Source organism: Pseudonaja textilis, chromosome 3, assembly GCF_049901715.1.
Source record: "Pseudonaja textilis isolate UNSWEBS1 chromosome 3, rPseTex1.2, whole genome shotgun sequence".
Taxonomy (NCBI): domain Eukaryota; kingdom Metazoa; phylum Chordata; class Lepidosauria; order Squamata; family Elapidae; genus Pseudonaja; species Pseudonaja textilis.
Window position 1 is genome coordinate 127,856,165 of NC_141992.1, and position 72,089 is coordinate 127,928,253.

The 72,089-nt window shown below is 37.9% G+C and overlaps 1 long non-coding RNA gene across 1 annotated transcript; it reads left to right on the forward strand.

Annotated features, from left to right (window-relative positions):
• Positions 1-5,991: 5,991 nt before the first annotated feature.
• LOC148126316 (uncharacterized) lies at positions 5,992-55,211 on the forward strand. Its single transcript, XR_015742599.1, has 3 exons — positions 5,992-6,192; positions 54,422-54,625; positions 54,938-55,211. It is a non-coding gene; the product is annotated as an uncharacterized LOC148126316 (long non-coding RNA).
• The last annotated feature ends 16,878 nt before the right edge of the window (positions 55,212-72,089 follow it).

The window sequence follows — 72,089 nt, forward strand, 5'->3', positions numbered from 1 at the left end:
ATAATCAATGATCAATGCCAATGATACCATATTGGAAGATCATGATGATACACACACACACACACACACACACACACACACAAGGACTAGAGGTTTAATCATACTAAAGAGGAATAGCTCCTTTGCATGTGACACATTATATAGCAAGGCACATTAAGATATTTAGAATATGGTTTCTAGAAAACAGTTATGAGAACAATTAAAAACAAAAGAGGAAAGCACTTAAACAGAACTAACAACAATCCTTAATAGTCAATATAAAGTGTAAATATCTAGATTGCAGTTAGTGGTTGAGGACACAAATGGAAGGGAGGGGATGATGCATTGCTAGAAAATGCTTTTTAATCACACTTAAGAGATGTTACTATTTGTTCTATTTGTTCTTTTTTTTTCTTTTGTATTTTTCTATCCCTATATCTCTGAATATTATGAAGTGCTGCTTGCATGATGGGGTGAGCTCCCATCACTGGCTCCAGCTCCTTGACAGGGATATGAACGGAGCCTTCATGGGCATCTCCTGGGCAGTAGTCAACCCTTTCAACTGGGAAGTGCCTTAAACGGTGCCCCAGACATGAATTAGATGGGGACTAAGTCCTAAGCACAAAGCTAAGATATTTTGCTCCCTCCTGTCATTCCTTCTACCTGTAATGAGATGCAATCTTTTCATGGCAATCATTCATATGGCTTAGGGCCTTCAAGTAATTATGCTGTCCCTCTTCAAGGAATGAGATAGCATGATCTCAATTCCATTCACATAGAAGAACCAGTGAAAGAGGACCAAGACCAGATGCCTTTTCTTTCAACCAAATGTCCAGCTAGTTTGGGAAGTGGAAAAGGTTGTGTGAGTTCCTTATCCTACTAGTTGTTTCTGAATCCATATGTGTACCAACTGGTTCCTAACTGCATGGTAAATAGTTGATCACAATCTCGTCAAGTAAAATTTTGCCTGCAGTTCATATATAACCTGAAGATGGAGTTTGATTACAAGCACCACAAAGAGAGCCCTTGATGTTAAGTTTAGGTAAAGTTGAAGGATGGTATTTTTTTCCCCAAATGTTCTGTCAACAATGCAGTATTGATGGAGACAGATGCCAAAACTGATGAAAGAATAACTTATCCTGCCTTTGGCCATCTGCTGCTTAAAGGTCCTTCACCTTTAAATTAGAGAATCAACAGATACCTTTTCAAAGTGAGAAAAATGCCACTAAGAACAGAGAATTATAGCTCTGAGGAGTGTGGATATTAATAATATAAATAGTTGGAGGTTTTATCCAACTAAAAGATTTGGTGAATGATACAGATATTACTCATTTTTAGAGAAGTGATGAATAGTGCTGAAATGGAATCAATTGTATCAGGTGGTTATTAAGCTTGGAAAAAAAATTAGTTATCTTGGTGACAAGTTAAAAGTTGGCATTTTCAGTATAAGTTTTTGTGAAAGAAGAATCTGAAAAAGAATAGCCGTTAAGATATAAGGTAAAAAGGAACAATTTAACTTCTCAGGCACTAGAGAAAGTTTGGGATAATTTTCCACATACAAAAAGGAAGGACTGCTTCAAAAGGTGGCAGCTTCAAAACTGAGAAGATATTTTCCCCAAAGTACATTTTCTCAGTAGAAAAGATGTGTGGCTCAATCATTTAACTATTAAGAACACCTCACAAAAAGGTGCAGGAACAGAGACATGCTGTAGATAATAATATTATTTCAGAAAGAATCAAAAGCATACCTAGGGAGAAGACAGTTTTAGAACACACCCACAGGTATTTCATTTTCAAGGATTTAGTATGGAAATTTTAGCAGGAAATTCTGTTAGTGGCCATGGAAGGAAAAATCACTTGCAGTAGGGAAGGAGCCAGCATCCTTGGGAAGCCAGCTTTGTTCCTCCTTAAGTTATATCTTGAGGGAAACAATCAGAAAAAACCTTTAAAGAAGTGAATAAATTATACTTTTGAGGGAAAGAGACAGAAGCACACTGTGTATATGCCATCAAATTTAAATACTCAAACACTCTGCTTCCATCCAAAATCTGTATATTTCCCCATCCTGACTGGGAAAATATGTGATTTTTTTGGGGCCTCTTAAAAATTAGTAAAATGGAAAGCTTAAATAAAATTTGTTTTGACATCACTGCCTTGTTAACAATTATAATAATTGTAAGAAAGACAACAACTAGCAACAAAATTCAAATAATTAGAATTAGACAGTGCCACTGTCAACTTCACTGCTTCACTGAGATATAATTTAACTATTACCTAACTCATTTTGTCAGCTTCCCATGTATGGGACCTTTGTAATCTCACGGAAACTTTTAAAACTTGTATAAGTTCAGGCTACCCAACATTATATAGCATGCTGTGCCACATTTATGAAAATTCATTCAAGTATTCGTAGGGAACTGCACAAGAAAATGGGGAGAATATAGATGGGTTTGCAATGTATGTGGAGCAAGAAATTATTGTTGAGGAAAGGAGGGAATTTATAAAATAGATTGAAACACAAATCTTATTCTAGAACCAGAGTATGGATTTTCCTTCAGAAAGCAATATTCTGACACCATTTGCAATGATTTACCATCTGCTTCCTGGAAACTGTTTTGAAAATGTCCTTGATAATATGACTGCAAAACTTCAAGGGGCTGTACAAATAACTGTGTGCAATTGAATATAGATATATCCTTCCATAGCAATCAAATATTGGATTTTAAAATCCTTATGGAAAAATGGTAGAATATACAAAATCATCAATCACACATATTTTCATAGTTGGAGCCTCTTGCATACCGTCCCATACACATCAATGAAATATATATAAAGTAAAAGGTTGGGTATCTGGATTCTATTGAACGTGTTAAAATTAATTCAATTTTGTGAGAAGGATGACAGTTCAAATTATTATTAAAGCACAGTTCATTTGCAGTGAAAATGTGAGAAATGTCTGGCTATAGCTGAATGTTGCCGAAGTGAGCTGCTTTAAAATTAAAGATGAGCGAATGGTCCCACATAAAAGTGTGAAAGTTGGCTGATTAAAACCTGGGATGATTGACTTATTCTTCTGCTGTAGAAGTTTGAAATTCAAAATAAGATAAGGAATGTCCCCAGAACTGGGGGGTGGGGGGGAGAGACTTATTGCGCATTAGTAAAAAATATCTAAGTGTCTTGATAGATGAACATGAGCCAACAATGTTATGCAACTACACAAAAAGCCAATGCAAACTTGATAGTCTGGAGACCCCAGCTGCTGCTTTGCTTTAAGAGGAAAAGGAAGGAGAAAGCAGGTGGGAAAAGACAGGTAGTGACTACAGGCAGACTGGTGAAGAAACTGGATGGCAGAGAGCTTGAGAAATCTCAGAGAAATCTCCAGGACCTGCCCTGTACCAATGCAGTCATAATGTATGGTCAAGAATAAAACATCTAACTTGAGCTTGTTTGGAGGTTCTAGCAGGGGAGCGCAGCTATCGTATACCCTTGACCGAAGATCGGTACACTCCTTCTATCTGGGATGGTCGTCCTCTTCCACTGAGTGCACAGCTTCGGGAGGGACGCACATGGAGTGGTGAGGGAGGAAGGGGACACCCACCTAGTCAGCCAGATCAGCCGAATCAACCCTGGCGATCAATGCGGTTTGCCAGGCTTCGGCGGCGGCGGGGATTCGCGACTGTGCGCGATCCCTGTTGCACTAGCCATCTTGGTGCTTTCGATCCTGATGGGTCTGGAGGATAAGGCTGTCCTGTAGAGGTAGCCAAAGATAGGGAGGATCTGGGAAGGGGTTTGGGAGTGTCGCAGACCCGCTCCTCACCCAGCTTAACCTCCTTTTCTCAAGGTGGTGGAGCAGCAGTCAGCAATGGCCGCCACAAAGAAGACAGCAGCTGGAAAAGATTGTGCTGGAGGAAGAAGGAGAAAGAAGAATCAGATGTGAAAGTGTTGGCTGAGCCGGGAAAATAACAACCTTTAAAACCCTGGAACGTATTGCTTGAATTGCCTGAAAGATACATTGTATCCCTAAGAAGAGAAAAGTGGCTGAGAAAGCTGTCAAGGGAAAACTTTTTTTTATTCACTCTCCCACCCCATAGAAATAGCAGACGGAGACTTGGAAAATATATTTGGGCACCGAAGGTAATTCAACTTGAAAGTTATGAGATAAAGGATTTTGGACTTTGGATTTAACAACTTCAGAAATTGGAAAACCCGTATTTGAGGTATGGATTTCTGAGCGTTTACAGTTGTAAGTGGGGGGAGAGGAAAAAAAATTTTTTTGGAGCAGAGCTTGAAAAAGGAGGAGACTGCCTAGAACTTTAAAGAAATATATACTTCAATGGGAACTTTTTGATCAATCAGTAACCCCAGAAAGAGAAATAGAAGAAGGAAAAAAAAAGTATTAAAATAAATAGTTTATTTGGATCTTTTAGTGACTTTGGAATTTTTTGGAATTATTCTTGATTAAAAATACTTGGCTGGTTGTTTTTGAAGAAGTTTTTCTCTTCATGATGGCATTGCTTCTGGATGAACTAAAAATTCAATATCAAAAATATAAAAAAGAAGAGCAAGATGGAAAAGATACTTTGGGCACTCTTTTTCAATTTTTAGAAATGGCGGTATGCACTTATGAAAAACTGACTACACAGCAGGATGACTGGAATAAAGAAGAAGAAGAAGCCATCTTGGATGAACAATGGGTTTTCTTTGGAGAGGAGGAGGAAGAGGAAAAGAAAAAGGGGATTTTAAGGTTTGAGAAAACAATTCAAAAAGAGAAAAATGAGATGAAAGATGGATACAAGGTTAGAAAACAACAGAAAGGGGGTAAGCAGAAGAAGAAAAGGGAGGAGGAGAGACAATGGGGTAAAAAAGGCAAGGAGAAAAATAAACAAGAGAGAAAGGAGGGGATGAAAAGCCTTAATGGTGGGAAGCAAGACTTAAAGAAACAAAATCTATTTAGAGACAATGGGTAAATTTAATTGAAAAAGGGATTCTGGAAGGTACATAAGAGTGTGTTTTTGTATGTGTATTTAGAGTAAAATGTGTATTAATATATATGATTAGCTTTTTAATGGTATCTATGGTGGGTTATATGCTTTTATTTTGTAATTGTAGTGTACTTGCTTTTCTTATAAAATTTATTGTGTAATTTTAGAATGTACTAATCAGAATCCCAATATAATGTAAATGTTATATTAAGCATTATTAAGTTAGGGGGAAGAGTCAAAGGCGTTACTCCAATCAGTGTACAGGAGAAGTATATTTAAAGAGAAAAGATGGATGGATAATTGGAAAAGAACAGACAAAGAATGATAAGTATTATGAATTGTATTGAGATAAGATAAATAAAATAAAACTAAGAAAGTTAAAAGAGGGAAGAAGCTATATAGAAAATTGAAAATGGTAATAAGATATGGAATGATATATAAAGTAAATATGATTTTTGAATTTGCGTCTGTGCGAAGAGTTTTAACTTGGGATTAAGCAGCTTTCAGAAATGATGTTTTTTATGTTTTATGTCTTGTATGTTTGTGTATTGTTTTTTGAAAGGCAAAAAATTTTAATTAGTAAGAAATATAATCTGGATAATAGAATGAAAAGGAGAAATTGGGATAAGATATGAAGTTGAGCAGATAACGTAAATATACATATTGCAATTTGGAAATATTTTGTATGTCCTACTGGTTTTTCCAGAAAGATCTTTTATGTTATTATGCCTTGATTGTCTGTGTGTTCTGTAAAGTTAATAAAATTTGTTTTTTTTTAAAAAAAAAGAATAAAACATCTAACTTGTCTAACTTAAGGCCAGATCATGTTCTGAAAGATGTCCAGCTTTATATGTTTAATGACTTGCACAAGAATTGCCCAGTACAGAAAGCACTACACAATTGTAGAAAAATCAAATTCTTCCAGCAATTATTATCATCAACATCAACCATTGGGGGTGGGGAGTATCATAGTAATTCATTAACTAATTCATTTTAGAAAAAGAGGGCACTACAGTAGAGAATTCTGACTGTAAAACCTAACACTATTATTTTATGTTAGGCCCAGTAGTTCAGTTAAATCCAATGCATTTAGAAATATATTTAGCCACTCAGAACTGGGGAGCAACAACCTACACAACCTGAATTTCTGGAACATCTTTAAGGGTAGTTCTTAGTTATGGCGCATTTCAGCAACCCAACTGAGAAGTTATTAGAGCATAAATGACTGAAGGTAGGCTTTCTCAATAATTAGGTAGGATTTTAAGTAAAGTTGAGATTCTGGACAATGCTCTAAATCCTTCTCCTTTTCAGATAAGTATATTTCTTAATTTGCTTTAATATATGGTAATCTATTTGAGTACTACCCTGCTTATTTTTCAAAGCAAAATACTGAACTTTTGTCCCTGTTTGATAGAAAAACTAAGCATTTTCACTTTATTTGCATTTTTGTATAATAATAGACACTCATGAAAATTAAACAACCATATTTTTTAACCAAAATCAGGCTTGCATACAGGACTCAGGTTCCTAAAATGTGAGAATAAAAATATTTAAATATATGCTTTACCAAGTTAAGATGACAATCTACGAGCCGAAAGTAATGCAAGAAATGTCATAGTTTGTTGTTTTAAAAAATCAAGGATGAATGGTATTTTGTACATAAAGTTTAATAGATAGTGAGGTAGAAAGTTGGAGAATAAAAACTACTTAATAAAAATACTGTTTCAATAGGAAAAGCAAACACTATCAATTAGATGACAAGCTTTTCCTTGGATATTCAAGGCATCTGTAATACCTATAAACACATCTAAAACTATTAATTTAAACTTTCTTAAAACTACCATAGCTGTACCATATAATTTTAGAGTCCTTGCAAGATTATTTTGAATGCAAAAACTCATGACATTTATTTGATGCCTGAGAGGTGAAGTTACTATATTTTCCTATATTATGTGATGTTTGGAAAGGTGTTGGCCTCTGTATTAGAGGAATCAACATTAAAAATGTCAAGTGCCATATTAACTGCATAGACATTCTCTCTTGCATGTACCTCATATGTTAGGAAAAGGTGGCTTCTAATTTGCAGAAATTATAAGTCTGGAATGAGTGTTGCAGCATCTCATAGATTGATACATATATTATGTATTAGCTTTCATGGACTATTATCTATCTCATCCTTGGCATTTTTATTGGCAACTTTTTAAAATGGAATCTATGAATAGAAAGAGACTCAGGCATCTGGTGTTGTGGTGAAAGTGCTGGTGTAAAAATCAGGAAACTGTGACTTCCATCTTAGTCATGAAAGCCAATTGGATGGCTTTGGGACAATTTCTCTCCCTCAGTCCAATTCACCTCACAAAGTTATTTTTGTATTAAAAATAGAAGGAGGGAGGAACATTAGGTATGCTCTCCATCTTGAGTTACTTAAAAAAAAATAAAGGTAGGATAAAACAATCTAATAAAAACAAATAAAACTGCCCTTACTTAGTCTGTATAACATACTATAACTTTTTTCCAATTAGATAGTATTTCATAGGGGTGAGGAGAATACTGGAACAATAGATTAAATGTAAGTTATAAAACATACTGAGTTAAGATCATTACAGTCAAGAAAATATTTGGACAAGAGTGTGGCACAATAGAGAACTGATATATCTTCTTAGCCAAGAAAGATTAGGAAGTAACATCCTACCAAAATCATATAACTTAAAGTGTCCTGTGGTATGTAGTTGGCTCTATTTTGTTTGTCAAGAGATGATATGTTCCCAATAGATTTATCTATTCCCAATACTTTTAGTCCATTCCATAACAATCCAGTTATCTGCTACAATAGCAGATCTGGCTCAGGGTAGCACAGAAGTTTAAGTATATAAGTAACCGCTTTCAGATTTACATTTACATAGCCACTTTGACTATATGTGAATCCTGGTTCAACTTATTGCAAGTAATAATATTTAGTCACATTATTTGGAATTGCTAGCTCAAAATGTAATATTGTAGTGAATCATTCTATATAAAAGAAATCCTGAAAAGGCTCTGCCGTGGTGCCTAATTGGACTTGAAGAAGGCTAGTGAACATGCAGAGTGCAACAACTTCATCTTGGGAGTTAGCAATGATGGGCAGGTGGAAAGAGCTACATAATTTTTCCTTAAAACTGGAACAGACTAACATGAACACTGCTTTGGAAAGCACTAAAATAGTGGGTAAATGCTGCTTGTAATCACTTCCATGAGGAACTTGCTGCTTGCATTAAGAGGTGGGTGCTGTATGTGTAAAACACAAACTTAGAAGTTAAACATAAGATCGAATTTTGACTTCAAAGTAAATGTTAATGATTTATTCAGGGCTTATTTCTATTTACGTATAGTTAAGTTGGCAGCCTGAATTTATGTAGCTTATTCAATAAAGTACCTAATAGCAGATTTTTGGCAGTGCCTATATGCAGAAATGATTTTGCTAAGCAAAGCTAATTACCATTATCTTCAAGAAATGCTTTGTGGCTTCCTTGTGGCACAGGGATATTCCAAGGAATATGACTGAAGAACTTCCAGAGGTTATGGCAAATATTATAACTTCCCAGTAGGATCAAAGTATGAAGGTTATTCCAGTCACCCAGCTAAAGGAAGCAGGCACTTATATTAGAAGATGTTAGAGATAGAAGTTCAATGCCAATGGCACTTGCTCAGGAGAAAACATCCTGTATGTTTGCTAATAAAACCATATGGTAAAGATATAAAATGATTGACAAGATAGGGTCCTTCAGATCAGACGGCAATCAACATACTACTGAGGAAATGCTGAGCATCTTTTGAGAAACTAATTATGTTTATGACATGGCCAAATTAAAGCTTTTGGGACATCTAGATGCTGATGTTGCCATAGAGGGAAAGAAAATCCAAAGCTGCAAAGGCAAAATTGCAGTAGGAAATGGAATATAAGATGTATGAATATGGGAAAGCTCAATTCAGCCAAAGATGAAATTAAACAACTACAGTTTGACAGTTTATCTTATGCATCAGTGATTTGAGATGAACTGGATGTTCAGTCATAAGGTAACTCTATTTATTGCACAGGACATGAAAATGGAGAAATTGCTTTTATAGTTGCTTTTATAGTTAGGAAGGGTATTGCAAAAACAGTAAAATGCAATCAATGACGAAATTATCAATTAAACTTCTAGTCATCCAAGTTTATGCTCCAACCACCAGTACAGAATAAGGAGAGGTTAATGAGCTTTATAATCAAGTTAAATTCAACATTGATGAAACATGCAATTCTAATTGCAGATTGGAACACCAAAGTTGGAAATATTAAAGAAGAAAATATATTTGAATTATATGGCTTAGGTAATTGAAATGAAGCAGGAGAATGGCTTATCAATTTTTGTTACCACAGTGATTTCTTTATAGCTAACTCTTGTTTCCAAACAATCAAAGACATGCCTCTATACATGGATATCAACAGATGGACTAAATAAGAATGAAATTTACTGCATTATTGCCAAAAGGAATTAGAGGAGGTCAGTTGTGCTACATAGAGAAGGACCAGGGGAGACATAATATCAGTCGTCCAATATTTGAGGGGCTGCCACAGAGAGGAAGGGGTCAAGCTATTTTCTAAAGCACCTGTAGGCCAGGCAAGGAATAATGGATGGAAACTGAACAAGGAGAGATTTAACCTGGAAATAAGGAGAAACTTTCTGACAGTGAGAACAGTCAACCAATGGAACACCTTGCCCTCAGAAGTTGTGGGAGCACCATCACTTGAGACTTTCAAGAAGAGATTGGATTGCCATTTGTCAGAAATGGTGTAAGGTCTCCCGCTTGGGTGGGGGATTGGACTAGATGACCTATAAGGTTCCTTCCAACTCTGATTATCTGTTATCTGTTATAGTCAATTAGTTCATGCTGAATATAGAACAGATTACAAGAAGGGGGAGGGTGTCAGTTTCCATAAATACAATCTTGAGGATCTACCCACCATTTTCAACAGTGAGGTTAGGAATTGCTTTGAAGTTCTGAATATCAGAGAATATCAGAGGAATTATGGAATGAACTTAAGCCATTACAGTTAAATGTGAGGATGAAAAAACAGAACAAAGCAATCTGATATTTAGAATAAACTATGGGCATTTCCAAGAAGAGAAGAAAAGCCAAAACCCACTGAGAGAAACATTTCAGGAAAGAACTTAGAAGTAAGAGTTCCAGACTGCAGAGACACAAAGTAATATCACAACATCTGTACAGACATTGAGAATGAAAACAGGCATGAAAAACAACAAAAATCTTCCAAAAAATATCAACAGAAGAATCAGAAAAGATTTAACAAAACAGTAGGAACATCCTGGAAAGGTCAATCTGCGTCTCAATACTAAAAAAGGCTATCCTTAATTTCTCATGGTAGCAAAAACAGCAGTACCCTGCCCTATGTTGATGACGCTATTCTGACAATCCAAATAAAAGGATCTGCAAACTCTAACAATAAAAATCACAATGAAAAATGGAAGTAAATTAAATATAAACAGCCTAGACTAATGATAACATGTACAACAATGAGCTTCAGAACTGACAATGTAGATAGCTTTTGATTAACCAAGATTGATTAGTCAAGAAAGACACTGAAGACTAACAATTGATAGAGCAAAAGAATGACTCAGAAAAGATATTCCATTTCCATGACATGTCTGTATAGGTAATCCTTGTTCAGAGACAAAAACTTGGATTGGCAACCTGGTTCAGTGAAATAGTTCCTACATGAAACTGTGACTGTTCCTATGATCTTATTCCAGCTTCCCTTTGCTTTACTGGATTGCAAAAGTAATAAATATAAGGAAAGGTTGCAAAGTTACTTTCTCATCACCACTGTAAATACATTGATTGATTAAATAAGGCAGTCTCTAAATAAGGAGTACTAAGATTAGAAGAATGCAAGCAATGATATTTCTCATGACACTCAATAGAAGTAAAAGTTGGAGTTTGAAGAAGAAGAATTAGAAAAGACCTTTGAGAATACCATGGACAGAGGAAAAACGAAACAAATCAGATCATCAAATCAGTCAACCCAGAGTTCTCACTCAAGGCACAAATGTCCACACTTAAATTATCCTTCGATACATCAGACACATTATGTAGAAGATGTAGTTTTCTGCAGAGGGCTGGAATGATGGGGATGATTGAAGAAAAGAGAAGAGTATCATCATGTAACAAAAAAAAATCAAACTTAGGTATACTGGCAATGAGTAGTGAACCAATGGAAATTCTGGAGCAGTTACAGATGGATTGTTATGGGAAAAGTCTATTGTATTTATATTGTTGCTAACAGCTAACACCTACCCGAAGGCACATTATCAGATAAATGCAAGTTAAGCTAACCGCCATTCTTAATGTTCATATGCAAAGACATTTATATGTATATTAATGGCACATTTTGTTTGAAAAACAGTCTGAGCCCTGCAAAGCATTTACACTCAATTGGATGAAGCCCTATTCTACTAGTAACTACTAGTAACAAATCATGAAACCTATATTGTTTTACTGAAAACACTAAAGAAGAAAAAAGGAAACTTTGCAAATAGGGTTATGGTTATTGACATCTACCAGATGTCTTGCTGCTGTTATCTCGGGGAGGGGGTATTTGGTATCAATATCAGGTAAGAACAATTTTATTTAAGTCTTAATTAACAGAGAATTCAATTGTCTCAGTCTGGCATAAACACTAGAGAAATTGCTAGCATGAATGTACGGTAATTCTTATTATTCTGTCTGCTCCTGAGGCTTAAATAGCAAGCAAATATCCCTTCTTTTGACCAAAACACTAAGAAGGGAAAAACGGAAAGCAACATGATTACTGTTTGAGACATTCATCTCGAGGTTTTGAGATCAAATGAAGCATACTTTGGAAAAAGAGATGAAAAAAACATGAATAGTGTAGTGCAATTAACCTGAATATTATACAGTTATAGTTGGTAATTATAGTAGATAGCACCTTTACTAAAATTCTAAATGCTTTGTGTAGATTTCCTTTCATTACTTGTGCTCAATATATGCTGATGAAAACAGCTTTAAATATTGTTTCATAGAAAGCACTGTTTGCCTTTCCTAGAATTTCTCCCCATCATTTCCCTTTACTATGAATACGACTGTATAGTTTTCCCTTTATGACCTTGTGGCTAAGAGAATCGTAGCTGCTAAGTTGCAGAGGACTTTTTGTACAACTACCTCACGCCTTGGTGTTTTCCAGGTCAGCTTTTATCCCTCAGATGTAGCCAAGACATTGGATATTGTTTGTCTCTGAATTCTCGCACTTTCATTCTTTTCTGTCCAGATCAATTATAGGATAGGCTATTAAAGAGCTGAAGCTGTAGACCTACCCGTTTTTGCTTTTTCCTTGGTAACCTGCCACGAGGGACATGAGCTTGTGAGAAAGGAAAAAAGAAAGGAAAAGGAAAAATGGGAGGAAAGTCAGCATAATTAACAGGCTTTAAAAAAGAAAAACATTGTATGCATGGATTGTAAAGGTAGTGAGAAAGGTTGATGCAATGTCATTTTTATAGCCAATAAACAAAGATCACTCAGTTTAAGAGATGGGCCATTAGTTTGTACCATATGCTTGATCTGGACTGTACCAGCCTGTGTACCAGATTTGAACTGCAAAATTCCTTATGACAGTGCCATAGAAGTAAAGAGAGAAAGCTCATGGCCTTTGATGGTTTTTGTGGTTTACTGGATTTTGCAATCCAGATCTGGCAGTCTTATTGCCTATGATTCCAATTATTGACATATGTTTTCCAATTATTTTCATTCTGTCTGATAATGACAGGAAAGAAGCAGAAAAAATAAAACATAAAAATCCACAATACTCTACCATATTACAAAATTAACGTTGCCTTTAAAGATTGCATTTTTAAATGTGGAGGTATCTGAGCCATAAGAATGTCTTTATGTATTTTTCTGAGTAGGTACAAACATTTAGGAGAGAGGGAGAGAAGGAGGAAGGAAGGGTGAGTATGGGTTGTATAAAAGCCAATCAAATCAGTTTAGGTCAGAATTCTTCAAAGATAATCCAGAGTCCCATCCAATTAGTTTCATAATACTTTTCAACCTCAGTTTTTTCTTGGATTTGCCTTGTCATCCTCCAAATGATCATCCCCATTATTGAGCAGAAAATGGTCTCCTTAGCTATTTCATTTTGTCTTATGAAAGAGCAGTAAAAGGTTCGTTCATCCATTTGTAATTACTCTATCTGCTTTTTGCCAAAGATGGAGAAATACTTTAAATAACTTGGGTAGCTTTTGGCAAATATACGTTTTGATTTGATAAAGGGAGGCAATATGCTGCTCTGTCTTATAAAGTCTTGGGTTCAACATGATTTTTCAATTCTCTCATCTTACTTTTACAATCATGCTAAATATTTCCCATAAGAGACACATGTTCATGGATATATAATCAGATACCGCTCCCTTTTTTCTAGCCCCAAAACATTTGGAATGTATATTGGAGAAGAAAAGATAATCCTAGATCATAAACTTATGTTAAAGGATATGGATTTTTCTCTTTTTTTTTCCTGAGTAATGTGAAAGGACAGCTCATTTGAGCAAATTAACCTTTTAAAAAACCAGCATTTTGTTTAGCTTATTCAAAATCCACCTGTCATCATGGAGATTAATTACATTCTTGTTCTGATGAATTGAAATATACATCTATTCAGCAACTGTCTTTATATGAAGTTATTAGCTTATCTTCCCTTTATTCTTAAAATAATCGTACGATATGGCATGATTAAGTTGCTTTATAATGGCTTCACTTCACATTTATCTCACTTCAGATTATTCTTACTAGAATTATAGAACAAGATGGCTCAAGGCATGCCATTATTATGTAAATTAAAACCTAGAGAGTTATTTCAACTTTGCAGAAGTAAGATTCACATTTGCCTACCTGCAGCAAGAGATCCATTTTGTGTACAAAAACCTTTGTTTGACTTTGCCTCTTCCTTGCTAAGTTTAGAAATGGAACAGTTTCAGATGAGGTCATCATAACTTATATCATCTTTCTTGGGTACAGTACAACAGAGGGAATAACATATAAAATGATGCCCATCAAATGCTATTCATTTGAAAAGGCCACAATTCATTTGAAACAACCACAGATACAAGAGGCTTGAAGAGCCAGCCATTGGTCCCATAATTGATTTGATATGGCTTCCCCAGTCCCAATTTCTAATTTTCACACACACACACACACACACACACACACACACACACACACACACACACACATATATATATGTGTGTGTGTATATATATGTATATGTATATGTATATGTGTATATATATATATATATATATATATATATATATATGTGTGTGTGTGTGTGTGTGTGTGTGTGTGTGTGTATGTGTGTATATATATGTGTGTGTGTGTGTGTGTGTGTGTGTGTTTTCTGAGGTTCTCACGGGTATTTGTATGTGGATCTTTGTTATTCAGGTTTTTCTCCCACGTAAGATTGGTAGTACCAATCTTACGCGGGAGAAAACCCGAATAACAAGATCCATATATATATATATATATATATATATATATATATATATATATATATATATATATATATATATATATATATATATATATATGTCCTGTTTCTCCAACAATATGGCCTCCCCCAATAGGAAGTCCCAGCATGTTTTATAGGCATGAAATGAAATTAAGCCCCTCCTCCCAAATTAAGGCCTATATTAAAACATGCAAAATGGGGGGGAAATGGCGGGGGGGCTTGCCATTAGGAAGCACTTTTGTTGCACACCTGGATATGGTGCTCCCTGCGTTGACCCCGATACAAAGTGCCCCACCAACGCCGAGGTCAACATCCAAGCCATCGCCGCCCTCCCGCCTGAAGATGCAAGTGGGGGGAATTAAGTCACCCCCGAAAAGATGGCCTAGCCATTTTTTCGGGGCTCAAAAAAAAAAAAGAACCATCCTTATTATATGAGAAACATGTTATATATAAACACACACACACACACACACACACACACACACACACACACAAAGATAGATAGATAGATAGATAGATAGATAGATAGATAGATAGATAGATAGATAAATAGATAGATAACCATATGGAGCTGCAAACATTAATATTGTCCCAATTCTACTGGATTCTGTAACCTTTTTAAACAAGACTAAAAGCAACAAAAGAAACAAAATTCTGCAATAAATATATCTCACATTGAACGTGTTCAGGTTACTTTCAGGAGTAGTTCTTCAGATGCTATGTGTCTTTTGTTAGTCACAAAGAAGTATGAGCAATGGAATGGGGTGATAGAGTCCTATTGTTGAAATGATCTTCTCAGATAAACAAAGAATACTTATGCTGAGGATGTTTAAAATGTCAAGGTGGAAGAAAAATTAACTTGGTTCACATATTAATGTGACTATGCTCAATTTATGTTTCTCCAAACTGTTAGGAACTTTAATGTTGTTAACAGTTTTTTTTTTAACTGTGTACAATTTACAAGTAAAAAATTATACTTAGAAATATATTTGGACTATTTTTTCCCCACAATCCGCAAAATTGTTCATCTACTCATTGGATGAACAAAAATTGCTTGCAAAATCTTTACTGAAAAATGCAAGTAAAACTACAATTTTATGTATTACAGTTTATGGAAAATATACAAAAAAAAATTATTATTTTTTTGCTCCTGAGGAAGTGGACAGGATCCTAGGGAGTATGTGTACCTGTATTTTAGACCCATGTCCCTCTTGGCTTGTGAAAGCTTCCCAGGAGGTAATAGGCAGGTGGAATCTGGCAGTGATTAATGCTTTTCTACAGATGGAGACGGTGCCCCAGCACTTTATGGAGGCTGTGGTCTGCCCTCTTCTTAAGAAGGTTGGAAAAGAAGAAGGTGCAGTAGGTGGACAAGTGGATATTAAAGATCAACGTGAGGCAAGACCCACGAGAGTGGTTAAATCTAAATATAAAACATAATTATGGAAGAAAAAAAATTGATTACAATGAATATAAATGGACTGAACTCAGCTGCTAAGAGAAGGAAGATTTTCCATAAATTAATGAAATTAAGGTTCGACATAATTTGTTTACAAGAAGTTCATATTAAAAAGCAACATGAACAATTGTTATTACAACCAAAATTAGGGAAATTGTTTACCTCTTTGACACAATCCAAGAAAAGAGGGGTGGTTTTATATATTAAAGAGGCCATTCCAGCAAAAATGATTTATACAGATGATGATGGGAGAATATTAATGGTAGAAATAATGGACAATAATAGAAAGATACTTTTGATTGCAATTTATCGAATGATAAACAGGAAGAATTCTATAGAAAATTACATACTAAGACTGCCGAACTTGACTATGCTAATGTAATTATGATGGGAGACTTTAATGGAATTGTGGATAATAGACTTGACTATATTGCAACAACAGTAAAGCAAACATGGTCAGAGGCTTACATTACACTTATTCCAAAAGAGGAGGCGGACCTACTGCAAATCAAGAATTATAGACCGATTTCTTTACTAAATGCAGATTATAAAATTTTTGCTTCAATATTAGCAGAAAGACTTAAAAAGTACTTGAATAACTTTATCCACCCAGACCAAAATGGGTTTTTGCCAAAGCGACAAATCAGAGACAATATGAGAGTAATTCTGGACACCCTGGAATACTATGAGGCACATCCTGAAAAGCAAATGGCTTTGATATTTTTAGATGCTCAAAATGCATTTGATAACGTGAATTGGAGATTTATGTTACTTTTAATGGAACAGATGGGCTTTGCTAGAAGATTTATTCAGGCAATAGAAGCAATTTATAATGAACAAACAGCTAAGGTAATGATGGAGGGAGAATTTACAGATCCTATTAATATAAGAAAAGGCACAAGACAAGGTTGTCCTCTTTCTCCCTTGATATTTGTATTGACTTTGGAAGTGTTGAATAGAAATATTAGAGAAGATAAAACTATAAAAGGAATGAAAATTAAAAAGGAAGAATTTAAACTACAAGCCTTTGCAGATGACCTAGTCTTTATCTTGGAAGACCCTATAGAAACAGCCTCGAAACTGTTGGAAAAGATAGAGGTCTATGGGGAGGTGGCTGGTTTGAAAATAAATAGAGATAAAACAAAGATTTTGTCAAAGAATATGTTGTTGAAACAAAGGGAAGAATTGGCAGAACTGTTAAAAATTCAAGTTACAAACAAGGTTAAGTATCTGGGGATATATTTGACATCAAGATGTAGTACATTGAAGGAGAATAATTATATTAAACTTAAACAACAGATAGCTCAAGACTTGAAAAAATGGGAGAACTTACAATTGTCATTAATAGGAAGGATTTCAACAATTAAGATGAACATTTTACCCAGAGTCTTATTTTTGTTTCAAACAATACCAATTAGGCTTGGAAAAGAATATTTTGAGGATTTAAATAAAATTGTTTTGAAGTATATATGGCAAGGTAAGAAAGCAAGAATAAAGTTAAAGCTTTTACAGGATGCTAGATTTAGAGGAGGGTTTGGACTGCCTAATTGGGAGTTGTACTACCAAGCTGCAAACTTGACGTGGGTTAAAGAATGGATAACATTAAGGAAAACCAGATTGTTGACATTAGAAGGTCATGATTTGTTGTTGGGCTGGCATGCTTTTTATGGTACAAGGGAACTAAAACACAGGGGTATTTTAGAAGGCATTATATACGGGAGTCTCTGTGGTTGAATTGGGAGAAGATAAAAAAACAGTGTTATTTGAAAATTCCAGTTTGGTTATCGCGATAGAAGCGTTTTCTTATCCTATAATCTATAAAAAGGAACAAACAGTTAACTATGGGGAATTATTAGATGAAAAGGGTGAACTTAAATCGATGCAAAAATTGGAAGAACAAGGTATACGGATGAATTGGTTTTCATATTTGCAAATATATTCAAAGTACTATGAGGATTCCAAAGCAGAGGGATTTTATGATAAGCAAACTGACTTGGATAAGATTTTGATGGGTACTGATGAAAAGGTGATTAAAAATTGTATGGTTATTTATTGCAAATTAAGCTTGAGGAAGAACAAGTTAAAGAAACTATGATTGCGTGGGGGAGGAATTTTGGATATGGGATTGATTTAGAGAAATGGCAGAAATTATGGTCGCAAAATTATAAAATGACAATGTCTACAGCCTATAAAGAAAACTTGTATAAGATGTTTTACAGGTGGCATTTCCCCGACAAGGATAGCAAGAATGTTTAAGAACAAATCCGAAAAATGCTGGAAATGTCATCAGAAACCTGGTTCATACTATCACATGTGGTGGACTTGTGAGGATGCTAGAAAATATTGGACTAAAATCCACATGTGGCTGGAAAAAATGACAAAGAAGCATATAGACTTGAAACCGGAGTTTTTCTATTGGGAATACTACCAGATACTTATAGTAAAGAGTTGAAATATTTGATTGTAAATGTATTGACTGCTGCTAGGATTGTATTTGCAAAAATTGGAAAAATGAGAAAATTCCATTGCAAGAAGAAGTTGTAAAGAAAATTTTGGAATGTGCTGAGATGAGTAGATTGACTTTTGAAATTAGAGAGCAAGAAGATAAACAATTTTATTTAGTTTGGGATCTTTTCTATCAATGGTTGAATGATGAAATATTAAAATATAAAAGTTAGATAATAAGGAATAATAATGACTTTATTTTCCCTTTCCTTTTATTGGTTTTTGATACTATATTTATATAATAGTTTTCTTTGTTTCTTTCTTTTTCATATTTGGGATAGAATTGGTATGATTATAAGATTTGTTTTAGAATAAAATATTTAAAATATAGTTATCTCATAAAGGCATGACCGAATAAAAGTTTAGTCAATTTTTTTTTTTTTCTTTAATAGAGATACTAGGATTTATAAATTTGTATTGATAAGAGTATTATATAAAGTAACTGTAATTGTGACTATGAGGTGAATGCACAAAACCGATGGACCAACCGACTTACGGTGTGTACAAAAATATGGGGGAGCTGATACTTTTATGTTTTGTTGTTGTGTTTTTTATGTTAAAAAAATAATAAAAATTTATATAAAAAAAAAAAAAGAAGCCATCGCTGGACTCACCCAGTTGGATAATTTCCAACCTGTCTCCAATCTTCCCTTTTTGGAAGAGGTTTCTGGATGAAATGGATTATCTCGACCCCTACCAGTCAGGATTCAGGCCTGGATTTGGGACATAAACAGCATTGGTTGCACTTTTGGATGATCTCTGGAGGGAGCAGGATGGGGGTAGTGCATCCATTCTTGCTCTACTTGACCTCTTAGTGGCTTTTGATACCATTGACCATGGGATTCTCCTGAGGCGACTTCAGGGGATGGGAGTGGGAGGCCTTGTGCTGTCTTGGTTCACTTCCTTCCTCTGCAGCCACTCTCAGTCAGTATTGACAGGAGGGGAGAGATCTAACCCTTGCTCATTGCTTTACCGGGTTCCACAGGGCTCGGTACTCTCTCCGTTCCTGTTCAACAGTTATATGAAGCCACTGGGTGAGATCATCCATCACCATGGACTGAGGTATCACCAATATGCTGATGATACTCAGCTGTATGTCTCGGCCCATGGTGAGTTAAGTGTTGCTGTGTCCTCCCTCTCACAATGCCTGGAGGCTGTTAGGGGCTGGATGGGGAGCAATGGGTTGAAACTAAATCCATGCAAGACTGAATGGCTCTGGGTCTGGGGTTCATTGGTTCAAGGAGAATTACCACCTTTAGTCTTGGATGGGGTGGCACTACCCCAAACAGACCCTGTGCATAATCTGGGTTCTCCTGTTCGAAGAGCAGATGGTGGTCATGGCCAGAAGGGCCTTTGTGCAACTGCAGGTTGTGCACCACTTACGCCCTTTCCTGGATCAGCGGTCCCTACTCACAGTCATTCATGCCCTGGTCACTTCCCGTCTTGATTATTGCAATGTGCTCTACATGGGGCTGCCATTGAAGAGCATCCAGAAGTTCCAGTTGGTGCAAAATGCAGTGACCCGCATGGTTTTATGTAGACCCCGGTGTGCATATGTATCGCCTCTCCTGCTGGAGCTGCATTGACTGTCAATTTGCTTCTGGGTGCAATTCAAGATGCTGGTTGTTGCTTTTAAAGCCCTTCATGGCTTGGGTCTGGGTTATCTGAGGAAACATCTCTTGCCAGTGACATCTACCCGACCCATTAGAGCGAGGAGACAGGGAGTGCTGTGGGTCCCACCCCTGAGGCTCTAATGGGTTGGGTAGATGTCACTGGCAACTTCCTCTACTTTGGTTTAAAAAAAAAAATTAACTTCTCGTTTATTTGTATTTCATTTTGGGTTGATACTTTTGCTGGTGGGTGGTTTTTTTTTGTTATTTTATGTTTTTTCCTGTATTAATTGTACAACTTCAATCTTAAAAATATAACTTGGTATTTTATTGAGGAGAAATAGATGAATTACACATAAAAGTTTTTTGATTGTAAACTTAACATAACCATTTTTTATTAAATGCATTGTATCATATTGATATTGGAGTTATCATTATGTTGACCCATTTTTGTTTTTATTATGTAAATTGTAAATTACCTTAACATAATTTCCTAAATGACAGAATCCAAAAAAGACAGGAGTGAAATTTTAAAGTTCATGGTATTCAGTTCAGTCTCTTATGTCTTGAAGAAAAGCAAAATATTATTATATATACATCATGTGTAATTAACTAATCGAGGAAAAAATGCCAGTGTTTTGAAAATGGCCTCTTTCAATAAATATCAGCATTTATTCCTTTGTTTAGCCATTCCCTCTAACTTCATTAATTTCAATTTACAAGTTCAGATACAAATGAGCTTTGTATAGTTTCAGTATACCCTACCATGCATCTGTTGAATACCACATTCCATTTAATTATTTCAAGAATCTAATCTACAATTAAGATCTGAATCTAAATAAACAAACAGATAAAATCCTCTTTTCAATATTTATCAAATACAAATGAAGAGAATCTGCGTCTCCAAAAGAGCTTAAAAAGTTTTAAATAAATAGCATTTCCAGAATATGCCCAAGAATACTGCATATGTAAGAGTCCCAACTAATGTATATTTCTGCACAGCATGGATTTCAAAAAAATCATTTGCATGCTGATTTTAATAAAGTACCTTTAATGTACAAAACCAAGGTCTCCTCCATTAAAAGTAGTAGTCTTTTCCCTTATTTTCTATAATGATTTGCTCTAATAAATCTATAGACAAGGACTCTAAAAGCTGTCTCCAGTAAAATAAGAGTTTATACAAATCCCTAAGGAGAACTAAAGAAGATATTTGTTCATACAAACTCATGTTCAGAGGCTGACTTTAATCACACAAGCAATAGTTACTTGCAATGGCTGTTCGGATTGTCATTTTCTGTTGAAAATTATGTATATATTCACGCACCATCAGATTGAAATAGAAATTTGACTCTCTCTGAAGTAGGACATATTTTTTTAAAAGTTATTGAATGAATTCTCTGTATTAAGAGGGTTCAGCTTTCATACACTTTGTTAAAAATTAATGCATTAACATTTTAGAAAAGTGCCATACATAAACATGTTTGCTATATTCATTTCATTTTTTTAATGAAAGAGAAGAACCAGTGATTTGATAAAATACATAGCAAAGCATAACTAAAAGTGACTGATTGGCATCATCTGAAGAAAATTATTTTCACATCACAACTTCTTTGTTTAATATCTTATGGGTATATATTTCTATTTGGAAAAAAATAAGGAAAGACTAGTACAAAGGAACTCTCTCTCTCTCTCTCTCTCTCTCTCTGTGTGTGTGTGTGTGTGTGTGTGTGTGTGTGTAGCTGAAGCAGAAAATATAAACACTGTGTTCAGAATCAGACTGAGTTTCACATATGCACCGAAGCAGCATTCTAATTTTTTAAAATAAAATTTCCAAAGAAATGCCTTTCTACTCATAGATCTGCACAAATATTTTTTCTCCACGGATAAATTCATATTTAAATAGGATTTGCAAGCATGTTTGTTCTTAAACTCATATTAGATAAACACATATTAATTTCAAAATTATCTCCCTATCACAGATATTGTCAAGAAATCAGTATACTGAATCTGCTAATGCCAAAGATTAAGTCCAGATTCCCAAACTACTTAAATGTGGAGTAAGTTTTACAATCTATTCCAAAACCCAATCCTATCAAAATTATGCATAGATTTCTGTGGAAAAATATCTGAGAAATCAAAATTTAGCCTTTGGTTAACTACACCAGGATTGCTTGTTTTATCATTGATATTCTTACTGAATTTTGGAAATTGGCTGAGAACCTAGTTAAACTATGTGAACATGACAGCAGTCATTTTTGTGGCTGTTCAGATTCATACCCTGTTTTTTCCTTCAGGAATTCAATGAGGTTACCTGGGTATCTCTTTCATTTTATTCGCACACACAAAATCTGTGAGGTGTCAGGCTATTATTTTCCCCTTCAACACAATATGTTTCCCTTGAATACATGAACAATATTGTGAACACAATATTGTTTTCCCCTTGAACACAATATACAGATCAATATATTCCCCATATTTTCCTTTCTTGATATTTTTCTTTGAATGGTTCATTGGCTTCATCCAGACTGCAAACAATAACTTCCAAAATAATATACTGTTTTTCTGGTAGGACAAGGGGAAAAAATATTTATTTTGAAACAGTGAGAAATTTTGGACCTAAAATATTAAGAGAAAAATTGTGAAGATTTCTGAAACTTTTGTCAGTACACTGATAAGATGACTTGCAGAGACAAATGGTTAAGAAAAAGATTGAGAAGCATCTGTTGAAAATGTTTGGTATATTGTGTCTTGACTTGATAAAGGAGGCTGAAATGGTTCATTTCCACTCTAACGATTCTATGAAACAGCTAAATCAGTTATAGGAGTAGCATTCTGCGGGAAATATAATATCCACACTATTATCAACAGTTCATTGGTCTGTAAAGAGATTTTCCATTAACTGTTATTACTGAAGATTAATTGTGGACATGTACACAGCTACTCTCCAGCTACTTAAAGAAATGACTTGTGAATTAGAAGAAAATGGGTCCTGTTATATTTTTTCTTTATTTTTAAGAAAGGTAAACATTAATTTGGGGGAGGAAAAAGGCCCTCTGCTTAGTTTAGAAACAGTCCATATATCCCTCCCCACCTTAAACAAGCACCACATTTACCATGATAATGTGATGAGACACCAATAAGCTTATTTGCATATACATAACTATCACTTGCCATATGAATAGTCATGTCTATATATCCCTAAGACCCATCGTGAAACTACCTTTTTATATCCGCTTACATTATTTCAACATTCTGACATTCAACTGCAAGTCATGAAACTGATTGTGGCTTGTGTTGGCAATTTTCCCAGTTGTGCTTTGTTATCTTCCATCTGCCATGATACAGAAACAGAGGAAACTACATGGAGCTCCCACTAACTTTCCCACTCAAGAATCCAAGAAACTATTGCTCTAGATTTTTTTTTAGTTGAGCATCTTTTATATGTTTGGACTCCATTCCCAGAATTTTTACTTAATATGGCCAAAGAGTCACAACAATCATGTATCAGAAGAGCATCATGTTTACTTCCTAAGGCTTGACAAAAACTTACTTATAGAGAAATATGATCTGTGGATCAGATTTCAAAGCAAAACTATATTGCTCATTTTCTTTTCAGATCCAAATGTTGATTTCCATCATGTTTGAGAATTTAAAGTTCTTGTCTTGTGTTTGCTTCTATGAAACTTGTAGTTGCTTAATTCTTTTTATCTGTCTAAATGAAAGAGGACATTCACTTCTCACTTGATTCATTTGGGAAGAAATCATGTTTCCTCTCAACTACAAAGTGCAAATAGAGGCCATCACTAGAGACTTAATATTTGACCCATTAGCTTTGTTATTTTTAGCTAGAGTGCACATTTCTGACACACCTCATATCGCACATAAAATCAGTGCCTGCCTCGTGGAAGAAGCTCTGTTAAAAATCATTACAGGACACCACTAGCTGGCAGATTATTTTTATAGCATTTCATTCCATGGTCTTCTGCTAGAGGAAAAAAATTTTGGGGGAAAAAGACAACTCTGGATTTGTTATATCCTTTAAAACAGCCCTGCTTATTTGCAAGTGGGCGGTGATGAAAAGGAATTATAGAATTATTGTAACCAGTTGAGGCAATTTAAGTTCCATAACAACTTCAACTGAAGCAATTTATAAGAACCAGATGGTGCAGTTTTGGTGGCTATAAAAACTGAGGGAGAAAGTCAGTGATGCAAAATTCATCTCAAGCCAGAAATGCATTCTGTGGCCTTAGGCAAACCGCAGTTCTTTCACAGATTCATATGCATCAATATTGCTAGCTAACTATGGGTTAAACAATCAATCAATGAAAATGCATGCAAAATGCTCTATTAATACAACATTATTTACTAGTGTCACATAAAAAGCAAATTTGGTGGAAACAAAACGCCATCATTTGTGCACTTTGGTAGGACTTAGTTAGTGGAACAAAGATTCAAACCAGCTAAGAGCATATTTCTATAGGGCTGGACACAAATGATTAATTTTCTGGCTTCAGGTGGAATATGTTTTGTTATTTAATAATAGCATTGGATCTATTTAAGGTTCTTGACATGATTGAAAAACAACTTATGTTCAGGAAGAACTCAAAGAAGATTAGGAACAAATGTAGCTCTAGAGCAGTGTTTCTCAACCTTGTGCGGCCCTCAATTCCCGAAAGTTCCCCAGTCTCTATAGGTTACATTGTATTCTCACAATGTAATGCTATGTATCAGTGGTGGGATTCAAATATTTTTACTATCGGTTCTGTAGGCATGGCTTGGTGGGTGTGGAATACTGTAAAATCTCTAGTCAGAGGTGATATGTGCTAGTTCTCTGAACTATTCAAAATTTCCGCTACCGGTTCTCCAGAACTGATCAGAACCTGCTGAATACCACCTCTGCTATGTATGTATAATATAAATAATTCCTATTAATTCTTCGTCAGTGCTGATCTTTAATTCCACAATCACCAGCCAATATTACTGTCGGCTCCATTAGTGCTGATAGATAAACTAAGCACGTTTGCAAGAACCGCTGAAGCCTGACATTATATACTTCTGGTATTGTTTAGCTGCATCAGACACATCATTGGCGGAACGGGATGGTCAACGGTGAAGAGAGGGGGAATCCAGGAAACCTCCTGTCCTTTTGCGATTTTGGGAATTGACCGTAGTGCTGAAACAGATGATGATGGGGAGAATCTGGGTTTATAGTTTACTCGCGAGTAGGTAGGGTTTTATAGTGAAAGATAGATTGCAGAGATAGGAAACAATGTACATATTAGGTATAACCAGATGGTATCCTAGAGGGTAATTAAGGGGCTAATTTGGGGTGAGTACAGGATATAGGAGCATTTAGGTGGGTGTGTTTATATCTTTAAATAGCTTTGGAAGGCAGAAGCTTCCAGTGCTATCCTATACCAGATTGTATGCCGTTCTTGCTGGATGGGAAGTTTGTTGTTTGACATTACACACCTTGAAACCTGCTTTCTGCTGTTGTATGGTGGTTTGTGTGCAAATCTGCAAGCTTTCAGAAGTCCAGCTGAGAATTACCAAATAGTCTCCTGGCTGGGAATCATAGGAATACAAACCCAACTTGAGAAAAATGCTGGCTATAGCTGAACGACACATTACAGGCGATGGTGGAATTCAAATAATTTAACAACCGATTCTCTGCCCTAATGATTTCTTCCAACAAGCAGTTCACCAAACTGCTCAGAAAATTAACAACCGGTTCTCCCAAAGTGGTGCGAACTGGCTGAATCCCACCACTGATTACAGGGAATCCTTAGGTTATAACCACTCATTTGGCAACCAGCCATTCAACAGTATGATGGTGCCAAATTAGGTGGACTTAAGACTGAAAAGTTGTTGGCTATTGCTATGCCCCAGCAGCCATGTGAGCATGCTCTGGGTATTTACTGCCCAGCTCGCAATTATATTTCAGTGAGCCGTGGTCATGTGATCATGATTTCCAACATTTCTTGACAGCATTCCAAAAGCAAAATCAATGGGGAAGCCATCAGGGAGTTAAAATTGTTCCTGCTTCTTTTATGCCTATAGTGTCTGCCTATAGCACTTCGATGCCTATTGTGGCACCTGCATCCCACACCTCCTGTGCTTTATATCATATGGCACACTACCTTCTTATAGCTCTCATCCACCAGACTGCTTACCTGCCATTTCCCTCTTAACAGTCTGTGTGACTTGGAGTTATGATGGCAATAGGGACTGCTGGGATTACTGTGTTAAGTGATGCAATCTTGTAACATTGCACTTTATAACTGCCCCCTTAGAGATGGAATTTCATTTGCTATCATAACCTGAGGACTACCTGAAAAGTGACTATTTCTCAATTTGTGCATTTTGGTGGGACTTAGTTGGTGGAACAAAGATTCAAACCAGCTAAGAGCATGTTTCTATGGGGCTGGACACAAATGATTAATTTTCTGGCTTCAGGTGGGATATGTACAACTTTCCCATCAGAGTTGTTTTGGGGTTAAACATGAGAAATCTTCTTGTAAATTAGCTCCTCAAGGAATGGCAGAATATAAAAGGAACAAATAAATAATATGCCTTTTTAGCTCTCAGTTGAAGTTGGGTTTTTTATATATAATTAGAAGTTAAAACAGCCATTTAGCTCAAATTTGAAATACAATCACAAAACCAAACTGAGGCCTGGTATCAGTTCACTGGCCAAAAAATTGCCATACTGATTCTCTTTTTTCCCCCTGAAGAATGCAGATATTATTAACCTCAGATTCTCTTTATGGCAGACAGAAGCATGGGAAAAGATTTCCTACAAAAATGCAATATATTTGGACATTAGCCAAGAATGAGAGTCTGTTCCAAGTTGACTGCATTTTCTTCTGAATAAAGGAGGCTAATTTAGGAGGGAGTTTTAAAGGAATGTTCACCTATACTTGCATTTTAATGCCCAGTATACATATTAACAACTCCATTCTTGGGGCATGGAGTAAACAATGCCTTCTCATCATTACTTCATACATAGAAGGTGCAGTAGTTCCCAGAGAAGGAAAAGGCAATTCAGGAAAACCATTTTATTGTGATTATTTATCTGTACTACACTTACCATAGCTACCCACTGAGCTCATGGCAGGAGGTTTAAAGTGTAATTTGATTTAAATTCGGACAAAAAGATTCCTTTCTCAACTGAGTTTCATTCATTTTTTTTCCCTATTCAACTTTTGTTTGCCATCTTGCTGAGACACCACAAAACTTCAGTGAGGTGTTGCTACTGACAAAGCTTAAAACCTATAGGAAGCTTTAAAAAAAGAGAGAGAAATCTCTGCTTGCTTTGCCCAGGAGTAAAATTGTTTAGACACCCACAAGTTTCCTTGAGCAGCACCATCTGACTGTGATGTTAATGAAATGAATGAAAGCCCCACTGGGAGCAGTAATAATAATTACAGGGTGAAGAGCTTGTCTTTTCTAGGACCTTCACTTCAGGCTTTAAAGCTTCTGCTTTAAAGCTGGGTGGGGGTGGCAGTGATTTTGTAAGTCTACTTACAAATGTTAATTAAACATTTCTTTGGAATTTTGCCCTCTATTAATAGGTCAGGTAAATAGGGAATTGCAATGACAGGCACAAATCATTGTTAGCCCTACTCCTGGGAGAAATATAATTTATTCCTTTCCAAATCCTTAGCCATCCAAAAACATACTTACTGTTCTGGCATATGCATTTATTAACCCGAGGCTACGGCGAGCAAAGCACAGGGGCATTTGGGGTTATCTTCAACATTTAAATATTTATAAATCAATAGAAACAAAGAGGTACCTTTGTGGTTAGTTCTCAGAAGTTTCACATATCACATCACAAATTGATTTTTTTCCCTAGAAAAAATTTCACAATTTTTTCCTGGACTCTAAATATGAATATTAGGTTTAGACAAAAATAAGCTAATATTTTATAGAATTTTTAATTCTAAATGATTGTTTCAGAATTCCAAAGGTGGTACAATGATTCTTATTTTCCCTGCTCTCAAACTTTTTCCTTCTCAGTTTTCCAGAATCTGTACAACAGGTGTTTAATTTAGTTCCATTTCATCTCTTTCCTTATAAGCACAGAGTAGAACATAGCCTTTTATTCTCAAAATAATCTGTGAGAAAAATTAAATTGAAATATATTGGGCTGTTTCATACATTCTTCTAGGGTAACACCCAACAATGCATGATTGATATGTTTATAGGCTTATAAAACATGGAGTTAAAAACTGACAGAAAATCTAATTTTAATTTATATAGCAGTCCAGCCAAATATTCTTAGTGCCCTTGTAGAGCCTATCAATAATATTTTCCCAGATTTTGATTTAAAAGAAACCAGGCAGCCTGGCAATATCAGGCATCTTCTAAATCTAACCACCCATTATTTCCCAAGTTTAGCAGCATTCTGAGGCATTGAGTGGCACTGAAATGATAGGCTTTCAACTAATCACTACTGAGGAACACACTGCTATTAACATTGAGAGCTAGATCCCATCAAAAGAGAGAAAACATAGTACAATGTAGAATGTATTTTATCAGCAGTTGTCAAGCCTCAGACCAGTTTTCGTAAAGAATCAGCTGCTTCTGTGCCAGATTTGGACTCCCTTTCCACTTTGCCTTAGAGTGTTTTTTCAAAATTCTAAAGGATTGTTAGATTCTAAATTCTGTTCAGAAGGAAATTCTGAACGTGTGTGTGTGTTCAACCTAATCTAACATTCAACAGGACTGCTTAGAAAAGCAATTCCCCTTATGCAAAGAATGGGAAGAGGAAGAAATCATTAGTATACAATGAAGTTATTTCAGATCAGGGTGAGCCAGTGATGTAAGACACCTCCCAAAAATTATGTGCCAGATTGCATGTCTTCAATTCATTTAGAATGCTGAACATTTTTGGGTGGTGGGTGGTGGGGAGGATGTTAGTTGGGAAAGCTGGTTGTAACTGCTGCTTACAATACTATATACTATATATCTTGGCTTCTTCAGTGGTGGGATTCAATTTTTTTTTACTATTTGTTCTGTGGGCGTGGCTTGGTGGGCATGGCAGGGGAAAGATACTGTAAAATCTATAGTCAGAGGTAGTATTTGCTGGTTCTCCGAACTACTCAAAATTTTTGCTACCAATTCTCCAGAAGACATAAGACATAAGAATTTATTTGTCATTACACTCGCAAGCGGGTGCAACGAAATGAGGTGCTCTTCCACAAGTAAAACTGGACAACACCATTGAAAGAAAAATAACATTAAACACAACAGACCATACAATAATCTCTATACAATGTAAAAATGTAAATACCCCATTACTCTCAGCCATTAAATTCCACAAAAATCTTATGACCCTGCATTCAAACTCAAAACTGCACTTGGATAAAAACTGTTCTTAAATCTAGTTGTCCTTGTTCTTAATACCCTGAATCTCCTTCTCGATGGTAATAGTTCAAAGAGCTGATGTCCCGGATGAGAGGAGTTATTCAATATATTAAATATCTTCCTCTTACACCTATTCCTATACAGTTCTTCCAAAGAGGGGAGTGAGCAGCCAATGATGTTTTGGGCCATCTTAATCACCCTCTGAATTGCCTTTTTCTCTGCCACTGTGCAGCTCGAGAACCATACACAGAGACAGTAGGATAATATACTCTCAATTGAACTCCGATAGAAGGTAGTCAGTAGACTCTCAGCCAGTTGTTGTTTCCTAAGAATCCTTAGTAAATACAACCGTTGTTGTGCCTTCTTAATTAAAGCAGCGGTGTTTGCACTCCAGGTCAGGTCATTTGTAATGATGGTCCCGAGATACTTGCATTCAACCACCTGTTCCACACGAACTCCCTCTATATACAGTGTCTGAATGTCTGCTCTTTTTTTCCTATAGTCCACTATAACCTCCTTGGTCTTCTTAATGTTAAATAGAAGATTATTATTTTTGCACCAGTGGGATAGCTGTAATACCTCATCCCGATATGCAGACTCATCATCCCCAGAAATAAGTCCTACAAGCGTAGTATCGTCTGCAAATTTTATTATCTTATTGTTGGGATGTTTATTTGTGCAATCAGATGAATAAATGGAGAACAGTAGTGGACTAAGGACACAACCTGCGGAGTGCCAATGCTAAGTGTCTTGACAGTAGAAATATAATCATTCAGTTTAACTCTTTGTGGACGATTTGTTAAAAAATCCAATATCCATAAACAAATAGAATCTGGAAAATCTAGATCTTTGAGCTTGGCTATTAATCTGTGCGGTATGATGGTATTGAAAGCAGAACTAAAATCTGCGAACAACATTCTTACATAATTCCCCGGTGTTTCCAAATGGGATAAGGCCATGTGAAGCACAGTAATAATTGCATCCTCGATTGATCTATTTTCTTTGTAAGCAAACTGAAGCCCATCAAAGGAATCAGGAAGGCAGGAGATAATATAATTTCGATCTAGCTTCTCAAAGCACTTCATTAAGATAGAAGTTAGTGCCACCGGCCTATAGTCGCTAGGACCATTTGTGGGCAACTTTTTAGGCAGTGGAACGATGGTGGAAGCCTTGAGACACACAGGAACCACACTTTGTGTCAAGGATCGATTAAAAATTTCAGTCCACACCCCAGCTAGCTGATCAGCACAATCTTTTACCACACGACCAGGAATTGAGTCGGGCCCAGCTGACTTTCTGGAATTAACCGCCTTCATTGTCTGCCTCATATCCTGCTCATTCACAATGAAGGGGAGGCTCTGCTGAGTAAATGATGGCAAAGGGACAGTTTCAGTTTGATGGATCTCAAATCGAGCAAAAAAATTGTTCAACTCCTCAACCACTGCCGCACTACCATCCAAAGAGACCTTTTTTGCTTTATAGTTCGTTAGTTGTTGAACCCCCTGCCAAACCTGCCTCATGTTGTTACTGAGAAAGCAGTCTTCAATTCTCCTCTTATATTCGGCGTTAGCTTGCTTAATACCTCTCTTCAAGTTTGTTCTTGCAGCACTATAATCTAGATCATTCCCAGACTTAAAAGCCTTATTTCTTGCATACAACAAGCGTCTAACCTTCCCGGTCATCCAAGGTTTTTGATTAGGATACACCCGGATTCGTTTATCCACCATGACAGTATCAATACAGTGTGCCATATACCCTAGCACTGCAGCCATGTGTTCGTTGAGATCAGGATGATCAAAAACTTCCCAGTTTGTGCGTTCGAAGCAGTCCTTTAGCTGCTCCATTGCTCCCTCTGGCCAGTTTTTCACCATCTTGACTACCGACCCCGCCTGTTTTCTCAGAGGAATATACTCTGGGGCTAAAAGCAGAGACAAGTGATCTGACTGGCCCAGATGTGGTAGTTGTAATACCCTGTATCCATTTACAATATTCGTGTAGACCTTATCCAAGGTGTTCGATCCCCTAGTTGCACACCTTATATGTTGATAGAATTTAGGGAGGACCACACGAAGATCTACATGATTAAAATCTCCTGCAATAATGAATACAGCATCTGGAAATTTGCTTTGCAAGTTGCTAATTTCATCACCCAGGAAGCCCAGAGCCAAATCTGCATTTGCGTCTGGAGGAATGTAAACAGCAAGAATAATAACAATGCTGAATTCCCGTGGAAGGTAGAAGGGTCTGCATCTAACAGACAGATATTCCAGCTCCAAAGAGCAGTGACGTGTTATAACCTCTGAGCTTTTACACCAAGTCTCTTTAACAAACATACACACTCCACCTCCTCTACACTTCCCCACATTTCTGTCTCTGTCCAGACGATGTAATAAAAAACCGTCCATCTCAATAACAATGTCTGGAATAGTGGGGTTCAACCAGGTTTCGGTGATTAGCAACACACAACAGCTTTTCACGAACTTACTTGAAGAGACCTGTAGCCTTAAATCATCCATCTTATTTACCACGGATCTAGCATTAGTCAGAAAGAGGCTTGGGAGCGGTAGCCGCTTCGTTTGTTTTTGCAGCCTGTACAAAACACCAGCCCTGCAGCCTCTTTTCTTGCCCCTTTCTCTTCGTCTTCTTTTCCTTTTCACTGGAGCCACAATCCACAGAGAGCCAGGGAGCCTTGCAATCTCTGACGGTATGTTATGTTTCCAAACAAACTTAGCTGTTATCTCTTGTTTACACTGCAGTCCAATCTTCATAAGCTCACAATTGCTGTAGAGTATGTTCACCCCGCAGGAGGTATTCACAATACAAGATAATCCACACAAAAACATCCATAAAAAACGCCAAGTCGAAGAGCACTGAGCTGCAGCATGTGAATGCGCGGCCATCTTACAAGATTCTTACAAGAACTGGTCAGAGCCTGCTGAATACCACCTCTGCCTTGACCACTTTAAGATTTGTGGACTTCAACTCCCAGAATTCCTCAGCCAGAAAAACTGGGAGTTGAAGTCCACAAATCTTAAAGTGGTCAAGATTGGAGACCCCTGCTATATACAGTACTACAGGTAGTCCTTGTCTTAGAATCATAATTGAGCCCCAAATTGGCTAAGCAAAGCACTGGTTAAATGAGTTTTGCCCCATTTTATTACCCTTTTTTGTCCCAGTTGTTGAGTGAATTAACAGATAACAGATAATCAGAGTTGGAAGGGACCTTGTAGGTCATCTAGTCCAACCCCCCACCCAAGCGGGAGACCCTACACCATTTCTGACAAATGGCAGTCCAATCTCTTCTTGAAGGTCTCAAGTGATGGCCTCCCACAATTTCTGAGGGCAAGCTGTTCCATCGGTTGATTGTTCTCACTGTCAGAAAATTTCTCCTTATTTCTAGGTTAAATCTTCCCTTGTTCAGTTTCCATCCTTTATTCCTTGTCTGGCCTTCAGGTGCTTTAGAAAATAGCTTGACCCCTTCGTCTCTGTGGCAGCCCCTCAAATATTGGAAGACTGCTATCATGTCTCCCCTGGTCCTTCTCTTCACTAGACTAGTCAGGCCCAGTTCCTGTAACGGTTCTTCATATTTACTCATAATTACTGCAATTGTTAAGCAAATCCTGCAATCTGGCTTCCCCCATTGACTTTGCTTGTCCGAAATGGCTGGGAAGGTTACAAATCACATTACCCAGAGACAGTGTCAGAAATACATGCTAGTAATGCCTGAATTTTGATCATGTGAACATGGGGGTGGTGCACCAGTCATAAATGTGATAACCCATCATAAAGTCACTTTTTTCAGTGCCATCATAACTTCGAACTGTTACTAAAGAAATGACTGTAAGTCAGGGATTACCTATATGGCTTTATGATGAGGGTAATTTTTGTCTGTGCCTCCCACTCTGACTCAAGTCAAACTTTCTTTTGCCTTGCTTCTCATGCTTGAACATTCTGTTCTCATCACCTGATATTTAAAGCACATTTCCCTCTCTCTCTTACTCCAACCACTACATACCACCAACAGTTTCAGCTATAAAGGAAAAATGCCTCTTTGCAAATATTCTGGCATGCAGTCCTTTCACCATAGACCTCACAGGGCATCTTATATGCAACAGAATATGCTTGAGTTTAAAACTAGCTATCAGGTCACCCTGTTAGATTTTCTGATATCTAGAAAAATGCACACCAAATGGACTGAAAATGTGCACAGGAGGTTTGTTCTAGGGAGGGGTTTTTGTTTACTTAGGATCAGCAATGGTTTGAAGAAATTCTGATAGGCTCACAAACTTCTCAATCCTCAAGGCCACAATGGAAGCAGAAGTGAAGGTCATCACAAGTTTGCTTCATGTTGTTTTGTGATGGATTAGGAGTAAAAAGTATTATAGGAATCATGGTAAAGGAAGGAAACACAGATCTCTGGGGTTAAAATCAGTAATACCACCCTGATGCTCAACTCTGCTAGGTAGGACTCAGAGAAATTAAGCTCTCATGAGCTTTCTCAAGGAATCAGGACAATAAGAGTTTCTACCACTTCAGATCAATTCCTACAAAGAATAGACAATTGGCTTTTTGTAGTCATTTATACTTTTAGAAGAAACTATGTGGATCCAATCCATTTATGTGTATGCATTAAAATGCATCTTCCTGTATCCCAAAGATGGTCTTCTTTTTTACTTTATTACAGCCATTTGAATGGTGTATTTTTAAAATCCAGCACGATTGGAAAGCTGCCAAAACTAACTTCAGAAACAAGGATTGTGTATTGACAGACCTTGGTTCTTTGAATTCTTTTGTTCTCCAATTACTACTTTGTTCAGTGGAGATGAAGCATTTGCTGGGCCATATATAGGTCAGTAAATATCCTAAAAATAAAAAAAAACACTGCAAAAAACTATGGAGGGGCAGGCAGGCAGGCAGACTTAAGGCAACTCTACTTTCTCAGATAATAATAATTCAGATCAATGTCGTTCATTTCTGAAGGAATGTGTATTTGTACTGTATTTGTCCTATTTTTCTTTCTTTTCTGCCAGTGTAGCATCAGCCTACTTGCAGCCAAAGCTTTTTTTATTCGGATTGGAAAAAGATTTTTTTTTTTTCAATTTACTCAGGATCCCCATTCCATTTCTCAAGGGATATTCCACAAAGTTCTTCTGGGCTTCTCTGCTTAGGGCATAAAAACTCATATTACTTACTTTCTGCTCAGTAACCTTAAGACAATAATGCCTTGTCTGAATAGCTATGAATGACGTTAGATATTCAAGAAAAGAAACGTAAGCTCTTTGCACTTCCTCACCTCCATCTCTCTCTTTCCCACATTCAAAATGCTCTCCTACATTCAAAATGCCCCTGTTTGCAACATTTTGCTCTTTATTCATTGGAGTAAGCTCAAATGGTGATTGCTTGCTTGCTCTCACAGGAGAAAGGGGATGCAGATTTCTATTCAGATGCATTTACTTTTATCCATCTGATTTGATTTTGCTCATTCATTGTTAGAATTTCAAAGCATCCAAGGAATGCTAGCTATGTGTGACCCCTTGCTAATTCTATGGAAGCCTTGGGACTGAATTTCCATTTCTGTATTTTGGGGGATATCTCCCCTCTCATGTCAGGGAAATTTCTGTCCCATGGTCTCAGATATAATTAATGAAATCTGCATGTTTCCTATTTTAGTACAGATACTAACAGAAATAAAGAGACTGTTGTCATTGGAATCATCCCACAGAAATCAGTAGAAACTTTGATGAAGTTGAGTTAGGCACTACTAATAATAAAAACATATAATTAATAATGGCTCTGGAATTGTTAGGTTTATACCATTAATGAATAAATGCACACTTGTGCATTATTGAAGATGAAGATGGAACTTAGAGAGGAAGATTGGGCTGTAGCAACAGGTTAGGATTTCTTATAAAGGCACCCCTTGTTAAAAGAATCATACTTTGATTTGAGCCTTTGAGATTATATCCAACCTCACTTGCATATTCCTATGAAGAAAGACAAGATGCAAAGGTAACCAATTTATTAAAAGGCAAAACACCATCTGTTCTTGAATGGTTGTGTGGCTTTCCCACCCAATTCCTGAGGATAAGTCATTCAGTACTAACAAAAAAAGAGTTATTCCTTTATTTTACCTGCCCTTTATTTTACTCAGTAATGGGGGATAGTATCCCTAACTGAGAACCATGTCAGTCAGGGATTCAGCATGGAGACAGCCTTGGTTATGCTTTTAGACTAACTGGGATGGAGCCAGGATAGAGGTGATATATCCATTCTTGTGCTTCTTGAACTACCAGCAGCTTTTGATACCATCAACCATGGCATCCTCCTGGGCTGATACCAGAGTTATCAGTAGGGGTCATTGTTTTGCAATGACTCTCTTCCTTCTTCCAGGTCCAATTTAAGTCCATGTTGAATGAAGGACAGACCTGAAACTACAGGCTTGGATGGGGAGCAATTGTCTCTGATGGGGTCCTACCAAGCCCAAATGGCTGTTAGGGATATCTAAGTCTGGAAAATGTCTACCTTTAACCTTGGATGTTATACTGTCCAATAAAGGATTATACCCAATGTGGGGGCCAGCTGAATTCACAGGTCTTGCATGGCAAGTAGGTAGCAGCTAGGGTTAGGCACTACTACTAATAAAAACATATAATTAATAATGGCTAAAGGAATAATTTTGCACAAATTTCCTGGATCAGAAGGCCCGTCAGACCTTCCAATCACCTCAAGGCCCAATTACTGAAATGTGCTCTTCAGATTATTGCCCATGAAGGGCATTCCAGAAGTTTCAGCTGGCCTGCAATGCAGCAACATTGGTACTGATGGGTGTGCCTCAATGTGCTCATGTGTATCTCTGCATTATGAGCTGCACTGCTGGCCAATTTGTGTCTGGATGTGATTCAAGGTGGTGATTATGACATATAAAGCCCTACATATTATAGCAAAGGTATTCAAACTTGGCAAGTTTAAGACTTGTGGACTTCAACTCCCAGAATTCCTAGGTTAACATGACTGGAGGAAGAATTCTGGGAGTTGAAGTCCACAAGTCTTAAAGCTGTCAAGTTTGAAGACACCTGTATTATAGGGACTACCTCCCATCAGCCTAGGTGATTCTACCCATTTGGTGTCCTCTTTCACCGTCTCAAATAAACAAAGTCATCTATCAGAACCCTGGAAGCATTCCTTCTCCATCATCATGTCTTCCCTTAAAATGAGATTCCCACTGATAGCCATGTGACTCGCACCCTGCTGACATTCCAAAAGCCACACTATTCTCCAGGCTTGGGGTTAGGGTGATAGGTGCACTTGCTGGATTGTAGGTGAATATAGTTGAATAAATCAACCATCAGTTCTTATTTACTCATTCTTGTTAAATTATTTATTCTTTCGTTAGGATGTCACTTTAATTGTATATCACTCACAGTCTGTTAGGAGTGATTGGTGCCTAAATCAACCCAAAATTAAGTTTAATTAGATGTCTAAATTATAATATATACAATAAACTACTTGATTTATCATTGGTACCTGTCCTAAATAATGTTATTTAATTGCCCGGTTATAAATTCTTTTTTTAAAAAAAAACTTCTAACTTAATTATTCTTTTGTGAATTGGTTTAATGGACAAAGATGTTGAAACTGCTCCTGCTTTAAGAAAGAAAGTAAATAACTTACAGGGGCCTGGTTTCTTGCATATGATACTTTGTCCTGCGGTTAATTATATTCTCCAAGTTGATGGAGGTGGATACCTCTTAAGTCCTGGGAAATCAGATATCTCCAAATCAAAGCCTTTACTATCTGCATGAATCATAAATTATTATTCCCTTGAAGGCTGCACCATAAATACATATTTTGTTGCAAAGAGACTTCTCTGATTGTGCTTCAGGAGACATTCTTATGTGGCAGCAAAATCAGACAGGAACCCTTTAGTGCTTGATAGAAGAGCACTGTGAAGGAAACCAGAAGCCTGCTGGGTACTAAAGAGCTTTGGAATTATAGCTGTTCTGTAGTGGCATAAACATGAGAAATGCCCTGACATCTTTAAAGCCTACGTAAATATGTTTGGAGCTTAGAACTAATACCGCATATATCAAGGCCCCTAAACACTCATTCATCTCTTATTCTGCTGATATCCCACAGGTCATTTTTCGAAAGGTTTGTTAATTCCCTGCAGTTTTCCTTTATTTAATTAGTTTTAGTAATAAATCTGAACTTGTGATAATATAAAAATCAACAGTCCCACTGGTAAGTTATCTGCAGTGAGTGTGGTTCCCAGCTGTTAAGTAAGATTTAGAGGAAGCACTATTTTTACATAACTGTATATTCAGATCTGAAATCATGCAATTGTTGATTAGTCATGAGACTGATGCTTTAGACTATAAATATATAGAAAGAGTTCTGTATCTTATCACAGAGATTGGGTTATATCTTATCAATTGGGTTATATCAGGGTTGAAGCTTTATCTCATCCTGAAACTTTAGGACTTATCTTGGCTACCCCAGTTTCCATAACAGAATAACAGAGTTGGAAGGGATCTCCTGCACAAGCAGCAAACCCTGTACCATTTCAGCGAAATGGTTGTCCAATCTCTTCTTAAAAACCTCCAGTGATGGAGCACCTATAATTTCTGAAGGCAAACCATTCCACTGATTAATTGTTCTACCTGTCAGGAAATTTCTCCTTAGTTCTAGGTTGCTTCTCTCCTTGATTAGTTTCCATCCATTGCTTCTTGTCCTGCCCTCAGGTGCTTTGGAGAATGGCTTGACTCCCTCTTCTTTGTGGAAACCCCTTAGATATTGGAACACTGCTATCATGTCATCCCTAGACCTTATTTTCATTAAACTAGACATATCCAATTCCTGCAATAGTTCTTTGTAGTCCCCTAATCATCTTTGTTATTCTTCTGTGCACTCTTACTAGAGTCTCAACATCTTTTCTTATATTGTGGCAACCAAAACTGGATGCAATATTCTAAGTGTGATCTTACTTAGACATTACAAAGTGGTATTAACACTTCATGTCACAGAATGGAACAATTTGCCAAAGCCAACTCACCACGATCAATTTTCCATGGCCAACTTGCTGCAGACAACTCACCACAGCCAATTCACCATGGGACAATTCAACAATTCAATTTAATTGTTTAAGACAATTTTAAAAAAATATTTTAATTTTTGACACTCACATTTAATTTTGTCCCTTCTTTTGCATCCTTTATTTAATGAATCTATTCCACCATTTCTTCGATATTAGTGTAATTAATATTGTCCCATGGTGAGTTGTCCTGTGATGAATTGGTTATGGTTGGTTGTCCTGTGACAAGTTGGCTGTGGCATGGTGATCATGGTGAGTTGGCCATGGTGAGTTGTCCTAGATTAATGTTGGAAAACCTTTTTGGCATCGAGTGCTGAAATGGGAGCGTGCATGCATGCGAGGGAGTACCAAAAACTGGAAGAGCAGTTCCTGGCGTGCATGGGTCACTTTGTCTCAGTGATCATTTCCTCTTCTATGTGTGCACAAATTACAATTTAAATATCTTTTCCTTTTAACAGCTCTTTCTTAAAGTCTGTTCAAACAGATGGGATCTTGCAAGGATCACTGCACATGTAGACACACAGATGGCAATAGGGACCTGAATCCAGCTCAGGGATCTGCTTCGTTTCTGTATCTGATGGATAAATCAACTGGGTTATATCAGGGTTGAAGCTTTATCTCATCCTGAAACTTTAGGACTTATCTTTCTCTTATTACAAAGCAATGACTGGGCAAGTAGAAGAGTCCAATGACTTTGTAGTGGACCTTTCTGCCATATTTCAAGGGGAACTTTTATGTCAATAAAGATTTTCTAAAAAATCCTCACTGGATTAACTAGAGATTGATTTTTAATGTGAATGTTAATTTTCAATCAAACTAGGTTTTTCTTTTTTATGTATATGTAACCTGATCCCTTTAATATTTAATCTTCACTTTATTTATTGCTTATAGGGACTCTAAGTACTAAGTCCTATTCTGGGTGTCACAGGGATTCAAAGATAGTCAGAAAAGGGTAGTGAGGATGATCAGAGGTTGGTCTATAGATGGTTTACCTCTATGAAAAACCAATTAAGGAAAGACATTACAGCAATCTTTAAATACTTGAAAGAATGATACTTATTAGAAGGTCAAGATTTGTATTCAAAGTACAGGATACAAAAAACAAATTTACTTTATGGGAAATTAGGTTTTAATAAGTTCTGAATGATTATTTTAGCAATGAAAGCAATTTGACAGTGAAATTGATTACCCAGGAGGGTGGTTGGATCCAAAGATCTACAAGAAGAGATCAAAGGGGAAGGGAATAATAAAGACAGCATTTATGTAACATTGTTTTTGTCATTTTTATAAAAGCTTTAGAACTTGCAGACTTCTCTGATGGCCTTTCTTGATTAAATATGTTCAGGTGGAGACTAGATAACCACTGGTCTAAGTTGCTTTAATTTAGATTTTTGCATGAAGCAGGGAATTGGATTCAATAGCTTAAATGTCCTCTTCCATTTATGAATCTAAGAATATATGCTATTATTTACATGTCATCTGATCTTTGCAGTGCATATCATTTATTACGAATAGAGACTTTTTTATTTTTTCATAGATCTAGTACAACTGAAATAAACCTCTAAATGAATAATGTGGTTAGGGTGCAATATTGACTTACCCACATGTTCACTAGCTATATTGCTAATTACTTCTCTGCACCAACCAGCTGCTGCTTTTCAGACCCGTGTTATACATTCTAAATTACTCTGATCAAGTTCACAAGTTTTCTACAAAGTTTTACTCAACTGTTTTTTTTTTTTAGTAGATTGTACAGAATATACAACTAAGTTGCCTTGGTGGTTTTGTTTTGGACCCAGTATGAGAAACCAAATCAATTAAATAAATCTATCCATTTCCATCACAACTTATCCAACAAAAGGTTCAGATAGCAGCTAATTGGAGAAAGTGTTAGTATGAGTCCTAAACAATAGTGGCGAATAGGAACAAATAGGCTGAGTTTCATATACTCCTTTCTTGTATTGGACATCTGATTAGGGCTTTATGAACCATTCAAGACTTGATCCAAATTGTCAGCTTAATTGAATAAGTCAAATCCATTTGATTTGAATTGAGTCATCTATTCATAACAAAGATGCATTCATTCATGATCAAGTGCACATCAAATCACTGAATTGATTCAGAGGCACCCAATTTTATTTGATGTATTGAATCAATGCAGAAATTTAATGATGTGATTCAATGTGATGATTTATTGAAGCACCATTAAACTTATTCAGGTTAAATCTTTCCATAGCACTCCATCTGATATGGACCTCAATACTTGTGTGCATTTTGCCTTCCCCATCCCCCCAATTAATTGGTTTGGAGCTTATGAATGATTTCAAAATATGATATTTTGGGCTTCATGGATTCACACCCATCCATTTTATTATAATAGGACCAAACTCAAGCTCTGTGTGAAACTTTTAGTGAACTTCAGGTATTAGATTTGCTCTAGTATTTCAAAGCTTTGAATATCTCCATTCCAATTTTAATCCTTCATTTTGAGATTTTCAATTCACTTCCTAGGTAAAGGCACTTGAGTGGTACTAAAGAGTAACAGTGGAATCTTAATATAGAAGAAATAACCTATAGTATGAACTGCAGGCAGTATCAAGAAAATACAAATCAATACAACAAAATGGAAAACAAAAGCAATATATTATCATAGTCAAAAAACCTTTGGGTTTTCTGGGAATACTAAAAACATCTAATAAAAAATACATCTCCTTATTTAAAAAGGAAAATTCACTTGGAATCTCACTTGTAAAAGAAAGAAACTGTGCAAAACTGGACCTAAAGAATGAAGTGATCTGCTAAAGGAAATAGGATTCATCTGAACCTGTAAATTAAAATTATCTTATTTAAAGGGTAAGGAAAATCAGTGTACATCATCATCATCATCATCATCTATTACAATTATATTGGGCATAAGAGTTTCCATATTTCATAATAAGAGGTATCTCTTAGTCAGCCAAATGCCTAGTAACAGAAATATCTTTGTAATGCCATATTTTCAGCAATGTAACACAAGGATATGTTTCCTAAACTATCTTTTTATCATAAATACTGTATATCAGTGGGATGGGAGATGAATATTAGAAAATGACAATAACCACTATGAAATGTATATCAACTGAAATGTTATTTTCCGATTAGTCTGGTGTACGTAAGATGGATAGTAGAGGAGAGGTAGATAAATGGCTCTCAACAATACTAATAAGATTTCTGTGAAGATTTGTAACTATCTTTCAGTATAATGCTTACATACAATCCTTGATGGAAATGAATGGTAGACTATATCTATATACATGGAATATTCATCCTGCAGCTTGGGAAGGAAGATTCATCTGATGATATCCATGATACATTGGCAATAAAGCCTACATCATTTTCTCTTTTGTATGTTTATTCTGGGTCATTACTGGAGTGTTTTCTCTGAATAGTTTGACTGACAGGTTTTAAGATGGCACTCTTCACATTGTCGAGTGACTATTGTGGATTCCAGAAAACCAACATCCACTTTGGAAGGCATCAGTACATTAAAAAGATATTTCTGTGTTCCCCTGTAAAAAAAGATAAATCTCACAATATCAGCATTAAACAGGGGTGAAGGAACCTCTTTTCTCAAGGCTATCACAGAATGAAAAATAACTCTGATCAAAGACCATATTTTCTTTCTTTACAGATGACTGAGTAGTTACAACTGATTAGTGACAAATAAGCAAGGCCAACCCAAACATTAAACAGATAAAACATCTGTCCATGACATTACGTTTGCAGTGGGGCCAAATAAATAGTTATAGACCTTTCATTTGTCTGAATCACTGCCATGCTTCAATCAGAGTTGGCTGACCCAGACAATTAAAAAAGCTCATTGCTTTTATTTCCTGTTTTCATTTAGATATTACAGTCCACTTAAGTTGTTCATTTCTAATTCCAGGTAAACAAATGAAGGCACAAGCAATAAATATTATGGTTAAACTTATCCTACAATGATTCATTGGATAACCATGGTTTCAATTGTATATTAAATCCTCTGAATCAGTGTATTTATTTGAATTTAGAATTTTCTAGTTTTTTATACATCCACAAAACATGATAAAATTCTCTTTTTGTTCTTCATGATTCTAGCATAAATTTAAAGTTCCTTTATACATTCTAGGCAATTTCTCAGGTGACATGTAACAATATGTCATTTTATATATTAAAAAACCTTTAAGATTGTATCATAATATATATTTTCAACCCTTTCAGCCATTTATTTTCCTTTTGTGCATCTGTACATTATAACCACGTTTGTTAGCCCACTTTATCATACAATCTTCACTTCCTTTTCTGTTTCAAATTTCAATAAATGATTATACATTTTAGCAACTATATATTCATCATTTGTATACAATTAAAACAATGTTTAAAATAATATTTTAAATCTAATAAATATAAATAAGATAAGCACTGAGAGGTATGTCACTAGTTCTCTTGATTTTATTTTAATTTCCCTTTGATCAAATGTTAGTATCTAATGATGAGTTAACCATTTGTGTTTCCTATTGTGTCTTGTCTCTAAATATTTCTTATGCTGAGAGCCATAAAATTGTTTTCAGGTATAGAAATTTTCCCCATCAATAACAATTGTTATTTTTCTCATCTTAACACACCTTTTTTTAACTTTGATGTCTTAACAGAGCTATTTTGAAATAACAATTTCATATTTGTCGTAATGATATCCAGATATATTTTTCTCAATCTCAAAACCTGTTTTATTCACCAATTTTCTGACCTTCTATTTTTGTATTTTTTGTTAACATCTTTATCTTCTATTTACTAATCTTGAAACCTGCTAATGCATGAAATTATTTTAATTTGCCTATTAATATTTCAATTGCCTTTAAAGAAATTACCAGAAATAATACCAAGCCATCTGCAAAAGTTCTTAACTAATGTTTCTTTTAAAAACTTTATTCCCCAAATCTCTCATCTCATTTTGTTTCTATTCAAAACCCAAAATAAATAAGTGGGCACTTTTTTCTTCTTCTTTTTTGTATCTCAAAGGTTTTGTTAGAACTCTATTCACAACTCTGTGCTTTATGTGAAGTGCAAATCAATCTTACCCTTTTATAAAGTTATCTTCAAAATTCATATCTTCCAAAATCTTGAACAAGTAAGACCTGTTCAAATAGTCAAAGGCCTTCTCTGCATCTAAGAAAACCAATGAGGCTTGTTTAGTAGCTACAAATATTGTGGTTCTGGTTTTCTCATAGAATGTTAAAATACAGGGGTTTTTTACCCCACTTTCAGGTTATATAATGTAGATAACTTTCCTGACCATTTATTAAAAGGCCCCTAAGCTAGTACGTTTTAAGAAGACATCCTATCAGTCTTGCGAACTAGCATTGTGTCTTTGTGTGTTATCTTTATTGAGAATTTACTTTCATCCTAGATTTTCAGAGCATTGGTTTTCCTATGATCAAAATCCATTGACTTTAGCAGACAATTATACTGAATTCATAAATAACTTCTATCTGCAGCAAATTTTACTCTACCAATTTCTGCTGTACTCTGCTGCAAGGGTACTCTAGGGTAATATACTATAACTTTATTCAGATTTAAATGCCAGATGACTTTATGTCATAAGCTATATGTTATTTTTTATGTAACATTGCAAACGGACAATATACTCAACAAGATTCAGACAGAGTGGATGTCTATATACTTATAAAAATAAATAAATACAAAAGTAGTAGTACTTGACTGAATTACAAAGTATCAGATCTTTTCCAGGAGTAAAGAACTAAAAAGAGTACAATGAATAAAATATAGGTCAATACTATCTGCAACTTTCTGCATATTTCTTCCAATATGTATCATAATATGGCAGGTTGAACAAGTTTTGTGAAGCCATGACCATCTGAGACCTCTCATTTTGAAGCTTCTCCCCATCTCCAACTCCCAGTACATGCCACAAGTCAAAGTTATTGGTACTTACCGGCACCACAAAAAGGAAAACCCTTACCCTCAATGCTATAGTTGTAAAAATCAAAGGTTGATCTTTGTTTCACAGTTGCAGATATGTGACTTTTGATATTGACACATGGGGTCATCATGATATACTTTTCCATCAAAGACAAAAAGCAAGATGGTCGCCACTTTTCCCTCCTGTGCTTCTAGAAGATGAATGAACTGGTTAATCGACCTTGTATAGCCATCATTCAGGGTAATAGTAAATAGTTTCATTCCTTCCAAAGAGCCCAATATATGCTAACATCACTGCCCATCACCAATGCCCAAAACTAGGAAAAGTCTAGGACAGTGTTTTTTAACCTTGATATTGAAGATGTGTGGATTTCAAGCCCACACATCTTTAATTCACTAAGGTTGAGAAACACTGGCCTAAGGTGCTTTCTAGACTATCCTCTTAATAAAGCATTATTGAAAATACACAACAATAATACTGTTAGTTCCCCAGAAATGATCTCTTTGATAGCTATGCCCAGTTAACCATGATTCATCCTTCTAACAACAAAAAATAAATTTAATTTATGGCCATGGTATTTGGGGAAATCTCTTCCTAATTTATACAAATTGAACTACTCAGATGTGGTGGAATGTAGTCTGGATTCCCAGGAAGGAGGAGCTTCATTCCAGAAGGAAAAGAGGCAACAAAGTTTAGATAGTTTCGTCAGGAGAAAGAAAGTTAAGAAATGTCTTCCCTAGCAATTCTCAGATTACATCTTCAGTGATTCAAATAGTTGCTTTAGAATAGAATAGAATTCTTTATTGGCCAAGTGTGTTTGGACACACAAGGAATTTGTCTTTGGTGCATACTTGATTGAGGAACAAAAAAGGAAACTGCTTATAAGCAATTCCATGAGTCTTTCTTGGTTCTTGAGATCTGATATTACCTGCCCCAAAAGGTTGATTTCAAGAATGAGTTCAATAGCTACAGGCAAATGAAAGGAGTCTGCCTGTGTGAAGAAGGGCCCACATTTTTTATTAAGAGAGCAGGCTCCATATTCCAGACAAAATTAGCTAGTCAAACTCTGCAGGTCATGTTGTTAGTGAAGTGAAGAGTTTTAATTTGATTCACATCCTGCTTCTTATAATGGTCTTTGGCAACATGTAAAAAAGAATAATACCAGATAGGCCTTGTTTATTAATTTCCAATTTCATCAATAAAAGCAAAGCACAGCAAATGATTGGGGAACCACTCCGTTCCATTGTGCCAATATAATAAAATGGTGACTCTATCAGTGTTTCTCATAGGAACTGAGTTATCCAATGCTCAGCTCTCTGTCTGCAAAAGGTAATCACAATTCCCTTTTATTCTGATGTCAGTCCCCCTTGGCCATTGAATCACCATAATCTACTCAATGCTTGCCCAGCAGTCTCAGCACCGGCTCCGAGGGTCGGGTGTCATGCACACAAGTGCACGCAATCTGCCAGCTGCAATTAGCTTCCCCTTGTAAAAGTGCCTCCCCATCATACTTGTTGGTTGAGTTGAAAAATGCTCACACACACAGACACACACAGAGAGAGCTTGACTCCGTGTAGTTGGCTGTAAATATATATGCCTTGCCATGGCCCACTTAGGTGGAGACTGGTCATGAGGTTATTGATTTTCTGTCTCATAACAGAGAAGAAGTCACCCTTTCTGCTATAAAGAAGTGACACTAATAGATGCTCTGGGGCTGTAACTTCCTAACAAGTCTGGCTTAGCTGGCAGCTCTGTTCATGTCTTACAATTGTGATTTCCAAGCCTAGACTCCCCCACCACCCTGCTTCCATCCCCCACCCCCACCCAGAAATGTAAAAATACCAGAAAGCCGGAGTTCCTGGTCTCAGATCTTTGAGCTTTACAGTAGGGGCATTAACCTTGCTATTAGAATGGAAGTTACGCTAGGACAAAGGGATAACCAGCAACACACAGTTCACAGTTAAAATACAAAGGCAGCATATGAACACCCAAGAAGTGTTTATTTTCATCTTTGCACTTGGAACTACATGTGAATATTTGAGTATGCACACATTTTTTTTGTTTCCAAGGTGCCGGCTGTACCACTGCTTAAATCAAGGATCTTCAAACTTGGCAGGTTTAAGACTTGTGGACTTTAACTCCCAAAATTCCAGAGCTAACCTGCCTGGAGGAGAGATTCTGGGAGTAGAAGTTTTGAAGACCCTTGGCTTAAATAAACAAAAGGATACACATGTGCACAATGTACTATTGGAAATGCCTAAGATTTTCCTAAGCACATACAAGAAAACATTGGTGGGGGGCATTTTGAAAGGGGGAACCCACAAAACAGTATAGTGATAACTGGATATTTCCAGAAATCTGACAAAAACTGAGAACGTGTGTGTTCTCAGTGTGTGTGTGTGTGTGTGTGTGTGTGTGTGTGTGCATGCCTAAGGCCATAACTGGAATCTTGAACAGCAGCACTTCTTGCTTATATATTCATTAACATATCAAAGACACAAACTATGGAACAGAATTTCACCAGTGGAAGATAACGCTACTGCAGTCTTGATTATGACTGGCAGGAGTTACTAGCACTTTCTTGGAGTAAGTCCAGTTCTCATCTTGGCGTTGTCCTCATAGAAGTGAACACCTGCCATTTATAGTAGTGGGGGGTGGGGGAAACCAAGTGTTAAACCTTTAGAGATCCAGTTGGTAGTTCAGGATCACGGAAGAAGATCTTCTGACAGTCTCTAATGCTGTATTGTGCATAAAGATATTACCTCATGAATATTCATAGTATTCTTCTTGACAATTATTATAGGCTAGACAGTACTACTGTTACTACTACTACTACAGTGCATTTAATGACCGTTCGAAGTTACAATGGCACTGAAAATGACCAAAGTTCAGATGCTTGGCAACTGCTTCACATTTATGACCAATGGATCATGTGATCTCCTTTTGCGGCCTTCTGACAAGCAAAAGCAACAGAGAACCTGATTCATTGAACACCCATGTTACTAATTTAACAACTGCTGTGATTCACTTAACGACTGTGGCAAGAAAGGTCATAAAATGATGCAAATTCACTTAACAAATGTCTCACATAGCAACAAAAAAATGTTGTGGTCTTAAGTTGAGGACTACCTGTATAATGTATTCCAAGAATCCTCATCAATGGATCCTCCTCAATTTGTAGAAAAGTGTTCTGACCCACGCCCTGTTCCGACAAATCAAACACAATTCAAAAAGAACAAGAACCTTGTAATGCTTTTGCAAAATAATTAGCTGTGATAAGCACAAGCCTTGCCAAACTGTGCAAGACTGCCAAAAGATAACAGACAAGAAATAATTTGCAAAATAAGAATCTTCAAATACAAACTCAGGATACTGGAATGTCTACGAGGCTGTAGTTTCAAAATGTCTTTGCCTTCTGCAAAGAAGTTTAGTTTCACAGCTGGCTTTTATCTTCTTGAAGGAGGGACCATTACCTTGCAGCCTTATTTCCGAGTTGCCTGTGCTGTTGTAACTTCTCTTTCCTACGAGCAATCCTGTGTGCACGTGCATTTGGCACAGGCTCCTCAGGAACCTCCTCATCACTGCTGCCAGCCCCCACAATCTCTGAAGGCAGCAGTCCACTCCCTAATGGTCCTGGCCCCTCATCTGAGTCATCACTCTCCTCAGCCATCCGCACCTGCTACCAGCTAACTACAACAAAAAGTGACAAGTGCAGTGTTTGTGGTCATTGAATGCAGAGTATGATTTATAATGTTTATAAATGACTGGAATGATCAGAGTTGAGGGGATACTTATCAAGAATACATGATAGCACATTCAGAGATAATTATAACATATAAAGCTGATATAAGTAGTAACAGAAAAAAGGAATCCAAAGTGAATTTTAATCACTGTCATTGTTTAATACCATTGTCCCTTTATTACCTTCCCCCCTGTTATCCTTGCCTCTTTTGGTTTTAGATTAGAATCACTACTGGTTGTAAAGCTCTGTGAAATGCTTTGCTATGCATTAAATAGAAGCTTAGACTAAATAATATGCCTTCCCTACAGTATTTGGTAACCTTATGATATTTTATAAAGACAATAAACATTAGTGATGTGCAAATTGGACAAGATTCAATTTGCATCATTAACTTGATTTGAAAAATGGATTTGATTCCATTTTAAATTGCATTTTTGTTGTTGATTAAACAAAGAAAATTTAATATTATAGTCAGTACCAGTTGTTTTACAAGGTGAAGTTTTAAAAAAAGGAAAAGTTGATGGATTTTTTTCATCTATACAGTTCTGAAAAAAAATTAGGATGCAATACAGCAAGCATAACACTATAGTAATATAAAGGAATTTACAACCTGGTGCACATTACATATTTATAAAATAAGATATTAGATATTAAGGCTAGCTATACATTGCAAGCAAATTACTATTCCATTTTAAATTGCAGTTTGAACTGAAGAGTGGGATCAATTTGATTTGAATAATTTAAATTGGTAAATCAAATTGATTAAACAAAATGGTTTTTGCACATGGATAAGAATCCATTGTATTTTCAAACAGGCTTGAAAGAACCTGATTTGATTCAATGTACCAAAATGGATTTAGTAAGTCATTCTGAGGATTCAATTTGAAGGCGTGATTCAATTGAAAATCCTTTAAAATGAATCATCAGACTGAAATTGTGAAAGCCCTTAATGAACATATTAACTCAGAAGTGCCACAAATATAGCTGCATCTGGAAAACAATGTGGTTTGAAACATGGAGCCCTGCCATATGCATTTACTACAGCTCTGCTACATTAGAGTATACAGGGCTGCATATTGCATGATGACAAATAGAAATCAGCATTGATATCTCTAAGCTCCTAAAGAAATTTTTTTCTCTAAATCAGAAGAAATCAAACTACTCCTGCCTATCATACTTCAGAAACATTTGAAACTCTGGGCAGTTTGTTCTCTGTTTCTTAGAATTGTTTTCTCATTGCAAAGTTATCATGGCTCCCCCCCCCGCCCCCAAGCTCTTTAGCAGCCTATCAGAAGAAAGTTTGATTTTGCAAACCAAATGAGTACACATACCAAATGAATAAGCAGCATGTTTGGGGGTGGTGGCTAGGCAGGGGGTGGGCTTCAAAAATTTTTACCAAAGGGTTCTCTGCCCAGTTGCTGGGTGGGCATGGGCATGGTGGGCATGGCCTAGGTGGCCTCCTGCACCAAGCTGGGAGCGGGTCGTTTTTGCCCTCCCCGGACTCCAGAGGCTTTCCTCGAGTCTCCAGGAGGATGAAAAACAGGCTCCCTGGACTCCAGAAACAGGCCCATTTCCAGCCTTCCCAAACGTCTGGGAGGCCTGTTTTTCACATTCCCCGAGTTTCCGCACGCACCCTGCACTTACCTGCATGTGTGGGGCTGTGTGGGGACTCCTGGGAGGGGAGGGGTGGGTGGGGCTAGCCAGGTGTGGGAGTGTGTGTCTCTGTGTGTGTGTGTCTGTCTGTCTGTGTGTGTGTGTTTATGTGGATAGATAGATGATAGATAGATAGATAGATGATAGATAGATAGATAGATAGATAGATAGATAGATAGATAGGCAGGCAGGCAGGCAGGCAGGCAGGCATCTCAAGAATCTTTGTGGCAATCCGTATTTCTCTGCTGGTTAAAACTACTGTTTTCCTTCATCTTTTTTTCTGACTCTTTTCATGGTAGTAGAAAAAAAGCCCTGTATCCATTTCAGCAATGAGATTCCGTGGTTTTTATTGGAATAATCGGGTCCTTTGGGTTTAATCGGTCTTTGTTTTCAAGCCAACATGCACAGAATTCAATAAGAAAATATAAGGACATTATTTCAATCAGCTGGAAAGCAAATAAAAGGTTTTTTTTTAATGTCTGTTTAGTCTGGGGAAATTAAATAAATGCAATTGATGAATAAAATAAAATATCAGCAAATGTGCCAAATCATTAACAGAATATTAATCAACAACAAATAGCCCTCTTCACCAACCTTTTCCAAAGAGAAGCAGAAAAAAATGAAGGAAGAATAGCATACATGATTGAATTAGATATAGAATAAAGGAAACCAGAGTGGGGGGAGGGATTGGACTAGATGACTTACAAGGTCATTCTAAGTTTTTTAAAACTGGTTATTGCTTTCCACAATGCTTGACTTTGTTGAGTTAGATAGTCTGTCAATCTGTGTACCAGAGAAGCAGCTACAAAAGGAAAACTCTTCCTTGCTTCCAGCAACTGGAGAATTCTAGTCTAGAAATAGCCAAAAGCATTTTCAATAGAGTTTCACTTGCTGAACATTTTACACCCTGACACCAAGGCCACAAAACACACAAATGCGGTAGCGGATGCTGTAAGTCTTTAAAACTATTGCATTGCGTAAGATATTCTATCTAGCCAAAACCTAAGTCTTCACTAAAGAATTGGCTCTGTGCAAGCCAAAGCAAGCCATTATTTGGCCAAATTCATAAATCTGAAGCAGAAGCTTTTAATCACCTCTTGGTCACCATTTCAGTGAAAAAAACAAAAGGTATAGAGCAGGCTTGTCCAACCTTTCACCTTCCCTGGGCCACATTAGAAGATAAAAATTTGGTTTGGGCCGCACATAAAATAAAATAACAGTAACGATACCTGATCATCCAAAAAAACCATAGAAAACATTTTTTTCATAAGATATCATAAAAAATAGTCAAACAGGGAGAAAGGAACGCGGGGGGGGGGAAGCTCGCCCACCTCGCGCCTACCTCTCCTCCTGCAAATGGCCCGGCTGGATGCGGCAGGACTGGAAAGCGAGGACCGGGAGGCTTGGTGCAGCAGCAGCGGTGGTGGGGGCAGATGCCGCTACAACAGCTGCAGCGGCGGCAGTAGCGGCGGTTGGGGCAGAAGCCGCTACAACAGCTCTGGTGGCAGCAGCGGTGGCGGCAGTAGCAGTGGCGGCAGCAGCGGTGGTGGCGGCAGCGGCGGCGGCAACAGCAGGAAGTGGTGGAGCGGGACTCTTGGGCTGTGGCTGCCTCGACACGAGGAGCGCTCTGACAGTGCCTGCCTTTTCTGTTGCTGCTTGGTGTGGCGCTCACCTCGCACCTGCCTCTCTTCCTCCTCCTCGCTGGCTCGTCCTCTTGCACGAATGTGGGGGTGGGCACTGGGCCGCATTACGAGCCGACCTGGGCCACATGCGGCCCGCAGGCCGTGGGTTGGACAAGCCTGGTATAGAGGTACAGGTATGTATTTGTCCAATCCAGTTTCATCTGGTTAGTTTAGTGGATTATTTTGAAAAGTATGATTGATTTTCTTTCATATTTCTTCTTTGCAATATGCACATTTGAGCGTGTACTTATTCTAAACATTTCTCCCAGTATAAAGCATTTGGGGGCATACCTTCTTGCAATATACAGTATATAATTTTGTTTATATTTTTAAGAAGTGTGGACATTTTTGGATGCTTTTTTCTAATTGAAAACATTATCAAATACCTGGGGGGAAAGGTTAGGTTTTTTAACACATACATTCTAGTTCTTCTATGCTTTGGAAGGTGGGACTACAATAATGCTCTTGACTTATGACTGGTTGCTTAGTGATCATTCAAAGTTATGACAAAGTGTTACTTATGACCCAGATTTGAAGTTCTGATGGTTGCCTCCCTGGTCATGTGAGTGCATTTTGGGAGCTCAACAAGTTCATTACTGCTACATCCCACAGCCACATGATCATGATTTACATTTTTGGCCAACCATTGCAGACAATCGTTCTCTTAACTGTTATCTTATTTGCTTATCAGCTGTCATGAAAACATTTGTAAATTAGGATTCAGTCATGTGGTGACTCTCTTAATGATTGGCACAATTTATAACCTTAATTTCCAAGTCAATTGTGGCCATAAGTTGAAGGTTACTTGTTTGGATGGGGTTAATTTTTCATCCATCCCTTACTTAGAGAAAGATCCAGGAGCATAAAGTAAACACAGAGATTATCTCTTAACCACATAGCCAATATTATATATTGTGGCTGTTAATAAAATGTAAGCTTATCTTCCATTATTGATCTTCTCACTGAAGAATGCTCCATGAGCCACCCGGGGTCACCCAAACTGTGTTTTGAAAAGCAGTGATCTATTGCACGCATCTCTGTGCCAGTAATAAAAGCACACAGACTTAGTAACATAGATAATTTTCTTTTTCTTTTTAGATTGCATCAGAGAAAAACTCTTGGAACGTTACACAATAAAACTGTAAAATAAAATTCCAGACTGAAACCAAACAAGCAATATAAATAATAATCCAACAGTTTAAATAACTTCAGAAATAAGAATTTACAAAACTCCTAACATCAGCATTCAGCTGCCTTAAATATTTTTTTTTTACTGTTACCTGAAAAATAGAAGGGAGTTGATATGCAAGCCATGGATACGGTTGTTGTGATGTTTAGTCATTACGTGGCATTGGACATTACTGTATCAACATCAGCAATAGTTTACAAATAGTGCTAAACTGAGCTTTTATAATCTCACTTTTCAAAATTTCCCAAGTTTCTTGAGCTGTTTCCCCTTGAGCAGTGGTGCCAGTTTGCACCAGTTCGGGAGAACCGGTTGTTAACTTTCTGAGCAGTTTGGTGAACAGGTTGTTGGAAGAAATCATTAAGGCAGAGAACTGGTTGTTAAATTATTTGAATCCCACCACTCCCCTTGAGGATTCTCATCCATGGAAATTTTCCCAAGGTCTCCATAAGTTTATTGAAATTAGCTCTCTTAAAGTCCAAGACTCTAGTTTGACTTGGCTTGTGCTTGCATAATGTTGAATTCCAATATTGCACGATCACCCCACACCCCAAAGTCCCTGTAGCTTCAGCACCTTCTAACATTTCATCTCTCTTAGTGAGAATTAAGTCCAATATGGCTGATCCCCTTGTTCCCTTCTCTACTTTTTGAGAAACAAAGTTGTCTGCTAGGTTTGTCAGGAACCTGTTTGATCTCCCACTTAGCGCAGAGTTTGTCTTCCAGTTGATGTCAGGGTAGTTAAAAATCTCCTATTACTCTGTAGCCAATGTTTATTGAGATGTTAGACAAAAGCAGGTGGGATCTGTGTGTGAAATTGAAGACATGTGAAATGTTAGGATCTTATGAAATTTCTGGGTGGGAAACTGAGCTAGTGACCCACCAAGGTCATCTTAAGAGGTAATCTTCAAAGCACCTTTTGAAGTTCTTCAATCAATTTGTGAACACATTTTCTCTAGATTTCATGGAAAAAAAGGAAATTTTCCAACAGCTTTTCAAGAGTTAGATTTCTCTAAATGGTGATCATATCACTACTACCACCAGAAAAGCTGCTTGGAGGCTGTCCCTTGCTAAGTACTAAATCTGAGTTCCCTTTCTAAAGCAAGGGAAGGTGGACTCTGCTTTGATAGTAGCTATAAAAGACAGAATATTTCCCTATATATTTTGTCAATTTCCTAATGAAGTACAGGTAGACCTCAACCTACGATCATAATGGACTCAAATTTCCATCATAAGTATAATGGTAGTAAGTTAAAGCATTTGTGTGACTGCATCCAATTTTTTTCCAGTGGTCATTAAGTGAACACCATGGTCATTAATGGACACTGTTAAGAAAATCAATGTATTTATATATGACTATAGAACTATAGAAAATGTCATATCACATATGACTATAGAATGCAGCCATAAAGGTAAGTAGGTTGCCATGCGCCTGAAATGTGTTCATGGGATTTGGAGTGTGTTTGCAGCCATTGGAATTCCAGAACCAAGTCATAAGTAGCATTGAGAAGATCTGTTGTAACTTCAAACAGTTGTTAAGTTGTTAAGCAAGGACTAATTATAAGTTCAACAATATCATATCCCACTCTGATAGTTTCACTGAATTCTCTATTTCTCTGAAAGCATTTCTGATGCTCATTCTTTTGTTATCCAGCTAATATGAACTGGTAGGAATGGGATGAAATGGGAACCGGTATATCATGAAAATTCTCTGCCTGGAATAAATTCAAAGACGTTTAACTTCATTTGCTTGCTTAACTCTACATCATCGCTATTATTATGGTTCATCATACTGCCTGATGTTGAGACTGGATCTGGCATTTTTATCCACCTATCGAGTCCTTCCCAGGGACCCAAGGTAGGCAGATGTTGTTTGATGGTGTTAAATTATTATTATTATTAAATTATATACTGACAGATATAAACTTAAGATGACAGCTTGCCTAAAGCAACTTTGTGAGCTTAAGCTTGTAGTTACAGTTTTGTTTTGTTTTGTTTTTTAAAGAGAGATTGAGGTGGGTGTTCTTACTAGAAAGCCAATTACTGTCAGATTCTCCTGCCTTATTTATTGCGCTAGTTCATTTCTCATTATTAAATGGAAAGGAATTTAATGGCTGTTAAGAGGTGAGCCAAAGAAGAAACCTTAACTCTTTTTTACTCCTCCCTGCAGGTGGTCAGACAGTAGAATTAGCTGACTTCATGTAGAAAGAAACATTCCTTTACAAGTTGAAAATAAAAATGGTTTGACAATGACATAGGATTTCACCACTGGCTCTTTCTGAAGCAGCCAGAAGTGAAAAACAAAGGCAACTAATGTAAATTCTTTCAATGTTAATGACAGTTTTGTGAATAAATTCATGGGGGGCAAGATCAGAATATGTTTTATTCATCAACACTTTAGCAGCTAATATTTTGCTGCCCTAATAATGTCATAAAACATACCAGAGTGCAAAAAAAAAAGGGAGACTAATTGAAAATTGAAAATTGAAAATTACACACCTATCTCTTTACGCTGCATCACCTGTAAAGTCATGGAATCAATTATTAACCAATCCATTATCCTCCACTTAGAGACAAACAACCTACTCTCTAATAAACAATTTGGTTTCAGGAAAAAACTATCCTGTAATCTGTAACTCTTACACTGCAAAAACATATGGACAACACAACTCGATCATGGCAAAGCAATAGACACAATCTACATAGACTTCTGTAAAGCTTTTGATTCAGTGGTACATGACAAACTCTCCTAAAACTAAAATCTTACGGTATCTCTGGACACCTGCATAACTGGATAGAAGCATTCCTGTCAAACAGACAACAAATGGTCAAACTTGGGAGCATCCTATCAAATTCTGTACCTGTCAATAGTGGTGTCCCCCAAGGCAGTGTTTTAGGACCAACTCTTTTCATACTCTACATAAATGACCTCTGTGATCATATTAAGAGCAACTGTGTTCTCTTCGCTGATGATGTAAAGCTATTCAACACCACAGAAAATACTGCTGGTATTGTTAACCTAATCTTACGTAGCTTTTTCTCTGGTAATATTACACTACTAACTAAGAGCATACAAAACATTTGCTAGACCAATACTTGAATACAGCTCATCAATCTGGAACCCACATTACGTATCTGACATTAACACAGTTGAGAAAGTCCAGAAATATTTCACAAGAAGAATTCTCCACTCCTCTACTTGTTGCAGAATACTTTATGCCACCAGACTCGAAATTCTAGACCTAGAAAATCTAGAACTACGCCGCCTTCGGTCTGATCTAAGTATAGTATATAAAATCATACATTGCAATGTCCTACCTGTCAATGAATACTTCAGCTTCAACCATAACAACACAAGAGCAAACAATAGATACAAACTCAAGGTTAATCACACCAAACTTGATTGCAGGAAGTACGACTTCAGCAACAGAGTGGTCAATGTCTGGAATACTCTACCTGACTCTGTGGTTTCTTCCCCAAACTCCCCAAACTTTAACCTTAGACTGTCTACTATTGACCTCACCCCTTTCCTAAGAGGTCTGTAGGGGGCATGCATAAGCGCACCAACGTGCCTACCATCCCTGTCCTATTGTTTCTTTTCTTTTTTTATTTTTCTTATATGTATCCATGTATTCATAACTATGTTTTTACTTATACCTATTATTTTGTAAGCAATTGACAAAAATAAAATAAATAAATAAATAAAATTCTCTGCTGGCTTCCAAAGCAACTTTCACGGAAGGGAACACTTGTTCATTCAGAATGATTGACTGAAGGCAAGTTGATAGTATGAATCAGGAGAGCAAAGACCAAAACTGTCTGTAATTGAGGAATGATTCGTGAAAGTAGAAAGATACATTTTGCCGTAGAAATTGACTATGTTACAGCTGCTACCATGCTACAGTAATTGTTTCACAGATATGGACTTTATATGTTCAGTGTTAAGTTTGAGCAATGAGAGGCTGAACCAGAGCATGAGTGCAACAGTACTTTATTTTACAAATAAAGGGCTGACCGTGCTTGCCAAGCCTGGAACTGGCTCGCAGCAATCAGCAACTGGTTGGACCCCGCAGCCTGCTTTTATAGCTGGCTGCTGGAGAGAAACAACCAATGGGAATGGGGGAATATCGCCCACACAAAGTGAGTGGACCTGAGTGAGAACTCCTTGAGTCCTCAGGACATAACACCCCTTCCCCCCAGATGCGAACATGCATAGTCCTTGAGGTAGACGGGGGGGTTGTGTTGGCGCCCGGAGCGGCGCAACTCGGGAACGTTGTCTGTCTGTTCGGTATCAGTCTGTGACGGTTGAGCCGGCATAGTGTCGCCAACACTCTCTCTGGACTGGGCATCCTCGGAAACCACCGGGTTGGTTACTGGGGTCGAGCTCTCGTGGGTTGGATCAGGTTGGTCAACTCTCTGGGTGCTGTTGTCCGAGTTTGGGCTGACCGGAACGACCGCTGGCGCAGACTGGTCGCTGGGTGCGATGTGGCTGGGTGGCGGATGAGACGGTTCCCCTTCGACTGGAGACTCTGGATTCTTGTTTGCAAGGTTGCTGAGGCGCCTTCTGAGTTGGTCTATGTGTCTCCTCCAGACGCGACCATCCTCCAGCCTGACTCTATACGATCTCGGCCCGGTGACGGCGATGACCTCGCCCGGAATCCAAAGTGGGTCCCCAGCGAAATTCCTTGCGAATATCGGTTCCTGTAACATAAAATGTCTAACCCCCGAAGTGGAAGCGAGGGGAGAGTCAGGGCAGTATTGTGGGTGCAATCTATCTAATACAGTCCTCAGGCGCCGGCCCATCAGAAGTTCCGCTGGGGACTTATTGGTGACTGCACAGGGGGTTGAGTGCTGGCTAATCAGGAACCGTGAGAGTTTGTGGTGCCAGTCATCTCTGCCAAACCTAGCGAGGGCCTCTTTGGTGGTCCTGACGGCCCTTTCAGCCAACCCATTACTCGCAGGGTGAAATGGGGCTGTGAAAATGTGGCGAATGCCTAGGTTGGCTGCAAAACGGCTGAATTCTACTGATGCGAACTGTGGGCCATTATCGGAGACCAAGGAGTCGGGTAGTCCATGTGTAACGAACAGGCGCGTTAACACGTTGGTGATTGCTAGTGTGGTGGTCGTGGATAGCTGTGCCACGTCTATCCATTTGGAATAAGCGTCCACGACCACTAGGAACATCTTTCCATGCACGGGCCGGCCAGATCGATATGGATTCTAGACCAGGGGCGCTGGCGCTCTCCCATCTGGTAGGGGTGGCGATGGGGGAGCAGGACGGGATTCCTGGCAAATGCTGCAGGAACTTACCCAATTGACAATGTCCTCGTCTAGACCCGGCCACCACACGTAGCTGTGTGCTAATGCCTTCATTCTCACAATGCCGGGTGTCCTTCGTGCAACGCCTCCAGGACTCGGGTACGCAGCGAGGTCGGAATGACCACCGAGTGCCCCACAGTAGACAACCCTGCAAACTGGACAGCTCCTGCATGCGAGTCTTAAAGGGTGCGAATTTGTTATCAACGTTGCCTCCCGGCCACCCCCTCCTCACCCAGTCGAGCACCTGGGCGAGCGTTTGGTCTGCCTTGGTTTTAGCGGCGATGTCAAGGGCGGTGATGGGCAGGTCCAACTGGGTGATTTCGAAAATGGCATTGACAGGAGCTGGGTCTTCAGCTGGAGCGGGTAAGGGGCAGCGACTGAGAGCGTCAGCGTGGGATAGAGTTTTGCCCGGGCGGTGAATAAGTTTGTATGAGTAGGCTGCTAGGAAAAGTGTCCACCTTGTCATCCTAGGGGAGAGGACTTGAGGTGTCTGTTTGTCGCCGGCCAGTAGGCCCAGGAGGGGCTTATGGTCGGTGACCAGTTCGAAGAAGTGGCAAAAAGGAATTCGTGAAACTTTTTCACGGCTGCAACAGCTGCTAGGGCTTCCTTGTCTATTTGGCTGTAATTTCGCTCCGTGACCGAGAGCGTCCTGGAGAAAAAGGCGATGGGGGCCTCGGCGCCATTTGCGAGTCGGTGACTAAGGACCGCCCCAATTCCAAAAGGGGATGCGTCTGCTGCCAGTACTAAAGGAAGGTTGGGGTCGAATTGGATGAGCACTGCCTCTGACGTAAGTAGTGATTTGACGGCGTTAAACGCCTGGTCTTCTTTGTGCCCCCAGTGCCACGGTGACTTTTTGTCTAGTAATCTGTGTAGGGGCTCGGCTACTGAGGCTTTATGGGGCAAGAAGGATGCATAAAAGTTTAGCAGCCCCAAGAAAGCTTGTAGCTCCGTTTTGGAGGTCGGTGTGGGAGCTTCGTGGATCGCCCTAACCTTGGACTCCAGGGGTGAATGCCAGAGGCGTCAATTTTATAACCCAGAAAGTCCACCTGTCTAGTGGCAATGGCGCATTTTTTTTTTTTTAACTTGAGGCCATGCTGTCTGAACCTCTCTAACACTACTCGCACTCTCTGGAAGAGTTGGGGTCTGTCCCTGGCCGAGACCAAGATGTCGTCAAGTAGGGTACTACACCAGGGAGGCCCTGTAAAATCCGCTCCATGAGGGACTGAAAAATACCCGGGGCAACACTTACGCCGAATTGGAGACGCTTGCATCGGAAGGCACCCTGTGAGTGACGATGGTCTGAAGTTCCGCTGTTTGGTTATCAACAGGGAACTGCTGATATGCTTGAGACATGTCCAATTTAGCAAAAATACTGCCCGGTTCGAATGTGTGCAATAAGTGCTGAATGACGGGCACAGGGTAGGCGCTAACTTGTAAATATTTATTGATTGTTGTCTTGTAGTCCGAGCAAATTCTCAGGCTACCATCTTTTTGAGGGGTGTGACAATGGGCGCCTCCCACTTGGCGAAATCTGTTGGCTCAATGACCCCTTGTTTTAGTAGTTTATCCAATTCAGCGTCTAGTTTTGGTCAAATAGCAAATGGAACTCTACGTGGTTTTAATCTGATTGGGACTGCCTGGGGGTCAACGGTGAACGAGATGGGGTTCCATTATAACACCCCAGCTCCTCGCTGAACACATCTGCGTAGTCAGCGAATAAGGAGTCAGTGTCTGAGGTTGAGACAGCATGGACTCCTGTTAACCCTAGGCCGAGGTGGGGAAACCAATCGAGCCCCAATAAGGTGGGTAGATTGCCGTTAACTACCACTAGAGGTAGGTGGCCTTTAAAAGCTCTAAAACTGACAAAGAACTTGCCTCTGCCGATCACGGGAATGGCCTTCCCTGGTAGTCCTTCAGACCGAACTGGCATCTCTGAAGCCGGGTAGTAGATAGGCTGGGGTGGAGTCTCTTGAGGGTGTTCCACGAGATTATTGAGAGCGCTGACCCTGTGTCAACCTCCATGTGGCACGGTTTACCTTCTAGGGAAACGGAGAGAGAAATTTTACTAACAGTGTGGCAAGTACGCCTGGCAAGGCGGTGCGTGCGACAGTTTAATACTTGCCTCTGTGGTCCCGAGTGCGAGGACGGGGGTCTGTGTGCAGTGCTTTGGGGGGCTTGGCAGACTCTCGCAATGTGCCCCCTCTTATGGCAGTTGTTGCAAACGGCTCCTTTAAACTTGCAGGTGGCCCTTTGATGTGATCCCCCACAGGCTAGGCACAATGTGATGTGCTTGGGTGGACCGGTGTATTCTTGTTTGGCCCCTACCTGCGATCGTCTGTCATTGGTAAGGCGGTGGACATCGTTCTCATCGTTGTGGGTTTCCTCCGCTTCCACCTCTTCGGAATGGACTGGAAACGATGCTAGCTTGGCACTTGGGCCCTGAATTTCGGTGGCTGAGTTCGTTGCTAGCTCGGCTGCTAGGGCCTCCTCTACGCTTGCGCGAGGTTGAGGTCTTTTTAGCTAGCAGGCGCTCTGCAGGTTGAGATCCTTGACCCCACAAACTAATTGATCGAGGAGCATGTCCTCCAGGTATGTTCCAAACCCGCAGTGCAGGGCTGCTGTTCTGAGGGCGGCCATATATTGATTGATGGTCTCCTTACTTGATTGCTTCCTCATACGGAACGTGAACCTCCTGGCGATTTGTGAAGGCCTGGGAGCGTAATGGTTAGTGAGGATCTCAAGCAACTCGGACCACGGAACGCTTTTTCAATTCTCTCGGCGCTACGAGTGCTGCGGCGGTATCGAAACGGTGGCTCCGCAGTAGATTAGGAAATAGGATTTTTCCGATGCTCTCCCGCATCCGACAGGCCGACCGCATCGATGTAATGATTGAACGGTTCTTATACGATTCCCACTTTCTCTTCGCCTGGTTTAAACGCGGGAATACTGGGTTGGAACTCATGGTGCTGGAACGGCTGGGCTACCTGCGGAAAAATCTCTCTGGGACTATGAGCGCCGTGAGTTACTAGTGATATCAGCTCTGGAGAGGTTTTTTGCTACCCTCTCTTTCTCTCTCTGGGTTACCACGTTGGCTGCTAGCCGTTGGAGGTGTCTTGATTCGCGCCAAAAAAAGTGGGCGTTAGTGACTCTCTACAGCGCTGTGCTGTGATTCCTACTGGCTCGAAATTCAAATGACACCCGTTTGAATTTCGCGCCTAATGCAGAGCGGCTGCGGCTCGCAGCGCTTCACTTTCCCCGTAGCGGGGCTAACAAGCGGCTACAGACGCTTCTAACTTTTTGAATCAGACCGCTTTCTCTGGCTGCGGATCTGTGTTTGCTCTTTTTAATCGCTCGTTTTGTTGGCTGACCGCTCTCTCTGGCTGCGGATCAGCGTTTCCCTTATCGCCAGCCGATCGCTCTCTCTGGGCTGCGGATCGGTGGCTAGTGACTCAGCGGTTGCAAGGTGCATCTGGTAGCCATCCCATCCTCGTCGCCAGTGTTAAGTTTGAGCAATGAGAGGCTGAACCAGAGCATGAGTGCAACAGTACTTTATTTTACAAATAAAGGGCTGACCGTGCTTGCCAAGCCTGGAACTGGCTCGCAGCAATCAGCAACTGGTTGGACCCCGCAGCCTGCTTTTATAGCTGGCTGCTGGAGAGAACCAACCAATGGGAATGGGGGAATATCGCCCACACAAAGTGAGTGGACCTGAGTGAGAACTCCTTGAGTCCTCAGGACATAACATTCAGATACAGCATTTCATATATTACCTTTGCAAGGCTGAAAAGACAAACTTAATATGAACATCTGGACTGCTTCTGCTTCTTGTAACTTGAAAGTTAAGCACCTAAAACAAGAAAACATTTAATATATTCTACTTAAAAGCTGGGAAGTCTATCAAGAACCAGAAAAAGAATGTTTTGAGAATCAGATTGGGCTAATTAGCTGTGAGTTGGCCATCCCTGAAAAAAAAGATTACATGTTTGGTGATTAACAAGGATTCTTAATGAGACACACTATCAATCTTGAACAAGCCAGAACAATGCAAGGTGGGTTTTTTTTTTTACAAGATTAACTTAACCTAATGAAAATTACAATCTTCTTCTACCTCATCCTTCTCCAAAGCTAGTCCTTTCAAACTTATATGCATACAATCACAATAGAAAGTGGTACTGCACCAATGCCAAGTTTAAATTACACTGAAGGAAGACACTAATGCAAAGTGATTTTAGTTTACAGCTCAGCAATACAGCTGATTCATAATTGATCTGTTGTTTATTATGATTAATTTCAGGCATTCTTGAAGATGTTCTCATAATTAATCCTTTTTAATAGGTTAATTACAAATTGAATTGTGGGGCAGGCTGGCCATCTCTTGGAATTTGGTCATTCAAAGGCCATCTACTCTTACTCTTCCTTTACTATCTGCCTCCTGCCATAGCAGTCATTTCAGGACCATTTTATCCTACAAGGCAAGCTGATTCACTTATCTCCCCTCTTTATATTTTGTCCTTGATGAAGTTATAGTAAGCAAATCAGCCTCACTGCAGTTTACAGAGTACAAGGACATGTTTATTCCTGTAGTCACTTAAGCATATTGAAGCTTTGAAAAATAATTGATCTCATCCTTCCTTTTGTTTACCCAGGCTTATGAAAACCAGCACACTTTTTGTCCTTAGTCTGTACAGCTTTGATGTTTGCAGTTAACTTGCTTATATTTATCAACAGTCCCCAATCCCATATTAATAGTTTAGGTGGTGGTTAAATCCCTACCTGGTACCTGGTACCTCAACTTCAGCAAAAGCATAGGTAGAGCAGGAAAGGGACTTGGTTGAGCCAGGTTTTATGAACCAAATCTTTTTCAGTTGAAGTTCCTGTAAGGGGCTAAGAAGAGCAGGGGGTTGTGTGTGTGTTTGTGTGTGTGTGTGTGTGTGTGAGAGAGAGAGAGAGAGAGAGAGAATATTAGAGATTAGCAGTGAAAAAATATATTTCTCCCAATAGCCATCTCTGACACTGGGTTGAGGCTCAGAAGCAGAATCTCAAAAGTCCCAATGGCATGCAGTCAAAGCCTTTCTCTTTTGTACATGCATCTTATATCATCACACATACAAAAGGACCAGGACTTGGGACTTTGGAGATTCTGCTCCAGGGCTCTATGACAATTTGTCATGGCCAACTCAATGCTGGACAGTTAGCTATGGGACAAGAGTTACACTAACATCAAAGTAATTGTGGAATAGAATCATTTAAAAAAGGATATAAAAGGAGGGACAAAATGAAAAGTGAATGACAAAAATTTAAATGATTTTTTTATTTAGTCTAAATAATTAAATTGAATTGTTAAATTGTCCTGCAGAGAGTTGTCATGCGCCGAGTTGGCCATGGCAAGTTGTTCTGCAGCAAATTGGTTGTGGCGAGTTGGCCACAGTGAGTTAGCCATAGCAAGTTGGCTGTGGCAAGTTGTCCCATTTCAAACATATAGAATATAGTCACAAAGTTAGTGGGAGCCAAGTGCTTCATCTTCCAAGCATAACATGTTTTTCCCCACTGCTAATAGCAGTAAGGAAGCAGCATTCTTGGGTCTGATTGTCAAGAGAAGGTTACCAGCTTTATGTTTCTTCCTTTCGTTGCTCTGATCCTGATATAAATTGCTTTTGTCCACTGGGTTGACAAAGACTCAAAGTTTACTTTTTATTGAACTGGCATTCTTGCTGAATCATTTTAGAATAATAATAATAATAATAATAATAATAATAATAATAATAATAATAATAATAATAATAATAATATAATGATGATGATGCCTTTTCTCTCACTGATTTCTTTACTCTCAATGGCATCAAAACTGATAAATGTAAACATTCACAGCACAATAAAATCCTAAATTGTAAAAAACATAGGAAGATGGATGAACTACTTCATTCTTTTTCCCCTTCTCTCTTAATGTCTGGGTCTTAGATACTGCTGTTAGAAAGATATCATTTCAGAGAAGATGGCATCCTTGGTTATTTGGGGGGAGGGAATACAGCTGCAACGCAAACTGGAAACAGCTAAGAAAGTGGAAGAGCATTATGATTAGACATGGGGTGCCAAATTCCTTCTATCTGTCATGAGAGTAGATCAGAAAATCAGTGGTGGGATTCAATTTTTCTTACTACCAGTTCTGTGGGTGTGGCTTGGTGGGCATGGCAGGGGAAGGATACTGTAAAATCTCCAGGCAGAGGTGGTATTTTCTGGTTCTCTGAACTATTCAAAATTTCTGCTTCTGGTTCTCCAGAACTGGTCAGAACCTGCTGAATGACACCTCTGCAGAAAATGTATTAACCAACTGATCCAGTAAATTGTTTCACACCACAATTTTATATGCCACATAGGAGCTTCAGAAGATAAGTGAATATGACTGGTAGAGTGGGTATGTGTACGTGCTTCCAAGTTATGGCTACGTGTGTATGCTTCCTGGCACCTGGCTGGACAAGTCCCTGCAGATTTTTTTGGCAAGGGTTTTCAGAAGTGCCTTACCATCACCTCCTTCCTAGGGTTGAGAGGGAATGACTGATCCAAGGTCACCCAGCTGGCAATGCAGCTAAAATGGGACTAAAACTCACAGTCTCACAGCTTCTAGCCTGGTGCCGTAACCACTGCACCAAACTGATTTTCAGCAGTAGAGTAGGAAATAGATTTACTTTTAAACAGTAGAGGTTTATGACCTGAAGCTATTAAAGCTATTCCAAAGTTTCTGCCAAATTGTAACTTTTAACATAACAGGAGAGGTAAATTACTAAGTACATAGGGAGTAGTCCTATGAGTTGCAATTAATTGTTTTAATTGAATTTCACTTAAATTTTTACTACGTTAAATTAGGTTTTTTTAAAACAAAAATCAGGTGTCTCCCGCTTTTGGTTCAAAACTGTGCCTGCTCTTTTGATTTCAGATCTGGCATGTCATTTAAAATTTAAGTTACAGCATAAACATGTCTGTATTCTTTAAGAAAGCTTCTCCACTTTAATTTGACTGTTGAGCAGGCATATCAAGGAATCCCATAAAATTCAAGTTTTGAATCTTGCAAGACATTCTTCCTGAATGTGATATAAAAGCACTCAAAAGAATAAAACGTTCTCTGCCAAAGAATCTTCAAAGAAAAGACTAACCCTTTGTATTTGTTGAGGGGAAAAAAGATAGAGATGGCTTTTTGAACGACAATATTTAGGAACAAAAGAAGAAGGATTCCAAGGATTTGAAGAAGGAGAGAAAAGATTAATAGAAGCTAACTCAGGCTGGTACTGTACAACAATACACTGAACCCACTAGAGCTGTAGTGGATAGGGAAAAAAAATCAAGATGGAACAAGTGTTCTATCATTGAAATATAAACTTGTGAAAATAAAGAAAGGCATTGAATCTATACTTCTTGCCCTTTCTAAATCAAAAAGGTTGCTTTAACATTACAGGCATGAAGGCATGGGTGGGATTCTACCAGTTCAGCCTGGTTCAGGTGAACCGGTAACTCCAAGGATCAGCTATGAGTGAACCATTTGCTCTGACAATCAGCTGTTGGGTCCACCTACTCGCCCTGTCTCTATTCTGTGCTTTATATCCTGGTTTTCAAGCTCAGCTGATTCACACGGCACAGCGGATTGCGGCACCATTATCTGTTTAACACAAAGAGATTGCTGGGGAAGGTCAGTAGCTAACGCTCTGTGTGCATGTTTGGTGTGCCCTCACTGAACCGGTTGTTACACCAGTTGAATTGCACCCCTGCATGAAGAGTAGTAAGAAAATGCAGCGAAGAATATGAAGGATCCATTTACAGTGACTTGTTCATATCTGCAGGCACATAACCCCGCCCCCCGAGACTGACACCACAATCCTCCATAATGGATGTGAAATGGGAAAATGCTTGGGGAAGACCACGGGTGGGTTTCTATCAGTTCGCACCTATTCGCTAGAACTGGTTGTTAACATTCTAAGCAGTTCAGAGAACCGGTTGTTAGAAGAAATTACTGGCCTAATCCTGTAAGGAAGGCAGAAAGTAAACATTCTGGTGTTGCTTACAGAAACTGCCTCTCCATTAACCCTTATTACAATCTTGGCAGGAGTAGACTTCCTGTCTCGGGAACTTCTCTGGAGTTTATTCCCCCTCCTTTGCTGGTACTTTGCTTGTGTGGAGTGACCATTCAAAGGCACAATGGCACTGAAAAAAGTGATATGACCATTTTTCACACTTATGACTGTTGCACCATTCCCAAAGTCTTGAGAGGCCAGGTGAAGAGATGCGTACTTCGATGTGAGTGATATTAAGTTGGCCAATAACATGACCATCAAGCCACGCCTACCAATTAAGCCACACCCACAGAACTGGTTGTTAAAAAATTTGAATCCCACCCCTGAGGAAGACCCAAGAAAATATAAGTTCAGAATTTGTCACCCATCAATGTTAATCATTCTTTCAAATAAGTTGGTTGCAGACTGATTGATTGATTTATGTGGCCAGAGGTGAGTATCTTAGACTACAACTCTGGGCAGCTCACAAAATGAACAGTAAAAAAATAGTCTAGAGAAAAGAAGGACTAGGGGTGTATTCCAGTATTTGAGAGGTTGCCACAAAGAGAAGGGGGCCAACTTATTTACCAAAAGCATCTGAAGGCAGGACAAGAAACAATGGATGGAAACTAATCAAGGACAGAACCAACCTAGAATTAAGGAGAAACTTCCTAACAGTGAGGACAATTAATTAGTGGATCAACTTGTGATCAGAAGTTATAGGTGCTCCATCACTGGAGGTTTTCAGGAAGAGACTGGACGGTCACCTGTATGAAATGGTGAGCAGGGGATTGAATTAAAAGACCTCCAAGGTCCAGCTCTATTCTGATTAATTGATAGGAATAGGATATCTTTGTTTTCCAGGATCATTAGATAAAAACTTTTCTCACATACACATGCACCTTCACTCCAATGTCAGTGACTGGACAGGCCGTTGTTCCCAAATTGGTAACATACTCCTGGAGCCAAATTATCTGGTCCTTGTGCCTGAACAACCTCACATAATAGAGCTACAGCAATATTACTTCTAGATTAGCATTGGCACATTAGTTGGCAGTATTACAGAAGCCCTCTGATTTGAGTTGTCGAAGCTTAATGAATAAAATGCGACCTCTAGTACACACTGTGATACCAGCCTTTTGTTTGTGCAGTAAGCACATTACTACAGTCACGGTAATCAGATTTCAAATGAAACTGGAGGTGCGCATTCACATCATTACAGAGAAGTTGTAACTTGCTGAAAAAACTGGATGATTCTCAAAATCATGAAGAGGGTAGATAAACTTTTTCTACCTTCTGATTTCTATTCCATTTGCTTCTCTTGAAGCATGTGACAGAGATGAGATACAGTGGATAACGTTTAAAACCATTTACAATAAAGTTAAAAACTTTTCCAAATTGATACTATAGCTTTGTGCCACTTACTCTGCCCATTTAAAAATTGTGCAGCAAAGTGGGCATTCTGCAAATTATTCTCTCTTTTAAAAAATTAAGCAAAAATGCTACAATTCTGCCAACGTTATCAGTTCTTCCTCTAACGGTTTTTCCCAATCTGGTTCGCTCCACATGTCTTGAACTTCTGCTCACCAGCCCTAATTGTTGACCAAATTGGGTGGGGGTTAGGGGACTTGAAGCCTAACACATTTAGAAAGTGTAAATTTAGGGAAAGTTGCTCTGCTGAAGGTAATTTGATAGAAAATATATATATTTGGTACTTCCTATCTAAATTTGATTCCAGGAAAAGGTATCAAATGACAGTAATTTTATAGTGATAGGAATACTGCCAGATTATTTATTTCTTACATTTATAAGCATCCAGAATCAGATTGACTCCTCGTAGTTTACAAACAATGAATATAAAGCACATAATAACATCTGCTAAATGAGAATCAATACCGAAATAAAACAAACTTTTCCCAGAAAAAAAGGTTGATTCCTTTCTGTTTGGCTCTGAAAATTCTTCTTTTTATGTCAGTATTTAAGGTGATGGTGTTACATTAGGTTGTGATGGTTGAATTTTCATTCATGGATTCTTTACTTAATATTTTTATTGTTAACCTTTCACATAGATTGACTGGTCTAAAAGGGATGGTCTAAAAGTACTGAAAATAAATAGTGCTGGTATAAAGTTTGCCTTTAACATTAGTGAGGTTTATGTCGGTTTTCACTGCATGAAAAGAGGATGGCATATACAGAAGGACTAAAAAAATGCTGGACATTGCAAATGAATCTAAATGTAATAACATTGTTGTCTTTCAGTTTCACAGAAAATCCATAAATTCTTAACAAACTGCTTTGGATGTCAAACACAGATGGCTTCTAAGGGGATTATATGGATTTTCAGAGGATTTTTCTAACTGAGAGGGAAAATGTACTTGACATACAGTGCAATGAAAGTAGGATAAGAAACTCAAAGGAACATTTGGCCCTTGAGCTTATTAAAGTGTCCTCCCCGCTTTAAAAAAAACAAACAAACCCCACAGTCTTTGGAGGAAAGTTTTCTGATATTTTGTTTAACAAATATTCTAATGGTGACTCTGGGACAGAAAATCCAGTTTGTAAGATGGATATGATATGGAAGAAACTAAATTGTAGATGCCAAATCCATCAGAGTCTATAAAGCTGAAATGATCTATAATGTTTCTGCGGCTAAATATCTGTAAAAAGAACAAAACTGAAGGACTTTTTGTTTAAAAGCATTCACTAGCTTCAGTGAAATCTGTTTGCCCCAAGTTAGCAGTATTTCCTGGGACAATAGTATTACCTACATAAGTATATTTCTGACTTTCAATTATCATCCTAGAAAGGGCATTAATGTGATACGCATTTTGTCATCTATCAACTCCCACGTTTAATTTCCCAGTAAACCCCACCCTCACGGGCAGCTATTATGGCTCAGCCACATAGCAATTTGCCAAATTGCAGACCAAGATAAAATTAGTTCAAATGATATTTAATTTGAGACTTATTAACCTGAAAGAATATCTCCATAACCTTTCTTGAAAACATGGCCATGTCTACAACTGCCTGGAAAAATTATTCAGGCCTGAGGGCTGCCCAGGTTGCTGAGTTAGCACTGAGAATTGTACACAAAGATGCATGTCTCACCTTAACATATGTGCATATATGCTTAGTGTGCCTCGAAGGCAACCCAAACACAATCCCAATTCTAGAAGTGACTTGCAAATGACATTAGAGAAGAGGACTTCTACAGATGTAGCTTGCAAAGGGAAAGAGACAAGGAGGGACAAGAAGAACCTACTTCCAGAGGTCATAGTCATACAAGCATCCCTTTAAGTCTTTCTCTCCCTCTTTTGCATAACATTATTCACACACACACATATGAGAAATAATTTGATGTAGTGATTAAAGACACCAAACTGAAAACAGGGAGACTTTGGGTTCCAGCCTTGCCCTGAGGCAGAAAAGCCAGCTGGATCAGTCAATCAGCAATAGGAAAAAGGAACTCATAATTCCCTTCCAAAAATGTTATGAGTAAACTGCAGGATCTCCCAGACAGTCATTAGGAGTCAAGGCTGACTTGAAGGCACTAAGCAAACCAATGAACGAACAAACACCACACGTACACATACCTATGTTCATACAGAGTTAACTTTTACAAGCAGAGTCCTGATGATCCCACACAGTAACCAGTAAAGTTAGAACAACCACCCTACTTTATGAACCTTTTTTTTAAATCACAGAATTGCAAAACTATGGTGTCTATTCCCTTCCCCCTACTTCCACCCTTGCTGTTTTATCCATGACAGCATGTTTGATTCTCTATGACAATGTGGATTTCTGTCATCTGCTTTTCTCTCTTTTTTTTCTTTTACTTACAAGGACACATCTGTGTGAAATTGAAGTGTTTATGTCATTCCCTTTGCTTTCTCAAAGCACCAGGGTACATTAGGCCTTACAGATGGTTAGGAGCTAGTCATTGCTATTGAATGACAAGTTGAATATGAAAACAAATCATCCTTCTTCTGACATCAAAGATATCATGATTGAAGGAGACAAGTTTTTCTCAGAGTTAGCACAAAATAAAACCCACAGCCATAGGGCTTTGTCAGCTTCATAAAGCCCTGAGGTAACATTTTAGCTCTCCAAAATGGCTGCTATACTATTATTTAACATGATAGAAAAGAGAAAGTTATTAAATGCATAAGAAGCAAACATGTTGGGTGTGATGTTAATAAAATCAGATTTAACTTTTGCATATTAATGTTTTAGAAGAGTGTTTTCCAATCTCAGCAATGTTAAGATGTTGGCTGGGGAATTCTGGGTGTTGAAGTCCACACATCTTAAAGCTGATGAAGCCGAGAAACATCATGAGAACAACGATTAATGAGCCTCTTCCTGCAGAAATACTCAATAATCTCAGCTGTCAAGGTGAAGGAGCTGATGCCTTCATTACATGTATTTGTTCAGGAAGTCTGCTGAGAGAGAATGACAAAGTTCTACAAGTCTCCACATGCCATGCTAAAAAAAAAGGGGCAAAATTTATATATGTGAATACATTCCATTTTGCCTTTCAGCGTAAAACTGCAAAGTGTAAGTAAAAATGGTAAAAGCAAAATATACATACATGCATGGCAAAAAAAAAAGGTTGATGCTAATTCTTAGTTCCATTTCCAATCTATCATCTTAATTTCAGTTATGGCAGAAGAGGGTATAGGCAAGTTTGGGAGCTTTCTGTAGAAGAAATACTTTGATTGCAATCAAATCTTGAACATGCGTTTTTGAGTTAGTTGTTAAATGGGCAAAATAGATGATCAAGAGTAGGGAAGTATGCAGTTATCTATACACATATATGAAAATAAGGCCCCTGAATTTATTACCTACAGCCTTAAATTGCCAATTACTTGAAGTTAGAACAGTTTAAAAGTTTGAGTCAATTACAAATTTATTATTATTGTTATTATTATTATCTCTTTTATTCATTAAACATGAAAATCAGTCATGGTTACTCAGGTATGGCACTAATGGTTCATACGGATTGATCCTAGGTATTTTCTTAAGATGTATGATGTTCTGAGTAGTGCAGTTTTTTGCAGTTCCGTTGGTGTTATTGTAGGAAGCTGCAATTCATTTATGCATTTTATAAAATTCTTTTGTAACCATATCAATTGTTATTACAATATTCTCCGTTTTGTTTCGTGTTGCTTGTTTTTTAATATATTTGATCCAGGAGGCAGTTTTATTGTGTTCACTGGATTTTTTTCCAAAAGTTTTTTCTTTACATGGGTGAACATCAGTTTGGACTCGATTTTCATCAAGCAATCAGTAGAAGAGCTGTTGGTTTCTTCTGAACTGGACATTTTGACAATATTGTTTTATTCGTCCTTTCTATCTTTCTAATTTTTTTTGCTGTTGCTATTACACACTGTTTAATTCTTCCATGATTTCTGTTATTGTTTTTTCCTCCAGGTTGTATTTTTTGCATAAACTATTTTTCAGCTATTCATTCTTTAGTTTTCCTTCTTTTAAGTATTTCAGATTACTGACATCTCCTTATAGTTTTTTTATTTTATCTTCAAGTCGAATTTTCCACTTTGATGTTCCAGTGGGTTTCTTTTTTGGCATTTTATAACCCAATTCTGTAGTTATAACAGCAGCTGTGCTGTACATTAGTTGGTTTGTTTCACATAGTGTGCTGGATGGAATGGAAGATAAAATGTTGTTCCTGGCAGTTAGTAGATCTTTCACTCATTTGCTAAGCATTTTGCGAATGGTGGGCAGTCTTTTTCTTTCTGTTTTTTTCCTTTGATGTGGTTTTCAATCTTTTCTTTCAGCATTTTCACTAGATCACTTAGCTGTACACTTTCAAGTTGTTGCACAGGAGGATCTTCATCCTGTATGTTGGTTTCTTCCACTGGTTGGTCACTTTGTTTAAGCGTTGGAATATTTTTTTCAGCCTGTTCATCACTACTTGTTGTTTTCTTTTTAGCCAATATTTCTAGA